This window comes from Schistocerca cancellata, chromosome 5, assembly GCF_023864275.1.
Source record: "Schistocerca cancellata isolate TAMUIC-IGC-003103 chromosome 5, iqSchCanc2.1, whole genome shotgun sequence".
In the NCBI taxonomy this organism is placed as follows: Eukaryota; Metazoa; Arthropoda; class Insecta; order Orthoptera; family Acrididae; genus Schistocerca; species Schistocerca cancellata.
Window position 1 is genome coordinate 777,773,209 of NC_064630.1, and position 72,089 is coordinate 777,845,297.

Genomic DNA, 72,089 nt, shown 5'->3' on the forward strand with positions numbered 1-72,089 from the left:
GCTGCTGTTGCCTCAGCGATTTTCCAGTGGTCAAAACAGACTCCTAAAGAAGCCTTCGCCGCTGCCATGGAATCATGGCGTCAGCTTTGTGAGAAATGTGTACGTCTGCAGGGCGGTTACGTCGAGAAGTAACGCCAGTTTCATCGATTTCGGGTGAGTAGTTAATTAGAAAAAAAATCGGAGGCCTTAGAACTTGAATGTACCTCGTAGTTGCTTTAAAAGTTGTTTTTTAACATATCTGGTATGCTATTCTTCGTATCAGAAATCTTATTATTCCATTCACACCGCTACCTCCCTCCCACTCCCACCCCCCTCCCCCCAGTGCATTCGGACTTCTTGTTTGTGCCACCTATAGTTGCTTCAAACAGACAAAGAGAAAGACTGGAGGTGATGAAAGTTCAAAAAGTAGTAAGTGAAAGTCAAGTTACATCCTACTAAAGTTTCAGATATTTACGGAAAATTGCGAAAAAAATATAATAGAAAATAAAAATATTGGCTCTCGATAATACCATTTCGATATCAATATATAGATAGACAGCGGCCAATTATATCGTCGATATATATCGATAAAGTTCGTGAATAGCGGTGATATATCGGCATATCGATATCCTTCAAACAGCCCTACTCTGAAGGCAGCACATTGTTTGCAATTGTCCTGCGCTACCAGTCGGCCGGGCTACGCTACGTAACGATGCTCGATTGTCCCGTTATATTGCAAGCGCACACAACACGGGCGGCGAGCGAGCGTAAGCACCGTTGCTCGCGTAGCCGCATCCTCAACGGGGCTGCTGTAGTCTACGACATGTGTTACCTGAAATTAGTTCTAAAACATGCTGAAAGTTTGAAAAACTGTGACCAGTCACTTTTTTGCGGTAATTTATTTCGTTTTTACTAGATTCATGCTGGTTTGTTTATCTGCTAACGGAGGGAGGAAGTATGGATTTAATTGCATATCATCTGCCTGCGTTTTCGCTGCAAAGATTTTGTATCCAGTGTCTGCCCATATAGATTTAGATTCTAAGAACCTTTCAAGGTGAATGCTGTGAATATTCCCTAGAAAAGGGTTGGCCTTTGTGGTAGTCTTGTCAGTCTTCATTAGGGAATATTTTGCAAATTTCAAGAGACATTTACCGACTTCGTGTCGTTTCCAGGAACGAGCACTAGGAGGTAGTCTTTTTCAGTCCGCCATAAAATTTATTTACAATACTTTCAATGATTATATTAAACTACTCTTCAATATTTACAAATTTTCAATGATTTAGACGTTTGCTTTGTCATTGTAACCTTGTCCGTAGGCCACACAAGACAGAAATGATTTTAAGTTCCCATTAGTTTGGAGTTTCCTTAAAGCCTTTGCAATCATTTCGCCAGTCTTCTTGATTGCCGGCATATATTCTTCTTTTCCCGGCAAAGTTTTAAATTTGTCTGTCAAACTGCATATTCTCGAAGATTTTTCACTAATGAGTAATCATTCGGATGAACGTTTGATATTAATGGATTTACTCCAGTTCCGTCCTTCTGAGATGCTATTAGTGCTATAGCGCCTTTCGCTGCAATTCCACATCTCCCTTGGCATGTGTTCGTTATCGAGCCACTGGTCCAAAAGAATAGTCATAAAAGTCGTGAACTTTTGGTTTTCAGCCGTGCTGAATACACAGCCAACAATCGTCCAACATTTCCGGGGGAAGATGTACTAGAGCAGAACACGTTCTTTGTGACGGCGTTTTCATTACAGGCTGGTACAAGGCCGCAACACAGAACTTGTTTTTCATAAACATTGATTAAAATGACAGTTGCAATGAGTAATCTCTTTTCCACGAAACAAACTGTTTGCTGCTTGGACGATGGCAATTTCGAACCTCACCATCAGAGATGCAGTGTTCTATCCAGGGACGTTAGTTCTAATAACTTTAAAAACATTTCATATGTTTCTGGTTTTATATTTTACAGCAAAGCGTAAAGAACTGGAATGGTGTTGTAAGAGGTCCATGACTAAGGAATTTATTGCTAGCGCACTCGAGCAGATGTAATTTCGATGGATTGCTCACGCGCTGCCTGCGATATGTAAGCTATAAGAGAATCTCAGACCAGAGAGCAGTGTTGTATGCAGTAGGAACTGCGTGGCAGCAGGAGTTAGTACAGGCCCCCACAACCGCACGAGTGGTTGACTGTGAAGAGCGGACAAATTGAATAGCTGGGCGGCGGCCATTAGAGTGGTAAACTGACGCGCGGAGTTCGAATGTTTATACATCGCTTTTGGTTATAAAATGCCTTCCCTTGAGTTAGGTCACAAACATAATGCCTCATTTAAATACGTTGCCACAATATACTTTTTAATTTATGAACAAACACCAACTAGTCACTGTTTATGAATTTATCTTACGTACTACATGGAATCTGCCGTAGCTAAAAGTTATGTACTGGACCCCTAGCATTTTTCGTAGTTCATTTACGATAGATGTACGCAAAATGCATCAAAATACTCGAAGATTTGCCCACTATATTAATAGATATTTTCTGACTCTACCTTGCTTTAGATTTTATGACGAGAAGTGCGTTATATATGGCATAGTGCTTTGGCAACTCACGACCAAATTATCAAGTTTCAACCTAACCTAGACCATGAAAACACTACCGATAAGCCAACTTTCTTCAAAATGATCAGAACATATAAAATGGTATTCTGTCGGTCGGAAATCTTGCCTCCTGACAGCATGTAACCATTTTTGTAACAACTGTGGTTTTGAGAAAAGAAACCTATAAATAGATGCACAGACATTATGCTAATACCGTGTTACAAAAACATTTATTAAGAAAGTGCACTGACATACAAAACAACTTAAAATATTCACATACCTGTGAAATGTAATATTCGTTCCTTTCTCGAATTTATTTGTACAATTAATCGCTGCACAACTCTTCACCATTGTACATCTTTTGATTGGAACGTACAGACAGTAGATTTAAGAGTAACAAATACTGTATGTACGCCCCAACAAATATACAACGTTGAATCAGGGTCTTCATAAACAACAATACTACACAACACATCAGACTACAACCACTATAATGGCGTCCAGCCGAAGGTTCAAATTATCCCGAGACTGCAGCGCCATCAGTGAGTCTAGTTATTTTTTCCAAGGTCTTTGAGTTAGTAGTAGCTAGGAGTCGTGTGTATGGAGTTGGCTGGGCCGGTCGTGGTGAGCGATGGCGGTGCCTGAGCGATGTAGTATAAGGTAAAAGCAGCCTCGCGAATATGTATTATTGTAATATCAAGTCCCATGTAAATGTTTAAAAAATCTCTTAATAATAATCTTTCTTATAAAAATTCTTTTGGCAATCATTCATCTCAATTTAAAGAATTTACTAATTTCTCCAATCCATGGTCATCCCGATTATTGTAAAGAAAAATCAGTTGTTTCTTTTTATACATGACAAATCTATCGGCCAGCATTGCACTGGGCTGCGCCAGAAAAGATTCTTATAGGAGCAGATATATACGCGTTATCCGGCGACTTCATTGAGATAAGAATTTTCAGTTTGTTCAGAATGCTCTTTCAGGGCCATGACGCAGCACTGCTGACATCCAAAATTTACCAGTTTAAATTCACAGTCAGTTATTGAAAGGTAATAAGTGAGTTACATTTTTTATTAGGAGATTAGTCACATTTTAATATTGGTAGGTTACGCAATTTATCTGTTGGGAGGTTACAGTGTTTGTTGCCTCCCAAGAACTATTAAGGTCGGCATGGAACATAAAAACTGTCCAAATTGCTTGCTCGAACGCTTGAACGTTCCATTCACAAAGAATGTTTGATAAACAAGCTTTTCCCCCCCTTTCACTGGCTAACACTAGTATTCTGTCATTCCGTCTCCTGTTATTATCTGCAAGTAAAAAGCTGCTACCGTCGTACATCAGTAAATTATTTTCTTGGAAGGATATTCCTCCAACTATCTTGTGTAGTTCCCATATACACTCCTGGAAATTGAAATAAGAACACCGTGAATTCATTGTCCCAGGAAGGGGAAACTTTATTGACACATTCCTGGGGTCAGATACATCACATGATCATACTGACAGAACCACAGGCACATAGACACAGGCAACAGAGCATGCACAATGTCGGCACTAGTACAGTGTATATCCACCTTTCGCAGCAATGCAGGCTGCTATTCTCCCATGGAGACGATCGTAGAGATGCTGGATGTAGTCCTGTGGAACGGCTTGCCATGCCATTTCCACCTGGCGCCTCAGTTGGACCAGCGTTCGTGCTGGACGTGCAGACCGCGTGAGACGACGCTTCATCCAGTCCCAAACATGCTCAATGGGGGACAGATCCGGAGATCTTGCTGGCCAGGGTAGTTGACTTACACCTTCTAGAGCACGTTGGGTGGCACGGGATACATGCGGACGTGCATTGTCCTGTTGGAACAGCAAGTTCCCTTGCCGGTCTAGGAATGGTAGAACGATGGGTTCGATGACGGTTTGGATGTACCGTGCACTATTCAGTGTCCCCTCGACGATCACCAGTGGTGTACGGCCAGTGTAGGAGATCGCTCCCCACACCATGATGCCGGGTGTTGGCCCTGTGTGCCTCGGTCGTATGCAGTCCTGATTGTGGCGCTCACCTGCACGGCGCCAAACACGCATACGACCATCATTGGCACCAAGGCAGAAGCGACTCTCATCGCTGAAGACGACACGTCTCCATTCGTCCCTCCATTCACGCCTGTCGCGACACCACTGGAGGCGGGCTGCACGATGTTGGGGCGTGAGCGGAAGACGGCCTAACGGTGTGCGGGACCGTAGCCCAGCTTCATGGAGACGGTTGCGGATGGTCCTCGCCGATACCCCAGGAGCAACAGTGTCCCTAATTTGCTGGGAAGTGGCGGTGCGGTCCCCTACGGCACTGCGTAGGATCCTACGGTCTTGGCGTGCATCCGCGCGTCGCTGCGGTCCGGTCCCAGGTCGACGGGCACGTGCACCTTCCGCCGACCACTGGCGACAACATCGATGTGCTGTGGAGACCTCACGCCCCACGTGTTGAGCAATTCGGCGGTACGTCCACCCGGCCTTCCGCATGCCCACTATACGCCCTCGCTCAAAGTCCGTCAACTGCACATACGGTTCACGTCCACGCTGTCGCGGCATGCTACCAGTGTTAAAGACTGCGATGGAGTTCCGTATGCCACGGCAAACTGGCTGACACTGACGGTGGCGGTGCACAAATGCTGCGCAGATAGCGCCATTCGACGGCCAACACCGCGGTTCCTGGTGTGTCCGCTGTGCCGTGCGTGTGATCATTGCTTGTACAGCCCTCTCGCAGTGTCCGGAGCAAGTATGGTGGGTCTGACACACCGGTGTCAATGTGTTCTTTTTTCCATTTCCAGGAGTGTATTTTCGCCTAATGCGATGTAACGATTGCTTCGCACTTTTGTGCGATGGTAACGATGTTTGTCATAGCATCTATTGAAGATCTGCCCTACTTCTTCAACGTAAACTGATGAAACTGTAGCGTCTGTTTGGTTTGATCGCTTCTTTGCGCTAACGAAATGTTTTCACACTTCATTTGCTGCTTCATCTGGAATACAAACATGACTGCGTTCTCCTAAGACTGTATTACTTTTGCCCGCATCTCGTGGTCGTGCGGTAGCGTTCTCGCTTCCCACGCCCGGGTTCCCGGGTTCGATTCCCGGCGGGGTCAGGGATTTTCTCTGCCTCGTGATGGCTGGGTGTTGTGTGCTGTCCTTAGGTTAGTTAGGTTTAAGTAGTTCTAAGTTCTAGGGGACTTATGACCACAGCAGTTGAGTCCCATAGTGCTCAGAGCCATTTGAACCATTTTTGTATTACTTTTTGTGGATAGTCTTCCTTTGCAGTTATTCTTTTTAAACTTTACACAACGCCAATAAGTCACTTCTTGGTTGTTTGTATAGTCCACTATATGCCCACTGTAAATGAGTAAAGAAAGTGGAATATATATGTGCAAAAACAGCTGCAACTTTTATTACACATATTAATATCCAACGCATAAATTGAATGTACATATGCTACTGCAACCAACAGCAATGAGTAATACTTTCAGAGAACAGAGCCTACATGATGACGAAACTGCAATGGACATCGACAAGAAAAGTAAGTCAAACTAACAACGTTATCATCCTATTAATGTGCGAACTCAAATGTTTCCTCATTATTCTTCAGTAGTTTAAAACATTGGAGAAACTCAACCCAAACAACACAGTTACACGAGGTGTGATTTAAAAGTTTTAAGAATGGGCTTATAATTGTACAATGGTGGTACTTGCATGCTACTGTGACGCATCTCCCTCTGAATAGTCCCCTTCTGACTGAACACACCGACTCCAACGGTGTTTCCACTTTTGGAAACATTCCCAGAAATTTTTTTCCTGCAGTGTGTTAAGGACGCTCTCCATATTTGCCTTGATGTCTTCAGTCGAGTCAAATCGCTTCCCTTTCAGTGAAAATTTCAGTTCAGGAAACAGGTAGAAGTCCACAGGGGCCACATCAGGGGAATATGGCGGTTCTGGAAGCACAGGACTTTTGAATTTGGTCAAAAATTCAACGATAGAGAAGGCACGATGAGCCGGAGCGTTGTCACGGTGCAGCACCCAAGCCCTGTCTTCCCACGATGAAGGCCTTTTCTTCCGCACCTTTTCGCGAAAACGCTCGAGGACACATTTGTAGTATTCCTGGTTAATTGTCTGTCCTCCAGGGGTAAATTCATGATGCACAATACCTGTAGAATAAAAAAAAAATCACCAACGTTGTCTTCACCTACAACTGACTTGGCCGTGCTTTTTTCTGTCTTCCACTGCGAAGACGGCACTTTGGTTTCAGGATCAAATCCATATACCCACGGTTCGTCACCTGCAATTACCCTGTTTAAGAAATCTGGGTCATTTTTAGTCCGATTAATCAGTTCCTAGCACACTTCAAGTCGGTATTGTCTCTGGTCACTTGACAACACTTTTGGCATGAATTTTGCGGACACTCGACGCATGTTCAGATCTTCAGTTAAAACTGACTGAACTGCATAGAATCTTAAATTAAGTTCATCAGCCATCTCCCTAATTGTAAGTCTACGATCAGAGCGCACTAAGGCGCGAACCCTCACAACATTTTCATTCGTTTTTGAGGAGGAAGGACGGCCGGACCGTGGTTCATCTTCAAATGATTCGCGGCCGTTTTTAAATGTGTTGAACCAGACAAAAACATTTGACTGGCTCATACAATTATCTCCCAATGCTGTTCTTAATAGTTCGTAAGTCTCAGAAGCTGATTTCCCGGTTATGAAACAAAATTTCACACAAACTCGTTGCTCAGTTTTTACGTCCGTTTTAACGTAGACAGAATCTGGCAACAAGCCCTAACAGACCCGCATTGAACCAGCTGCTGCAATGAAGTGAATAAAGAAAACGCAGTTTCCTGTCAGAGGGTGTTCAAGGACAAGGCAATGACTCACTCCCCACCCTCCGTGTACCTCTGTGCCAAACCAGTAAGGAGTAGCGGATCCATTTTTAAAACTTTCCAATCACACCTCGTATAAACGAAGGATACATTTTTAAGTTTTCATAAAAGTCATTTTCTTTAAAGGTGAAAAGCATTAGAAACAGTCACGTTAATTATTGTTTCGCAGTCTAGTAGATGCTACATCTCAAACATTTTCTGATATCTGCAGTGACATACATGAAGCACATATAAGGAAGACATCAATAAAATACGATTAATGAAATGTAAAATATTTATATTACGACCTCACATACGCTGCTTGATAAAATCTGCTACATAGTTTTTTTAGAGGGCAGTTAGCATTGTGTCGTGGGACCGTTGCTATTCGCAATGTACATATGTGACCTTGTGGATGACATCGGAGGTTCACTGAGGCTTTTTGCAGGTGATGCTGTGGTGTATCGGGAGGTTGTAACAATGGAAAATTGTACTGAAATGCAGGAGGATCTGCAGTGAGTTGACGCATGGTGCAGGGAATGGCAATTGAATCTCAATGTAGACAAGTGTAATGTGCTGCGAATACATAGAAAGATAGATCCCTTATCATTTAGCTACAAAATAGCAGGTCAGCAACTGTTAACAGTTAATTCCATAAATTATCTGGGAGTACGCATTAGGAGTGATTTAAAATGGAATGATCATATAAAGTTGATCGTTGGTAAAGCAGATGCCAGGATGAGATTCATTGGAAGAATCCTAAGGAAATGCAATCCGAAAACAAAGGAAGTAGGTTACAGTACAATTGTTCGCCCACTGCTTGAATACTGCTCAGCAGTGTGGGATCCGTACCAGATAGGGTTGACAGAAGAGATAGAGAAGATCCAACGGAGAGCAGCGCGCGTCGTTACAGGATCATTTAGTAATCGCGAAAGCGTAACGGACATGATAGATAAACTCCAGTGGAAGACTCTGCAGGAGAGACGCTCAGTAGCTCGGTACGGTCTTTTGTTAAAGTTTCGAGAACATACCTTCACCGAAGAGTCAAGCAGTATATTGCTCCCTCCTACGTATATCTCGCGAAGAGACCATGAGGATAAAATCAGAGAGATTAGTGCCCACACAGAAGCATACCGACAATCCTTCTTTCCACGAACAATACGAGACTGGAATAGAAGGGAGAACCGATAGAGGTACTCAGGCTAACCTCCGCCACACACCGTCAGGTGGCTTGCGGAGTATGGATGTAGATGTAGATGTAGAACCCAGGTAAACCATTTGCATTTATTATCGTGACCTCTAACATAATACTAACATGAAATTACATCTACTATGAATGTAATCAGCGAGAACGATCAGGTCTTTCGTATATTTATAATTTTAGTGAGCATAAGGGATACATATTCACATTTTTTACTTTCAGTGAAATTTATTGTGCTTTTCCTTTTTAATAAAATGAAATATAAAGCTTTTACTTGTTCACGCCGTTCCCACATGAATTTATAGTCTTTCTCACTGCCCCGGTTGGAAGTTTGAGTGCTTCGGCAATTTTCTACCAGTCGTTTTTCTTCGTCATTTGCACTGTGGATCTCTTGTATGCCAGAAGCATCTACGATATCTGTAGTCGTCTATAAAAGACCGATATGCACCGGAACGAGAGCGAACACTAGGGAATGCGAACCGAACGCGACCAAATACAGTTCGCTCACGCTTGCCTACCGCTTAGACCGGAGATAATTCTTGTATAAGTGTGTTTTCTCCGGTGTAAACTAGGCTTAAACGCAATACTCGGCTACTTTGTCAGCTGTCATTCTTTCCACAGTAGTGTTGTTGTTGTTGTTGTGGTCTTCAGTCCTGAGACTGGTTTGATGCAGCTCTCCATGCTACTCTATCCTGTGAAAGCTTCTTCATCTCCCAGTACTTACTGCAACCTACATCCTTCTGAATCTGCTTAGTGTATTCATCTCTTGGTCGCCCTCTACGATTTTTACCCTCCACGCTGCCCTCCAATGCTAAATTTGTGATCCCTTGATGGCTCAGAACATGCCCTACCAACCGGTCCCTTCTTCTTGTCAAGTTGTGCCACAAACTCCTCTTCTCCCCTATTCTGTTCAATACCTCCTCATTAGTTATGTGATCTACCCACCTAATCTTCAGCATTCTTCTGTAGCACCACATTTCGAAAGCTTCTATTCTCTTCTTGCCCAAACTATTTATCATCCATGTTTCACTTCCATACTTGACCACACTCCATACAAATACTTACAGAAACGACTTCCTGACACTTAAATCTATACTCGATGTTAACAAATTTCTCTTGTTCAGAAACGCTTTCCTTGCCATTGCCAGTCTACATTTTATATCCTCTCTACTTCGACCATCATCAGTTATTATGCTCCCCAAATAGCAAAACTCCTTTACTACTTTAAGTGTCTCGTTTCCTAGTCTGATTCCCTCAGCATCACCCGACTTAATTCGACTACATCCATTATCCTCGTTTTGCTCTGGTTGATGTTCATCTTATACCCTCCTTTCAAGACACTGTCCATTCCGTTCAACTGCTCTTCCAAGTCCTTTGCTGTCTCTGACAGAACTACAATGTCATCAGCGAACCTCAAAGTTTTTATTTCTTCTCCATGGATTTTAATACCTACTCCGAATTTTTCGTTTGTTTCCTTTACTGCTTGCTCAATATACAGATTGAATAACAACGAACATCGTGAAGAGGCTACAATCCTGTATCACTCCCTTCGCAACCAGTGCTTCCCTTTCGTGCCCCTGGACTCTTATAACTAGACGTCTATTTCTAAAAGAATGGTAATATCGTACTTCGGTATCGACAGCTAGTGGTGTTTATAAGAACTTAGGAAGCGACGTTGGTACATTCAACAACAGCGCCAAGGGGAATATGACGATATTACTCGTGGTGCAAGGAACGAACGACGGCAAAGAAACGTTTAGCCTGTTCGTCAACAGACGCAACGCAACTTTTTGCTACAGTTCGATGTGAGTCTCGTTGCTGTTTCTTCGTCCACTGTTTTGCAACTGGCTATCAACTTAAACGTGCTGGTCTTTGTCAGTTTGCTAAACAGTGGCAAGCCAAGCAGTTCGTAATGTTCTTGTTCCATATGGGTACTTGAGGAAGCTCCAAAGCAAGCGGAAATTCTACGAGGGCAGTTCAATAAGTAATGCAACACATTTTTTTTCTCGGCCAATTTTGGTTGAAAAACCCGGAAATTTCTTGTGGAATATTTTCAAACATTCCCGCTTCGTCTCGTATAGTTTCATTGACTTCCGACGGGTGGCAGCGCTGTACGGAGCTGTTAAACTGGCGTCTGTAACGGATGTGCGTTGCAAACAACGGGCAGTGATCGAGTTTCTTTTGGCGGAAAACCAGGGCATCTCAGATATTCATAGACGCTTGCAGAATGTCTACGGTGATCTGGCAGTGGACAAAAGCACGGTGAGTCGTTGGGCAAAGCATGTGTCATCATCGCCGCAAGGTCAAGCAAGACTGTCTGATCTCCCGCGTGCGGGCCGGCCGTGCACAGCTGTGACTCCTGCAATGGCGGAGCGTGCGAACACACTCGTTCGAGATGATCGACGGATCGCCATCAAACAACTCAGTGCTCAACTTGACATCTCTGTTGGTAGTGCTGTCACAATTGTACACCAGTTGGGATATTCAAAGGTTTGTTCCCGCTGGGTCCCTCGTTGTCTAACCGAACACCATAAAGAGCAAAGGAGAACCATCTGTGCGGAATTGCATGCTCGTCATGTGGCTGAGGGTGACAATTTCTTGTCAAAGATTGTTACAGGCGATGAAACATGGGTTCATCACTTCGAACCTGAAACAAAACGGCAATCAATGGAGTTGGCTCCGACATCGACCAGTGGAATGGTACCGTGCAGGCATACAGGCTCTCATTTCAAGGTGGCGTAAGGCCGTAGCATTGAATGGAGATTACGTTGAAAAATAGTGTTGTGTAGCTAAAAGATTGGGGAATAACCTGGTGTATTTCAATGCTGAATAAAACAACCCCTGTTTCAGAAAAAAAATGTGTTGCATTACTTATTGAACTGCCCTCGTAGATTCATCCTTTTAGTCGCGATAATCCGACACGCCCGAGCTATCGTACTAGCACTAGGAGCTGGCTGAGAATGTTCATCCAGTCGTCAAAAGAAGTTTCTCAGTTCCAGAAAGACTACTGCTTATTTCGAGGTAAGATGCCCTTCGTTAATCATTGTGAAGAAGACATCGTGAAACAAATCCATATACTCACGAATTTAGACCCATTACGTACAATACAATTATATTGTATTCCAACAAGTTTTTTAGTGTAAAGAAATGAAAAATAACAATGTGACTTCTCGAAAATAAACATCTGGGCTGCCAACATCACACTGCCACAGTTAACTGAAGTGATTTGCAGGCATGGTGATAATGACTGTGATGAGCTGGGGTCTGGAATCTCGTCCATGAGTTGTAGCACTTCCCTCCTGAACCGACGAAATTGTTTGTCAGTCACGCTTTCCACATCTGGAACTATAGTTAGTAAAAACGGTTTTCTCGAAGATTAATTTTCAGTGAATGGTGTGAGTAATCTCAAACAGTTTTTTTTTGTTTTTTTTTTTGTCTAGCAGTATTTTATTTTTGTGGATATTTCAAGTTAGGAAATGCACTTCATGCTACGCAACATTCATAATGTACTTCAGTATTGAGTTTCAGTTAAATAGTTTTCATTAAAAACACAAGTAGTTACTTTGGCATTCAGAGCCAACCAATAACCAGTATAGCTCAACAGTTGAATACAATATGAAAAACACACTTTAGACGAGGAGAAACTTTTCGAAAAACGAATGTTTACTATTTTCGTTTATAGGTAAAATTATACGAGGTGGTTCCAAAAAAAAAAAAAAAAAAAAAAAAAAAATACCGGAATAACATTGCTGTGGGCGGAGCTTGTGTAGTACGTATTTCTGCCGCTAGGCGTGTAAAGCGCAACCTTCGACCATAAATATAATAGACTGGCCCTGACGTCATTTTCGTGGCTCTTACATCTCTGGGCTGAAGTCACGTGAATGTTGACAAAACATGGTTGTTTCGTGTTGCGCTTATGGCTGTACTCAGCGTTTTGTCGGGAAAATGGCATTACATTTCACGTGTAAGTGTTTCTATGATAGTGCAGATGCGTTTATTGAAATCTACTGAAGTGACTTTTATATGTTTTTACACTTGAAATAGAGTATCACGTAAATTAAAGTATTGAAAGTGATGCCTGAAATATTACATTTTGGAAAGTATCTGTGATAATTCGGTTACAGAAGTAAGTATAATCGTTTCTCGTCCCTACTCATAGGTTCCGTAAGGATGAAAACCGAAGGCAGCTTTGAATACAGGCCCTGAAACGGAAAAACTTTAAGCCGTTTGCACATACGCGCCTTTGCTCGAAGCACTTCGCGGAGAAGTGTTTTGATAGGTTAGTTATTATTTACAATGTATATCTATAATTTGTATTTACAGTGTCTGTCATTTTTAAACCTAGGCTCCAAAATTATTTTCTGAAACTGCAAAGTCTCACCTTTCATCTAAAATATCATTTTTTTTAAACTGATAGTTTAAACTTTTGTAAAAATAGTGGGAACTGAACCTTTGAAGTGCACCTAAAATTGATACTCTAAAATGGACCTGCTCCTAAAGTAAACAATTTTGGGAACTATAGTTGACATAATTCCCATAGCCTATTTTCTTTTATAAGTGACTAGAGCTCGAAACGTGGCGAATACAATGTTTAAAGTTTTGAGACGAGCCCACTCTTACTGTTTAAAAGAATTTTAACGACATTTTACTATAATTGATAGTTTATAGTAATTTCGTCCCGCTGCCCACCAGAGTGGCGTTCGATGTATTTGTTAGATTTTATAAATGGTACTTTGAACAAATCCAGGTCAAATGTAGTTCTGGCATAATTTTTCACAAATAAAAAAGTAGTTTTTGTTGGAAGCGTTTGGCAGTCAATTGAGAAATGTGGGGAAAATCCGATACAAACATAGGATGGCAGACCGCTGATTTGAAATCCGCCACGTTTTGCCAACAGTCACGTGGTTTATGTTGGAGCCACACTAGCCCCATAGCTTCTGCACAGCAAGGCCAGTCTACTAGTATCTATGGTCGAAGAGCGCAACTCATTGCCAGTTCACTGCCGCCTGTGTTGTCGATCTGGCTTGTTCTGTTCATCTGCAGTGGTCGTTTTTGTTTGCGCCGTTTTGTTCTTCTTTCGTTTTTTATGATGACAAGTCTAAGTGCACAATGTGCAGCTGTGAAAGTTTGTTTTCTACTCAGTAAAAATTGTGCTGAAACTGATTTAATGTTGAAAACAGCTTACTGAGATGACGCTATTGGAAAAATTCGAGTAGTCTGCTCGATGTAAAAATGTCGATTGCTGACAAACCTCGTTCTGGACGTCCATCAACTGCCCAAATCGACGAAAATATTGAAAAAATTCGACAGCTTCTGCTCACAGACCGTCGACAGACAAATGATCAACTGTCAGAGATTGTTGGGTTATCTTGGAGCTCGGTTCAGCGAATTTCAACCGAGGATTTGGGAATGAAAACGATTGCTACCAAGTTTGTTGCCTCGGGTTCTGACTGACAAAGGGGGAACGTCGAGTTGAAATACGTTGTGCTTTGGAACTGATTCAGATTTTGTGTCAAAGGTGGTACCAAAAAAAAAAAAAAAAAAAAAAACTGTAATAACATTGCCGTGGGCGGAGCTTGTGTAGTACTGGTACCTCTAGATCTACATGGATACTCTGCAAATCACATTTAAGTGCCTGGCAGAGGGTTCATCGAACCACCTTCACAATTCTCTATTATTCCAATCTTGTATAGCGCGCGGAAAGAATGAGCACCTTTATCTTTCCGTACGAGGTCTGATATCCCTTATTTTATCGTGGTGATCGTTCCGCCTTATGTAGGTCGGTCTCAACAAACTATTTTCGCATTCGGAGGAGAAAGTTGGTGATTAGAATTTCGTGAGAAGATTCCGTTGCAACGGAAAACGCCCTTCTTTTAATGATTTCCAGCCCAAATCCTATATCAGTTCTGTGACACTCTCTCCCATATTTCGCGATAATACAAAACGTGCTGTCTTTCTTTGAACTTTTTCGATGTACTCCGTCAGTCCTATCTGGTAAGGATCCCATACGGCGCAGGAGTATTCTGCTGACTAATGAGTCATGGCGTTATGGTTGCGATCCAGAAACAAAGCAACAGTCAAGCCAATGGGAGACGTCATTGTCACCCCGTCCAAAAAAAATGTCGTCAAGTCAAATCAAACACCAAAACAATGGTGATTCAGAGTTCACTCAGAGTTTGTAACCTCAGGTCAGACCGTCAGTCAAATCATTAATTGGGAAGTTTTAAGAATATTTCGCAAGAGTGTTTGTCAAAAAAGACCCGGTTTGTGGCACACAGGAGACTGGTTTTTCCACCACATCAACTCATCTGCACAGCCATCCCTGTTAGACAGTTTTTGGCTATAAATGGCATGTTTACTCTGCCCCATGCACCTTACTCGCCTGACCTAGCCAGGTGCGACTTTTTCTTATTTCCATGCGTGGAAATAGGCATGAAAAGAGACCTGTTTGACAGCATTGAAGAAGTCAAGAAAAAGCGAGGGAGGAACCCCAGAATGAAGTTTTCACTGTGCAGCGGAGTGTGCGCTGATATGAAACTTTCTGGCAGATTAAAACTGTGTCTCGGACCGATACTCGAACTCGGGTCCTTTGCCTTTCCCAGGCAAGTGCTCTTCCAACTCAGCTACCCAAGCACGACTCACGCCCCGTCCTCTCAGCTTCACTTCTGCCAGTACCTCGTCTCCTACCTTCCAAACCTTGCAGAAGCTCTCCTGCGAAACTTGTAGAACTAGCACTCCTGAAAGAAAGGATATTGCGGAGACATGGCTTAGCCACAGCCTGGGGGATGTTTCCAGAATGACGTTTCCACTCTGCAGCGGAGTGAGCGCTGATATGGAACTTCCTGGCAGATTAAAACTGTGTGCTGGACCGAGACTCGAACTCGGGACCTTTGCCTTTCGCGGGCAAATGCCCTACCAACTGAGCTACCCAAGCACAACTCACTGCCCGTCCTCACAGCTTTACTTCTGCCAGTACCTCGTGACCTACCTTCCAAACTTTGCAGAAGCCAGGAAGTTTCATATCAGCGCACACTCTGCTGCAGAGTGAAAACGTCATTCTGGAAACATCCCCCAGGCTGTGGCTAAGCCATGTCTCAGCAATATCCTTTCTTTCAGGAGTGCTAGTTCTGCAAGTTTCGCAGGAGAGCTTCTGCAAAGTTTGGAAGGTAGGAGACGAGGTACTGGCAGAAGTAATAGCTGATCCCGGCGGAGGTTCGAGTCCTCCCTCGGGCATGGGTGTGTGTGTTTGTCTTTAGGATAATTTAGGTTAAGTAGTGTGTAAGCTTAGGGACTGATGGCCTTAGCAGTTAAGTCCCATACGATTTCACACACATGTGAACATGGCAGAAGTAAAGCTGTGAGGACGGGGCGTGAGTCGTGCGAGGGAGGAACTGTCAGCAGCCATTTCTAAAGATGACAACAGAAAATGTTTCGAACAGTGGGAGCACCGGTGGGACAAAAGTATTAACTGTAATGGAGAGTATTTTGAAGAGGGTAAGGCTGTTTTGTGATCAATTTGAAAATACGTTTATAGCTTTTTAAAAAATGATTCCGTTTTTTTTTGGGGGGGGGGGGGGCTACCCGCACGTATAGGGAGCTTACGTAGTGACTGACGCTGATGCGAGACTGCATCGCAGTTGCGTTGCGCCAGTGGACGAACTCCTCAACTCAGCACGCGTTAAATACACAGTACTGTCCTGTGCGTGCTCCGAGATCAGAGCCGGCAAAGAATGCCGACCACTCCGTAATGAGCTGTCTGCAGATAAAGGAGTTGAACCCGGCGGAAAGGAAAGGGCGATATCTCGGCCCTGAGCTAGCGGGCGAACACCTGTGAGGGGAGGCGGACTACCTGCTGTAGCTTGCAGGTGCCTGCAGGCGGAAGCAGGGCTCAGTCGTCGCAACAAAACACCACCACGGGAGAGGGAAAGGTGGGGGGGGGGTGAAGGGAGGGGGCAGGGAGGGGTATCTGCGGGCAGACAGTAAAGAGGGACGCTCGGCGGAGGCCGTGGCTTTGAAGTCACGTCTGCTGACGGGGGGGGGGGGGGGGGGGGGGTGCGGGGAACAGGTAGGTACAGGGAGGAGGCGCGGCCAGCCCTGTGCAGGTAGAGGCAGCCCTAGGGGGCGGCTTGTCGGCCCAGGGCAGACACTCTCGCCGACATGACAGCTCTGATCTAAACTAGACGATCACTTCGACTTGATCCATTAGAAATGGTGCGTGAAAGCTTGCTACTGTGAAAAATAATGGGGGTTTGTTTATAAATAACTTTTTGCTACCAGTCACTAGTTTACTTTAAATTCATTTACAATAATTTTTAGCTAAATGTCTATCATTATAAACTGACGGAAAAGATCGCAACACCAAAAAATAATTAACCACAGTTGTCTAGGTAACATACACTACTGACCATTAAAATTGCTACACCACGAAGATGACGTGCTACAGACGCGAAATTCAACCGACAGGAAGAAGATGCTGTGATATGCAAATGATTGGCTTTTCAGAGCATTCACACGAGGTTGGCGCCGGTGGCGACACCTACAACGTGCTGACATAAGGAAACTTTCCAACCGATTTCTCATACACAAACAGCAGTTGACCGGTGTTGCCTGGTTGTTGTGATGCCTCGTGTAAGGGGGAGAAATGCGTACCATCACGTTTCCGACTTTGATAAAGGCCGGATTGTAGCCTATCGCGATTGCGCTTTATCGTATCGTGACATTGCTGCTCGCGTTGGTCAAGATCCAAAGACTGTTCGCAGAATATGGAATTGGTGGGTTCAGGAGGGTAATACGGAACGCCGTGCTGGATCCCAACGGCGTCGCATCACTAGCAGTCGAAAAGACAGGCATCTTATCCACATGGCTGTAATGGATCGTGCAGCCACGTCTCGATCCCTGAGTCAACAGATGGGGACGTTTGCAAGACAACAACCATTTGCACGAACAGCCGGCCGAAGTGGCCGTGCGGTTAAAGGCGCTGCAGTCTGGAACCGCAAGACCGCCACGGTCGCAGGTTCGAATCCTGCCTCGGGCGTGGATGTTTGTGATGTCCTTAGGTTAGTTAGGTTTAACTAGTTCTAAGTTCTAGGGGACTAGTGACCTCAGCAGTTGAGTCCCATAGTGCTCTGAGCCATTTGAACCATTTGCACGAACAGTTCGACGACGTTTGCAGCAGCATGGACTAACAGATCGGAGACCGTGGCTGCGGTTACCCTTGACGTTGCATAACAGACAGGAGCACCTGCGATGGTGTACTCAACGACGAAACTGGATGCACGAATGGCAAAACGTCATTTTTTCGGATGAATCCAGGCTCTGTTTACAGCATCATGATGGTGGCATCCGTGTTTGGCGTTATCGCGGTGAACGCACCTTGGAAGCGTGTATTCGTTATCGCCATCACCCGGCATGATGGTATGGGGTGCCATTGGTTACACGTCTCGGTCACCTCTTGTTCGCATAGACGGCACTTTGAACAGTAGACGTTACATTTCAGATGTGGCTCTACCCTTCATTCGATCCCTGCGAAACCCTACATTTCAGCAGGATAATGCACGACCGCATGTTGCAGGTCCTGTACGGGCCTTTATGGATACAGAAAATGTTCGACTGCTGCCATGGCCAGCACATTCTCCAGATGTCTCACCAATTGAAAACGTCTGGTCAATGGTGGCCGAGCAACTGGCTCGTCACAATACGCCAGTGACTACTCTTGATGAACTGTGGTATCGTGTTGAAGCTGCATGGGCAGCTGTACCTGTACACGCCATCCAAGTTCTATTTAACTCAATGCCCAGGCGTAACAAGGCCGTTATTACGGCCAGAGGTGGTTGTTGTGTGTACTGATTTCTCAGGACCTATGCAGCCAAATTGCGTGAAAATGTAATCACATGTCGGTTCTAGCATAATATATTTGTCCAATGAATACCCGTTTATCATCTGCATTTCTTCTTGGTGCAGCAATTTTAATGGCCAATAGTGTACTTTGCCATGAACTACAACCACAATTAGATATCATTTGATAGGTTGTACATCGCATATATGAATATATAAAGGAGGCTGACATTGTCACGTACGCCTTGTAAATAATTTTTAACGCTTCTTGCATGAAAGGTGACGGAGTGTCTTTATTACAAATACCGCGTAATGAATGATTGCCTATACTTGCAGAGGTTGGAACGCGAGTGGAGATGAAACGGCAGGCAGAACTCAAGTTCTGGGTGGACGGCCCGCACAGGTGTTTGGTCGTGTTTAAACACAGGAAGTAGCTAGACAGACGTCGTGGCACCTGAGCTCTGGAGCACAATAGGGTGACGGCCAGCCGCTATTGTAGCAGGGCCAGAAGAATAACCGGATAATACTTCCTACCTTTGCAAATGTTGGACGCAGGTGAGAGGCACGAAGAAGTGGCACCTCGGAAACCACGCAGGGCTGGGTTATTTCCAAGGACTTTTACTTAGAGGCGTACCATTGTATGTATATAGGTATTTTCTCGCAAACTTTCCGCGCTGGACGGCAAAAAACTAAAATATGGCTGGTCGGCGTTTCGGAAGAATCTGTAGAGAGGGAGAATATTCCGTGGTTTCGGGAATATGATTCGCTTTCGGAAATACGATGGTGGGGAGTTGAGCCTTGCTGGTAGGCCAGCGGTGGAGAGACGGGGTCTTCCGTGTGTGACGGTCGCTCGATATCAGCTCTGTTGGTACAGACGGACTTGCTGTCAATGCTCTCAGGAGAGTTTAAAGTTAGAAGAGTTAGGCACTGTACTGTTGCGAACCTATATGATTCTGGACTTCACTTCCGGGTTGGAAGTCGTCGTTGATACGCAGCGTTCAGTAATTGAGAGAACTTTCTCTGTCTATACTTACGTTGAGACGTTACGTTCAAAAATGGTTCAAATGGCTCTGAGCACTATGGGACTTAACATCTGTGGTCATCAGTCCCCTAGAACTTAGAAGTACTTAAACCTAACTAACCTAAGGACATGACACACATCCATGCCCGAGGCAGGATTCGAAACCTGCGACCGTAGCAGTCGCGCTGTTCCGGGACTGAGCGCCTAGAACCGCGAGACCACCGCGCCCGGCAGACGTTATCGGAACTCCGTCCTTGTGGCTGGGAGTTCGCGTTTTCTCGTCTGTAGAACACAGAGGGGAGAAGATAGTATTAGAGTATATTAGTCAGAGGACCACCTTCCGCCGTCCTAGTGTTTTGAAAGAGTTTATTTGTGGCTGGAGGTCTTCCATCGTCGCAGACAAGTACAAGAACCATCACTTCGATGCACCGGACGCAGAACACACGATGATATGGCAGATTGCTTCGGCTTATTAGGGCTATAAAAGCTAAGCAGCTGTGATCACGTTAGTTTATTTCCCACTGAGGTTCCACACTACCGTAGACCATCTTTGAAAGTACAGTACAGCGTCGATTATCCGAACGTCGGTCAACCGAACGACCGCTTAAGGCCGGTATTACACTATCAAATTTCTTTGTCCAATATCTTTGTCCAATATCTTTGTCAAAGATATTTGATAGTGTAATAGGGACTATGTCAAATGTCGTCCAATATTTGATCAAATCTAGGGCCTCGCTGTATATTTGATCAAAGAAACCGCTTGTCTTCTGTTCACTGTAATGTGACATGTTACCATATGGAGCGCTAGCATCGCTGCAGCGTTCTGTCGTCTGTAGTGTTTCTATAACCATTGCCGGTAAATACAATTGGTGTGTGCCGACAACTACAAAATTAATAAAGATGTCTGAAGCTGATGAGGCGCTTTACAACGTGAGGCACCCTGAATACAAAAAATAGATTAAGAAGATTGGAGACCTGACCAGAACTGAGCTGACCTGACCTAACCTAACCTAACCTAACCCTCTCCTGTAGCAAGGAATCGGAGTGTTACAGCGAGCCTGTCTTCTGAAGATGTAGCAGTTCTTAAGTGAATATTGTGCTTTGTGATATGAGGATACACTTCATTGAGCACATACAGAAATGTATGCTCATCCCATTCTTAAGTAATTGATGTACGACTTGACGTCTTCCACTGTAAGCTCACGTAACAAGTTTTTGTTGAATGCTTTTATCGTGTCGTTGTAAAACCCACGGCTTCACCCAGATTAGATTAGTTTTTTCGTTCCATAGATCCGTGCTGAGGAGATCCTCGTGGATGTGGAACATGTCGATTTTTTTAAGCTGAAAATAACAATACTAATAGTATGAATAAATACAATACACCATTTGTTTCTATCAAAAATTTCGCCAATGGAGTAGAAGGAGTTGGCTAGTAGTAAGTTTTTCAGGCTCCTTTTAAACTGATCTTTATTTCTAACTAAATTTTTTATGTTTACTGGCAAATTATTGAAGATGAGTGTTCCTGAGTAGTGGACCCCTTTTTGAACTATAGCAAGTGCTTTTAAGTCCTTGTGCAGATCATGTTTGAACTGAGTTGTTTGTTGGAAAGAGAGATATATTATTTACGACAAATTTCATTAAGAAGTAAATATACTGAGAGGCAGTAGTTAGTATATCCAGTTCTTTGGAGAGGTTTCTGTAGGGCGTCCGTGAATTTACTCCACAAATAATACGTATTACACGCTTTTGGACTCTGAAAACTTTTGTTTGACTTCAAGATTTACCCCAAAATAATATCCCATATGACATTATGGAATGAAAGTAGGCAAAGTATGCAAGCTTTTTCATTTTTATGTTGCCTATGTCTGCTAACACTCGAATTGCAAATACAGATTTGTTAAGGCCTTTCTGCAGTTCTGTGGTGTGCTCCTCCCAACTGAATTTATTATCAAGTTGTAATCCCAGGACTTTAAGACTGTCAACCTCGTATGTATGGTTCCATTTTTCCCCCACTTCTTTTCCGCATGTGCACACAATGCAATTGGGGTACGTACAACTGCTGCGGTTAATAACAAGTTGTTGTCAGCCATCTTGAACTTCGACGAAAAATTTGATGACAGTGTAATACCCCTTCTAGCGCTACGTCAAAGATCTTTGTCAAATATATTGCACGGAATATTGGATCACATCTTTGATCAAATCTTTGACAAAGAAATTTGATAGTGTAATACCGGCCTAACCGAACTGTGTACTCTCTTGCACCTGTTACTCTCCCACCCTACCGTCCATTATCCCCCCCACTCCCAAACCAAGTTTCCCACAGTAGTCGCCGCACTGGGCCACCGCTGGCGGAACATTGCTTCTAATGGGGCCTCCACAAGGCGCTGCTGACCGGCCAAGCCGCCAGTCGCTGTGTTTCAACTATCAGCACACTTCTGTCGGCTTGGCACTGGCAGTAGAAGTAGCGGCAGTGTCAAAGCTGTTCACAGCAACAGCTGCGCCGGCTTAAGAGTTGAGGCGTGCCGCTCCGAGCAGTTTGAAGGATTGCGCGCCCGCAAGAAAGGCTTCTCACAGTGCAAACAGTCACCTTCTGTTCTCTGTTACGACCACTTGTGTGCTGCTGCGTGAAGAAGTCAACTTGACGATACAAAATGCTTAAACGTAAACGTGTTGTCCTTTCTATGAGGGACAAGTACGAGATTATTAAAAGGTTAGAAGAAGGTGAATCTGCAACCACTTTATCCAATGAGTACAAGGGGGGGGGGGGGGGGGAAGTCGACAATTACGGATATAAAAAAACAAAAGACGAGCATAGCAAATTTTATAGCTATGCTTGATTCTACTGATGGATCAACAAGCCTTGCGATGGTTTGAAGGCCAAAATGAAAGTGACCAGTTTCAGATATCTGTAATTAAAAAAGTACGTGACTTAGCTGCTCGTAAGCGTGGAGGCTTGCTTAGACAGATCAAAATAAAGGATTTTTTTAACGTTAATTTTGTATACTGTGTGTATTGTTCATACAAAATGCGTATGTAATATGTATATACAGGGTGTTACAAAAAAGTACGGCCAAACTTTCAGGTAACATTTCTCACACACAAAGAAAGAAAATGTTATGTGGACATGTGTCCGGAAACGCTTACTTTCCATGTTAGAGCTCATTTTATTACTTCTCTTCAAATCACATTAATCATGGAATGGAACACATAGCAACAGAACGTACCAGCGTGACTTCAAACACCTTGTTACAGGAAATGTTCAAAATGTCCTCCGTTAGCGAGGATACATGCATCCACCCTCCGTCGCATGGAATCCCTGATGCGCTGATGCAGCCCTGGAGAATGGCGTATTGTATCATAGCCGTCCACAATACGAGCACGAAGAGTCTCTACATTTGGTACCGGGGTTGCGTAGACAAGAGCTTTCAAATGTCCCCACAAATGAAAGTCAAGAGGGTTGAGGTCAGGAGAGCGTGGAGGCCATGGAATTGGTCCGCCTCTACCAATCCATCGGTCACCGAATCCATTGTTGAGAAGCGTACGAACACTTCGACTGAAAATGTGCAGGAGCTCCATCGTGTATGAGCCGCATGTTGTGTCGTACTTGTAAAGGCACATGTTCTAGCAGCACAGGTAGAGTATCCCTTATGAAATCATGATAACGTGCTCCATTGAGCGTAGGTAGAAGAACATGGGGCCCAATCAAGACATCACCAACAATGCCTGCCCAAACGTTCACAGAAAATCTGTGTTGATGACGTGATTGCACAATTGCGTGCGGATTCTCGTCAGCTCACAAATGTTGATTGTGAAAATTTACAATTTGATCACGTTGGAGTGAAGCCTCAACCGTAAAGAGAACAATTGCCCTGAAATGAGGATTGACACATTGTTGGATGAACCCTTCGCAGAGGCCAATCAGCTGCTGATAGTGTGTGCACACGCTGTACATGGTACGGAAACAACTGGTTCTCCGGTAGCACTCTCCATACAGTGACGTGGTCAACGTTACCTTGTACAGCAGCAACTTCGCTGACGCTGACATTAGGGTTATCATCAACTGCATGAAGAATTGCCTTGTCCATTGCAGGTGTCCTCGTCGTTCTAGGTCTTCCCCAGTCGCGAGTCATAGGCTGGAATGTTCCGCGCTCCCTGGACGCCGATCAATTGCTTCGAACGTCTTCCTGCCGGGACACCTTCGTTGTGGAAATCTTTCTCGATACAAACGTACCGCGCCACGGATATTGCCCCGTGCTAATCCCCTACATCAAATCGGCATCTGCCAACTCCGCATTTGTAAACATTGCACTGACTGCAAAACCACGTTCGTGATGAACACTAACCTGTTGATGCTACGTTCTGATGTGCTTGATGCTAGTACTGTAGAGCAATGAGTTGCATATCACCACAAGCACCGAAGTCAACATTACCTTCCTTCAATTGGGTCAACTGGCGGTGAATCGAGGAAGTACAGTACACACTGACGAAACTAAAATGAGATCTAACATGGAAATTAAGCGTTTCCGGACACATGTCCACATAACATCTTTTCTTTATTTGTGTGTGAGGAATGTTTCCTGAAAGTTTGGCCGTACCTTTTTGTAACACCCTGTATTTTTGTTTAATAAACTGTGCCACATACTATATCTTCCCACTGAAGTTGCCTTTGTATGTTACTTTGTAATACAAAAAGAGATGCCGGTTTTTATGTATAAATTTACTGTACAGTACTTCTTTTTGGCAACTAAACATGTACAGTTCGATTATCCGAACAAACCAGTTTTCCGAACACCCATGTCCTCCAATTACTTCGGATAATCGACGCTCTACTGTAGTGTCTTCTAGTGTTTGGTACGTAGGTGATGTCAGTCATTCTGCGTTATTGATATTAGACTGAGCAGTCATAATAAGGGGCAGAGTTGGACAATTTATTAGTAATTTTACTCAGGAAATGTAAACTTTGTAATATAAAGGGTTTTTTAAATCTACAATAAATATACACTCCTGGAAATTGAAATAAGAACACCGTGAATTCATTGTCCCAGGAAGGGGAAACTTTATTGACACATTCCTGGGGTCAGATACATCACATGATCACACTGACAGAACCACAGGCACATAGACACAGGCAACAGAGCATGCACAATGTCGGCGCTAGTACAGTGTATATCCACCTTTCGCAGCAATGCAGGCTGCTATTCTCCCATGGAGACGATCGTAGAGATGCTGGATGTAGTCCTGTGGAACGGCTTGCCATGCCATTTCCACCTGGCGCCTCAGTTGGACCAGCGTTCGTGCTGGACGTGCAGACCGCGTGAGACGAAGCTTCATCCAGTCCCAAACATGCTCAATGGGGGACAGATCCGGAGATCTTGCTGGCCAGGGTAGTTGACTTACACCTTCTAGAGCACGTTGGGTGGCACGGGATACATGCGGACGTGCATTGTCCTGTTGGAACAGCAAGTTCCCTTGCCGGTCTAGGAATGGTAGAACGATGGGTTCGATGACGGTTTGGATGTACCGTACACTATTCAGTGTCCCCTCGACGATTACCAGTGCTGTACGGCCAGTGTAGGAGATCGCTCCCCACACCATGATGCCGGGTGTTGGCCCTGTGTGCCTCGGTCGTATGCAGTCCTGATTGTGGCGCTCACCTGCACGGCGCCAAACACGCATACGACCATCATTGGCACCAAGGCAGAAGCGACTCTCATCGCTGAAGACGACACGTCTTCATTCGTCCCTCCATTCACGCCTGTCGCGACACCACTGGAGGCGGGCTGCACGATGTTGGGGCGTGAGCGGAAGACGGCCTAACGGTGTGCGGGACCGTTGCCCAGCTTCATGGAGACGGTTGCGAATGGTCCTCGCCGATACCCCAGGAGCAACAGTGTCCCTAATTTGCTGGGAAGTGGCGGTGCGGTCCCCTACGGCACTGCGTAGGATCCTACGGTCTTGGCGTGCATCCGTGCGTCGCTGCGGTCCGGTCCCAGGTCGACGGGCACGTGAACCTTCCGCCGACCACTGGCGACAACATCGATGTACTGTGGAGACCTCACGCTCCACGTGTTGAGCAATTCGGCGGTACGTCTACCCGGCCTCCCGCATGCCCACTATACGCCCTCGCTCAAAGTCCGTCAGCTGCACATACGGTTCACGTCCACGCTGTCGCGGCATGCTACCAGTGTTAAAGACTGCGATGGAGCTCCGTATGCCACGGCAAATTGGCTGACACTGACGGCGGCGGTGCACAAATGCTGCGCAGCTAGCGCCATTCGACGGCCAACACCGCGGTTCCTGGTGTGTTCGCTGTGCCGTGCGTGTGATCATTGCTTGTACAGCCCTCTCGCAGTGTCCGGAGCAAGTATGGTGGGTCTGACACACCGGTGTCAATGTGTTCTTTTTTCCATTTCCAGGAGTGTATAAGCAGGAACAACGTTCATCATTTAGTAAGATTAGTTGCCTTCATCATTCATTTATGGTTAGATTGTAATTTATAGAATTAAGAGATCTGCTTCTAGGGTAGTCAGACAGGGCCAAATCTTCATTTTAGCGTTTAATATTTTCCGTTGAGCACATTCAATTTACACCCGCCTGGAGTAGCATCTTGTAAGGCTAACGTGGTCTATTACACGCAGCTTGTACCACAACGACTATCTTGAGTTAAGTAATTTTCTATTCTCATAAATCTAATAAAGAACCCAGATAATACATACATGCAGTTTGTGTTACAGAAACAGGGTACCGGCCGCCAAACAAGATCCTCTCCTTGCTCCCATGGTACAGCTCTACAGAGGCAATGAGACGACATAAAAATATCTGAAGTCACTTGTGTATGAGACCCCAGTGGATACGGAGATGGAATTAGTTGCCAGAATTGTAGCCGCCTGCAAACCAGGGATATTTGTCAGAGTGCAGCAGAATCTTGTTCGCCGATGTCATGCTTGCATTGAGGTTGATGGCCGCCAGTTTCCGCACATTTTGTAAGATACGTTGCAAATCGTCCGCTCATTGTGTCAGTGATGCTATTTGTGATTAACTGCAACTAATCATCATCATCATCATCATCATCATCATCATCATCATCATCATCATTTAAGACTGATTATGCCTTTCAGCGTTCAGTCTGGGGCATAGCCCCCCTTATACAGTTCCTCCATGATCCCCTATTCAGTGCTAACATTGGTGCCTCTTCTGATGTTAAACCTATTACTTCAAAATCATTCTTAACCGAATCCAGGTACCTTCTCCTCGGTCTGCCCCGACTACTCCTACCCTCTACTGCTGAATCCATGAGTCTCTTGGGTAAACTTGCTTCTCCCATGCGTGTAACATGACCCCACCATCTAAGCCTGTTCGCCCTGACTGCTACATCTATAGAGTTCATTCCCAGTTTTTCTTTGATTTCCTCATTGTGGACACCCTCCTGCCATTGTTCCCATCTGCTAGTACCTGCAATCATCCTAGCTACTTTCATATCCGTAACCTCAACCTTGTTGATAAGGTAAGCTGAATCCACCCAGCTTTCGCTCCCATACAACAAAGTTGGTCGAAAGATTGAACGGTGCACAGATAACTTAGTCTTGGTACTGACTTCCTTCTTGCAGAAGAGAGTAGATCGTAGCTGAGCGCTCACTACATTAGCTTTGCTACACCTCGCTTCCAGTTCTTTCACTATGTTGCCATCCTGTGAGAATATGCATCCTAAGTACTTGAAACCGTCCACCTGTTCTAACTTTGTTCCTCCTATTTGGCACTCAATCCGTTTATATTTCTTTCCCACTGACATTACTGCAACTAATGTAAATAAAAAAGTACACAGTTATGTGATTTAATCCCTATTACCTCATTAAGCTTGCTTCTCCAACCCCGGGTTCCCTAGCTCAAATCGTTCAGTGGAACATCCTCTATGTCCTATTAAATTCTTGCACAAATGTTGTACCAAGTTTTTTGGTCAGTTGTCTACAATACTTGAGCTTGTTGATGGAAATTGTATTCCAATAGTTTTTTTTTTAACTGAACGACAAAACTTCGTCGTATCAGTGTGGGTTTCAAACAGTTGTCGATAAATGTAATGATCTAGGTCAGAAAGTTTCACCATCAACGATGTTTTCGGACTACGAAAACAGCATAATGAAAGCCAAACCTGAAGTCTGGACTGATGTAAGAATCCAAGGATGCAAATTTCATTCAACCCAGAGCGAGTGGCGAAAATTACAAACATTGGGACTTGCAAATGATTATTAGGCGCCGGCCGGAGTGGCCGTGCGGTTCTAGGCGCTGCAGTCTGGAGCCGAGCGACCGCTACAGTCGCAGGTTCGAATCCTGCCTCGGGCGTGGGTGTGTGTGATGTCCTTAGGTTAGTAGGTTTAATTACTTCTAAGTTCCAGGCGACTGATGACCTCAGAAGTTAAGTCGCATAGTGCTCAGAGCCATTTGAACGATTTGATTATTAGGCAGAAAGTGAAACTGGACGGTTTTTGCCTTGTATTTTTAGTTTTACAGATGCTGGAACCTGATAAGGTTGGTGGCTGTTTTGTTGAGCCTTTCATGTCACCGATTGAAAACGTTTTGAGATTACGTAGTGACAACTAATATAGAAGAAAATGCACGTTTTCCTTCATCTATGTGCGCAGAACTAAGCTGTAATTGATAGCGAACCACCAACGTTTGTGAAAGATTCCACAGCAAATATAACAGTCAGTTCTACCCCTGCAGTCCTGACATTTACAGATTTGTTGAGGTGATGAAGAAAATTTATCTCGACTCTAAAATTACAATAAATTCGTCAAAAACCAAGATAAAGGAAAGGTATTGTTCAAATTCGACATTCATGGTCCAGCAAGCGGCAGATTTCAAAGCTGAAAAAATTTCCCGATTTCAATATGTGAAACCGGTTTCCTACAAAATCAAACAACGAATTACACAATAAAACATTTAAATGTACATATACCTATAACTGAAGCAATTTTGTAAATATATTTAAAAGCACAAAAAACATTATTCAATGTATAAAGTTTTTGAGTTATAAAATAGTTCGCCTCCTCATGGTGCACCATGGGTAATGCTAAACGAACTGGTATTGTCAATATGTCTTTAACGATGTTTGTTTTTAAATACATGCGCTTGTTCCCAAAATTAGAAACTTTCTTTCAATTAATACCAGACAGAAATTCAATCTGCATTTGGATCACACATCCCTCACTCTTGCACAGAAAGATATATACTATTCTCCTACATCCCTTTTCAGTAAGCTACCAAGAGATGTCAAAGATTGTAAGTGGGCTGCTTCTGTGTTGGCAGCGCTGTGTAGCGCTTTGCATTGAATCTCTGACTGCGCTTTCTTTGAAAGAGAGACTGTGGCTGGTTGGATTCGTTGTTGGAAGTTAAATCGCCAGCAGTGTTGGGCAGCTGGAAGCTAGTCGCCAGCAGTGAAGGAAGTACCGTTGGGGAGCTGGAGGTGAACAGCCAGCAGTGATGGTTGTTATATGTGAGAAGTTAGCATTGATGGAGGGTAGAGGTCTGAAGTGTTAGCGTAGACTAACGATCTGTACGCGTTAGACTTAGAGACTGAATATTACTCATGATTATATACTTTTGTACTACATGTCAATGACGATTTATATTCGTGTCTGAACTGGATGTCACATTAGTAAGGTAAAAACATACGTTATTTGGTTTGCAACAAAATCTTTCCTTTGCTAACCACATGTCTATTAGTAGTTAGTGGCTTTAGTAGTTAGAATCTTTTATTTAGCTGGCAGTGCTGACATGTTCGCTGTATTGCGGTAGTTAGCGTAATGAAGATTTTTGTAAGGTAAGTGCTTAATGAAATGTAAAGGTTATTGTTAGGATTTCTTTTTAGTCAGGGCCATTCTTTTGAATCAATTATTTATAGTCAGGATTTTTTTTTTTTTTTTTTGAGCAGTCAGACTGCGTTGCGGTAGGTTATTGTGGGTCTCAGTCATTCAGCAATTTAAGTACAGCCACACACATTTAAATAAAGAAGTTTCAAGATCTAAGCGGTACTCGTCGCACTTTTCGATCTAAAGTGAAGAATATCCTCACGGCATACTCCGTTTTTATGTCTTGTAGTTTGTAGGATAAAATTCAGCCAATTTCTGTGTTTCATTGCTGTTGTGCTACTTTGTATACAGTTGTTTCACGGGCTTTTTACGGTCTAATGGAACTTGACGAGTAGAAACTGGAATTACGTCCCATTTAACCATATTCATGATAAAGGCGGCAAAGTTTTACAGCTTGATGGGCCATCACCAGCTGCGATAGATACGCCCACCTGTTTTGAACGGGAGGAACGGGCCCCATCCTTTTCCGGAACGTTGAAGGCTCGGGAGCAACGGGTCCCATTTTTCTGATCGCGGGGGGAACGAATCGCGCGCCCTTGACGTTACATGTCATGGGATTAGTGGGCCGAACGAATACGATTCTATACTCTGATCATGATGAGAATCTCCCCGATGTAAACATTACGCCATGTATTCTTCCGCGTTTGTCTGAATCTCATTGGATTTCATTTCACGTGGAGCTGAAGCCAAGCTGCGTCCAGTACAGTCAAGTACGATTATAAGGATACGTTTTATGCTGTGTTACACGCACACAGACTGAGAGATGATGCAGGACAACAGCTCTACCGGTGCATTTAGCTTGCACTGCACTGGCCAACCAGCTGGTGCAATGATATGGGAAGCTGCAGTTCAGACGTAAAAAGAGACGAGCAGAGAAATAATATGGGTTCGAATGACATTTAATTTTTAAAGATAATGAAATAATGTTCGACAAAACGCCAGCACAACCGCACGCTTCTTAGGTGACCAAACAGGAAGCATAAAATGGTCTCGTTCCCACCTAACATAGTATTCCAATTACAAACAAGAGTCTAGGCGCGCAGTCCGGAACTGCGGGACTGCTACGGTCGCAGGTTCGAATCCTGCCTCGGGCATGGATGTGTGTGATGTCCTTAGGTTAGTTAGGTTTAAGTAGTTCTAAGTTCTAGGGGACTGATGACCACAGAAGTTAAGTCCCATAGTGCTCAGAGCCATTTGAACAAACAAGAGTGATGAAAATCCTAGTTTAAACACAGTGTAATTTTTCTGAGGGAGCTATGTGTGATGCAAAAGAATACTGCAAGGATATCACCGTATTGTTGCATATTGAAGCCACTGAAAGTATTAATTATAGTCGGTCGTCTGATAATAATCTCTTAGCTCCTTCCTTATCCGGACCCGAGATATTCATTCCAGTGCTGCAGCCGTCATCTGCCAAGTGGACAACGAGTCAATCAACAACACAATCCACGAAGCCACTCAGGCGCCCAATTTTCTCCTCTTCTTTTATGATGTGCCGTTCTACATCCCGTCAGTGTTCGGCAGTGACATGCGTTCGTTAGTTCCATTATGTCTGGCAGCTTAACAGTCTTCTTATTTATCCGGCCAAATCCCTTAACTTGACTCCAGATCAGTTTGTTGGTATTGGTATTGTAATGGCACAGTGGCAAAGGTAAAAATGCAGCACTTGTATGGTGTGCTCCTTGCTGTGAAAATGATAGTTTTTCGTGTTTTTATAGCACTTATCACTCTGGTTCGCGTGAGACTACATCTGTGGTATAAAACAAAGAGTACTTAGTCTTTCATTTTCGCCCTGAAATTTTAATAGTTGTGTTCTCTTAATTTAACCAACCTTTATTATCGATCTTTCATAAAATATCGATAATTAATATTTGAAAGGAAAAAACGGATTTCGTGTGCAATATTCATAAAAAATGATGATGAATTTTACAATTACGAGATGTAGGTATTTGAGGATGGGAGCAAGGCCGAAACCGATCGTGTGACAAATAACCTTTTATTGTGACTAGTAGCGGATATTTTTCTACGCCCTATAAAGGAATAGTCACGGAGTTCGACAGCATCCACTATGGATAAAATTCATACACTCTTATGTGTTTAAACTCTAAGCTCTGCCGACATGAACATTGTTGAGCCTATCTGGGATGCATTGCCATGTGCTGTTCAATAAGATCTCCACTCCGTCGTACTCTTACGGATTTACGGACAGTGCTGCACGATTCAAGGTGTCAATTCCTCGAGCACTACATCAGACATCAGTCGAGCTCATGCCACATCGTGTTGGGCACTTCTGCGTGCTCACAGGGACCCTACACGATACGATATCAGGCAGGTGTCCCACTTTCTTCGCCTCTTCAGTGTACAGGGTGTTTCAAAAATGACCGGTATATTTGAAACGGCAATAAAAACTAAACGAGCAGCGATAGAAATACACCCTTTGTTGCAATATGCTTGGGACAACAGTACATTTTCAGGTGGACAAACTTTCGAAATTACAGTAGTTACAATTTTCAACAACAGATGGCGCTGCAAGTGATGTGAAAGATATAGAAGACAACGCAGTCTGTGGGTGCGCCATTCTGTACGTCGTCTTTCTGCTGTAAGCGTGTGCTGTTCACAACGTGCAAGTGTGCTGTAGACAACATGGTTTATTCCTTAGAACAGAGGATTTTTCTGGTGTTGGAATTCCACCGCCTAGAACACAGTGTTGTTGCAACAAGACAAAGTTTTCAACGGAGGTTTAATGTAACCCAAGGACCGAAAAGCGATACAATAAAGGATCTGTTTGAAAAATTTCAACGGACTGGGAACGTGACGGATGAACGTGCTGGAAAGGTAGGGCGACCGCGTACGGCAACCACAGAGGGCAACGTGCAGCTAGTGCAGCAGGTGATCCGACAGCGGCCTCGGGTTTCCGTTCGCCGTGTTGCAGCTGCGGTCCAAATGACGCCAAGGTCCACGTATCGTCTCATGCGCCAGAGTTTACACCTCTATCCGTACAAATTCAAACGCGGCAACACCTCAGCGCCGCTACCATTGCTGCACGAGAGACATTCGCTAACGATATAGTACACAGGATTGATGACGGCGATATGCATGTGGGCAGCATTTGGTTTACTGATGAAGCTTATTTTTACCTGGACGGCTTCGTCAGTAAACAGAACTGGCGCATATGGGGAACCGAAAAGCCCCATGTTGCAGTCCCATCGTCCCTGCATCCTCAAAAAGTGCTGGTCTGGGCCGCCATTTCTTCCAAAGGAATCATTGGCCCATTTTTCAGATCCGAAACGATTACTGCATCACGCTATCTGGACATTCTTCGTGAATTTGTGGCGGTACAAACTGCTTTAGACGACACTGCGAACACCTCGTGGTTTATGCAAGATGGTGCCCGGCCACATCGCACGGCCGACGTCTTTAATGTCCTGAATGAATATTTCGATGATCGTGTGATTGCTTTGGGCTATCCGAAACATACAGGAGGCGGCGTGGATTGGCCTCCCTATTCGCCAGACATGAACCCCTGTGACTTCTTTCTGTGGGGACACTTGAAAGACCAGGTGTACCGCCAGAATCCAGAAACAATTGAACAGCTGAAGCAGTACATCTCATCTGCATGTGAAGCCATTCCGCCGGACACGTTGTCAAAGGTTTCGGGTAATTTCATTCAGAGACTACGCCATATTATTGCTACGCATGGTGGATATGTGGAAAATATCGTACTATAGAATTTCCCAGACCGCAGCGCCATCTGTTGTTGAAAATTGTAACTACTGTAATTTCGAAAGTTTGTCTGCCTGAAAATGTACTGTTGTCCCAAGCATATTGCAACAAACGGTGTATTTCTATCGCTGCTCGTTTAGTTTTTATTGCCGTTTCAAATATACCGGTCATTTTTGAAACACCCTGTATATCTAATACATAAGTAGGACCTAGTTCCAAGCTACGGCTTCTGACCAAACATCGCGTTTGTCTTTGTTTACATCAGCTTATTCCTATTACGAACAGAGTTTGGTAGACACTGAGCAGCAACCCTCGCGGACACGTCGGCGCTCGCCATTCGGGCAAGCGCAGTCCCGTCCGGAAGCCGCTCTGGCCGAGCTGAGGTGAGACGAGATGAGCCGCGAGATACGGGCAGCGCAGCCGCGGTCGCGTGGCCGAGCCTGCCGCGGCGGATGCAATTAGAGGCGTCGCCGGAGGGCCGCCGCAGGTGTTTGCGCCGCCGGCGCCGGAGCGTGTCTCCGGGCGCGCGCCTCTTCCCACGGCCCGGGTTCAAGGCCACGGCCGGCCGGCCAGCCAGCCTCTCTGCCACTCCGCTGCTCCTTTGTCCCGCAAACACACTGCTGGCTGCTGGCTGCTGCTGCTGGACGCGCCGTGTCTGGTTACCGCTTCGTCCTGCGCCGAGCCGCGCATATAAAGCGGAGGGGGGACCGCTAGCGGGCCGGCAACAGAGGGGGACAGCCAGGGGAGAGGGGAAGCCCCATTGTGTGCGCGGCAGGTGCGTTGCTGCCGCGCGGACCTGCGGCCACCCGCGCTCGAGACGAATCTGCCCGCCAAAAACACTCTCCCGTGCGGAGTGCACTCACTCGTGCTCCTCATCAGCACATCCCATCTTCAATAAAGTCGAAAATACACTGACAGAAAAAGAATCGCAACGTAAAAAAATCATTATACAGAGTACTGAAATTTCGGGAATACATTTCTCTACGCAACGTACACTACTGGCCATTAAAATCGCTACACCAAGAAGAAATGCAGATGATAAACGGGTATTCTTTGGACAAATACACTGCTGGCCACCGTAAATGCAACACCCTGAAGGAAGCATCCGAATCAAGTGAAATTTACACCATGAGTTTGCAGCGATGAGATATGCAGCTGATTAGAATTTCAGCGCAGACGCACATCAGGCGCGCCTGTGGCGCCACCTCATAGCGCCATTTAAGGTTTGGCGATTTCGACGAGTGTACGTTCGGCACGTGTGTTTACCATGTGGTTGTTTCACAAGACGATCAGTTATGCCTCGTAGACAACAGCGAACATCTTTTGATCAAGTATCCGAGTTCGACAGAGGAAGGATAGTGGCTTACCGAGATTGTGGATTATCATACAGAGAAATCGCTAGTCGTGTTGGACGAAACCAAACAACTGTAATGCGGATATGTGACCGTTGGATGCAGGAATGTACGACGGACCGACGTGGTCGATCGCATTCACCTCGGTGCACCACTGCACGTGCTGATAGGCAAATTGTGCGCATGGCAGTGACGGATCGCTCAGTGACATCCCGAACCGTAGCACAGCACATTGCGTCTGTAACACATCATCCAGTGTCTGCGCGTACAATTCGACGCCGTTTACAGCAGGGTGGTCTGTCCGCAAGACGTCCATTGCTCCGTCTACCATTGACGCAGAACCACAGACGTCTCCGTCGCCAATGGTGTGATGACAGACGGATGTGGACGGCAGAATGGAATGACGTTGTCTTTACTGACGAGGCACGCTTCTGTCTGCAGCACCACGATGGTCGGATTCGAGTGTGGAGACACCGTGGAGAGAGGATACTGGACAGCTGCATTATGCACCGCCACACTGGTCTTGCACCGGGTATTATGGTATGGGGCGGTATTGGATATTACTCTCGCACGCCTCTAGTACGCATTGCCGGTACTTTAAATAGCCGGCGCTACATATCCGAGGTGCTGGAGCCAGTTGTCCTTCCTTACCTTCAGGGCTCGGCCACAGCCATATTTCAACAGGATAACGCGCGACCACACGTGGCACGCATTGTCCAAAGATTCTTCGTCAATAACCAGATTGAATTGCTTCCCTGTCCGGCTCGCTCTCCGGATCTTTCGCCGATAGAAAACATGTGGTCCACGGTTGCTCAACGAGTGACCCAGATTACATCCCCAGCTGCCACACCAGATGATCTTTGGCAACGTGTGGAAGCTGCTTGGGCTGCTGTACCCCAGGAACACATCCAACGTCTCTTTGACTCAATGCCGAGACGTGTGGCAGCGGTGACTCCAACAATGGCGGCTACTCTGGCTACTGATTCTGGCAGGAACCACATGTCACAGACGTCTGTAAACGTAATCATTTGATACTTTGTCAACATGTTATCTACAAAATAAATTTTGTTGTGCTACCTCTTGTCTTTCTTGGTGTTGCATTTACGGTGGCCAGCAGTGTATATTATATTAGAACTGACATGTGATTACATTTTCACGCAATTTGGGTGCATAGATCCTGAGAAATCGTTACACACAACAACCACCTCTGGCCGTAATAAAGGCCTTGATACGCCTGGGCATTGAGTCAAACAGAGCTTCGATGGCGTGTACAGGTACAGTTGCCCATGCAGCTTCATCACGATACCACAGTTCATCTAGAGTAGTGACTGGCGTATTGTGACGAGCCAGTTGTTTGCCCACCATTGACCAGACGTTTTCAGTTGGTGAGAGATCTGGAGAATGTGCTGGCCAGGGCAGCAGTCAAACATTTTCTGTATCCAGAAAGGCCCGTACAGGACCTGCAACATGCGGTCGGCCATTATCCTGCTGAAATGTAGGGTTTCGCAGGTATCGAATGAAGGGTAGAGCCACGGGTCGTAACACATCTGAAATGTAACGTCCACTGTTCAAAGTGCCGTCTATGCGAACAAGAGGTGACCGAGACGTGTAACCAATGGCACCCCATACCATCACGCCGCGTGATACGCCAGTATGGCGATGACGAATACACGCTTCCAATGTGCGTTCACCGCGATGTTGCCAAACACGGATGCGACCGTCATCATGCTGTAAACAGAATCTGGATTCATCCGAATAAACGACGTTTCGCCATTCGTGCACCCAGGTTCGTCTTTAAGTTCACTATCGCAGGCGCTCCTGTGTGTGATGCAGCGTCAAGGGTAACCGCACTCATGGTCTCCGAGCTGATAGTCCATGCTGCTGCAAACGTCGTCGAACTGTTAGTGCAGATGGTTGTTCTCTTGCAAACGTCCCCATCTGTTGACTCAGGGATCGAGACGTGGCTGCACGATCCGTTACAGCCATGCGGATAAGATGCCTGTCATCTCGACTACTAGTGATACGAGGCCGTTGGGATCCAGCACGGCGTTCCGTATTACCCTCCTGAACCAACACCGACTCAAAGGATGGCCCGGGCGCTACGTCATCAGTCGTTAGTGACGTCACAACGGCTAGACAAGCCACATCGCGTACGATCGTGAGTGTTGGTTGTGCAGTGCCGTTGCTTTTGTGTAACTTATTGTGTGTTTTCCACTACAGCAGTTATAGTGAGAGTTTTCACCATGATGTACAAGTGCTGTGTTCCTCGCTGTAACGGAAATTATCCAAATGGACCTAAAGTCCATGTGTTTTCGTTTCCTAACGACGAAAACCTTAGTCGTAAGTGGATTGTCGCCATTCACAGGGATGCATTTTCACCAACCAACTATTCCAAAGTAAGTAAGTCCGATAGTGTTCCATGTTTTCAGTTTTTATAGTTCTATATCCTTTATTTATACCTTTTGAAGACCTGTACGATATTGTACCCAGGCACCACTACTGGTTTTGTGTCTTCAGTCTTACGTAGTAAACGAATTTTGACCGGTCAGTTCAGCAACTAGTATTCACACTTGAATAGACGAAATCGCGTTTTCTACATTATTTTTTATTTACTCGAAGGCACGATTTATTTGACCTGCATGGAGGCAAAGACTGCTTTTCAGAGTAAAGATCATACAGTTAGCTGTGTTGTGACAAGTCAGGTTGTAGCAAAGATTTCCATTGAAAATAATTGTACGATGTGTATGAGTTCTAAGACAATCGAATTAGTCTTCAACTTCAGTCATTATTTTCGAAATTATTTTCAGGTATGTGAACTACATTTTCCAAAAGAGGATGTTCTGAAACATACAGATTGCTTTGATGAGAAAACTGGACGGAAAATAGTGGCTCCACTCTACACACCGCGACTTAGAGCTCAATCTGTGCCATCAATTTTTCCCAACTGTCCTCAATACCTGACAGTAATACAGAATAAACGAGAAGATCCAGAGGGAAGAAGAATAAGATTGGACAACAGCGCTGTGTCTGCTGCAATATCTGAATCCTTGTGTACATACAAAATGTTTGAGGAAAGGAGAAGGTTCACAACATTTAGCGAATTTATGGACTGTTTGGAACGGGAAACATTTACTGTATGTTGGACTGTGGTGAAGAAAAAGGAATGTGTATTATTTGTTTTTATTGGCACTTCAAATTTTGTGCCATTTTTACCAGTGTCCGCTTGTATAACTTGTGATTTAGAGATAAATGTTTTTAAAGAATAAACAGCCTTAAAACTGTAGGGAGTCACATTTTCCCGAAAAAGATTCAGGATATTGGTCAAGTGAATGATATTTTGGAACTACGTCTGTCCGTAAGTGCCAATGTTCAATGTACACAGGACAACATTAATATAATCTGTGATGTGTTGCAAAACGTTAGTAAACTTACAGAAGGAAAAAAGAGAAATATAGAATTTCTAATGGAACAAGTTAGGCTGTTGACTGTAGCCCAAGAACGGTTGAGGTATTCTCCTGAATTTATTGTTTTTTGTGCCATATTATTTTCAATTTCCCCACATGCAGATAGGTTTATGAGAAAGTCTCATTATATGTCTGTGCCACATCCTCGTACACTTCAGAAGATATGTTTAAAGTTTGGTGCAAGCCCTCAGAAGGAGCAGGTGGAAGATAACTTTCTTGCTTATGTTAAACAGAAGTTTAGCTATTTAAAGACAGAGGACCATGTTGTCTCATTAATGATAGATGAGATGCACATCAAACCATACTTGGACTATAAGGGAGGCAATATTTTAGGGACTGCATTAAATGGTACCACTGCAGCTAGCTCTGTATATGTTTTTATGATCCAGAGCCTTTTGTCTTCATTTAAAGAAGTTGTACATATTCTTCCTGTAAACACTCTTCAGGCATGTGATCTTTTTACATATGTCAAAAATGTTATAACAGGCTTGCACAGTATTATTTTGATCTTCTGATGACTTTATTAGTCGATAAACGACAGCATCATATGCAAATAACCGAAGACGATTGCTCAGATTGTCTCCCAAATCGTTTATATAGATAAGGAACAGCAAAGGGTCTATAACACTACCTTGGGGAACGCCAGAAATCACTTCTGTTTCAGTCGATGACTTTCCGTCAGTTACTACGAACTGTGACCATTCTGACAGGAAATCATAAATCCAGTCACATAACTGAGACGATATTCCCATAAGCACGCAATTTCAATACGAGCCGCTTGTGTGGTACAGTGTCAAAAGTCTTCCGAAAATCCAGAAATACGGAGTCGATCTGAAAGCCCTTCCCAATAGCACTCAACACTTCATGTGAATAAAGAGCTAGTTGTGTTTCACAGGAACGAGGTTTTCTAAACCCATGTTGACTGTGAGTCAATAGTTTTCTTCGAGGTAATTCATACTGTTCGAACACAATATATGTTCCAAAATCCTGCTGCATATCGACATTAACGATATGTGCCTGTAATTTAGTGGATTACTCCAGCTACCTTTCTTGAATATTGGTGTGACCTGTGCAACTTTCCAGTCTTTGGGTACGGATCTTTCATCGAGCTACATGGTATAAGATCCCCTGGTATAAGGTATAAGATCCCCTTGAACCCCTTCCCTGGAAGCTGTTCTGAATGCCAACGTGTTTCCTACACCGTATCAGATGTAGTACCTGCAACATGCTGTGTTTGTGGTGATTCAACATTTTTCCCATCTCTAGTAGTTGGCGGTGTTTTATGACGTTTCCTTCGGACAACTTTTAAGTTACGGGCCCTTGTTCGGATACGTCTGCTTTCGTAATAAAAATATTGATTAACAGAACATTTTTTTTGAACCGTGATTACTTCGGCTTGGCCCAAACCAAAATTGGAAGTTCATTACTCAAAGTTTTAACAATGACATATATAGAATGAGGTAGAATGATGTCATTTATAATTACTCCCGTTTTAGTTCTTCCACAAAATAAATTTTGTGCAACTTCAGATTTTGGAAATTGTTTCTTGTTACTTAACTTGCTCATACACTCCACTGATCAGTAAGAATGGTGGTGGAAACCCGACTGGAATACCAGTATGGCTTCTGTGGCTTGAGAGTTTCTAATTACAAGCTTGTTTTCTTTTTTTTTTTTAAGTCACAAAATCCAGTATCAGGCCTGATCATCCTTGTACACACTGTAGAAGCACCATAATGGAATTATCCGAATGCGATGGAAATTGGTAGGTCTGACGTATACAGGGTGGTCCATTGATCGTGACCGGGCCAAATATCTCACGAAATAAGCATCAAATGCAAAAACTACAAAGAACAAAACTTGTCTAGCTTGAATGGGGAACCAGATGGCACTATGGTTGGCCCGCTAGATGGCGCTACCATAGGTCAAACGGATATCAACTGCGTTTTTCTTAATAAGAACCCCCATTTTTTATTACATATTCGTGTAGTACGTGAAGAAAAATGAATGTTTTAGTTGGACCACTTTCTTCGCTTTGTGACAGAGGGCGCTGTAATAGTCACAAACATATGGCTCACAATTTTAGACGAACGGTTGGTAACAGGTAGGTTTTTTAAATTAAAATACAGAACGTATGTACGTTTGAACATTTTATTTCAGTTGTTCCAATGTGATCCATGTACTTTTGTGAAGTTATAATTTCTGAGAACGCATGCTGTTACAGCGTGATTTCCTGTAAATACCACATTAATGCAATAAATGCTCAAAATGATGTCCGTCAGCCTCAATGCATTTGGCAATACGTGAAACGACATTCCTTTCAACAGCGAGTAGTTTGCCTTCCGTAATGTTCGCACATGCATTGACAATGCGCTGACGCATGTTGCCAGGCGTTGTCGGTGGATTACGATAGCAAATATCCTTCAACGTTCCCCACAGAATGAAATCTGGGGACGTAGATCCGGTGAACGTGCAGGACATGGTATAGTGCTTCGACGACCAATCCACCTGTCATGAAATATGCTATTCAATACCACGAGCTGTGTGCCGGACATCCATCATGTTGGAAGTACGTCGCCATCCTGTCATGCAGTGAAACATCTTGTAGTAACATCGGTAGAACATTACGTAAGAAATCAGCATACACTGCAACATTTAGATTGCCATCGATAAAATGGGGGCCAATTATCCTTCTTCCCATAATGCCGCACCATACATTAATCCGGCAAGGTCGCTGATGTTCCACTTGTCGAGGCCATCGTGGATTTTCCGTTGCCCAATAGTGCATATTATGCCGGTTCACGTTACCGCTGTTGGTGAATGAAGCTTCGTCGCTTAACAGAACGCATGCAAAAAATCTGTCATCGTCCCGTAATTTCTCTTGTGCCCAGTGGCGGAACTGTACACGACGTTCAAAGTCGTCGCCATGCAATTCCTAGTGCATAGAAATATGGTACGGGTGCAATCGATGTTGATGTAGCATACTCAACACCGACGTTTTTGAGATTCCCGATTCTCGCGCAATTTGTCTGCTACTGATGTGCAGATTAGCCGCGACAGCAGCTAAAACACCTACTTGGGCATCGTCATATGTTGCAGGTCGTGGCTGACGTTTCACATGTGGCAGAACGCTTCCTGTTTCCGTAAATAATGTAACTATCCGGCGAACGGTCCTGACACTTGGATGATGTCGTCCAGGATACCGAGCAGCATACATAGCACACGCCCGTTGGGCATTTTGATCACAATAGCCTTACATCAACACGCTATGGTCCTTTTCCGCAATTGGTAAACGGTCCATTTTAACACGGGTAATGTATCACGAAGCAAATACCGTCCGCACTGGCGGAATGTAAGTGATACCACGTACTTATACGTTTGTGACTATTGCAGCGCCATCTATCACAAAGCGAAAAAAGTGGTTCAACTAAAACATTCATATTTCTTTACGTATTGCACGAATATGTAATAAAAAATGGGGGTTCGTATGGAAAAAAACGCAGTTGATATCCGTTTGACCTATGGCAGCGCCATCTAGCAGGCTAACCAAATACTGCGTTTTATTGGCAGAACACTTAGAAAATGTAACAGACCTACTAAGGAGACTGCCTACATTACGCCTGTTCGTCCTCTGTTAGAATACTACTGAGCAGTGTGGGATCCTTACCAGATAGGACTGACGGAGTACATCGAAAAAGTTCAAAGAAAGGCAGCACGTTTTGTATTATCGCGAAATATGGGAGAGAGTGTCACAGAAATGATACAGGATTTGGGCTGGAAATCGTTAAAAGAAAGGCGTTTTTCGTTGCGACGGAATCTTCTCACGAAATTCCAATCACCAACTTTCTCCTCCGAATGCGAAAATATTTTGTTGACACCGACCTACATAGGGAGGAACGATCACCACGATAAAATAAGGGAAATCAGAGCTCGTACGGAAAGATATAGGTGTTCATCCTTTCCGCGCGCTATACGAGAATGGAATAATAGAGAATTGTGAAGGTGGGTCGATGAACCCTCTGCCAGGCACTTAAATGTTATTTGCAGAATATCCATGTAGATGTAGATGTAGATTCTTCCTGCAAAATATCGGCAGACTCTGGAAACGACGATGGAGGTGCATAGCGGTCATGCACACTTCTCTCCCAAGTAGACCACAAATACTGAATAATGTTGGGATTTGGTGATCGTGGTGGCGGGGTAGATGCGACAATTCGTCCTCGTGCCCCACAGAACTAGTCCCGAACGATGCGAGCTGTGTGAGCAGGATCCCTGCTGTCTCGCAACACAGCATCACCATTGGGGAACACCGTACCATGGCGCGGCCCTGATCAGCGAAAATGGTCACGTAAACCTGGGTGGTAGCGTAACGTTGCAGGGAAGCCGTGGAATCCATGGAATACCACGACATGACTGCCCGAATCCTCACCGAACGCCCGCCATGTGTTACTCTGTGGGCGCAAACTCTGTCGAAGCCCGAAACAATGTGAAACAAGTGTCATCCGACAAAATGGAACGCGAAAGATCCCTAATAAATAGTACAATGGCACATAGCCTCTGTCATGCACACCAGTCTTTGCAGGTTATTACTTCCATTGCCCCATAGGCCAGCGTTTATGGCTTCGGCACCACGTTTTCCTGTTAAAGGCATTTGCATCAGTGATGAGTTGTTACGTATTTCCAGATCGCCCTGCAATTTCCTGCTTAAAGAGCGCCCTTCGTGTTGTTTTGGTGCTGATGGGGTTCGCGAGTGCGACATGCAGTTCTACTGTGACTTTTGCCTGTGTCTCCCTGTTATTTTTCGTCACAATCCTTTTTAATGACTGGCTGTTACAATCATTCAAAACACACTTTCGTCTGCGTTGTGACTTAGTGGATGATGTTTTTCCTTTTTCCCTGTACATGGTATAAACCCTCGATACGGTGTCTCTTGAAACAACACACACTTGAGCCGCCTTGTTTATGGAAGCAGCCCCCATACGAAGACCAACAATTTTCCCACGTTCGAACTCATTTAGCTGTGATACAATGCACATACAACTAAAAGAACACTGTTCAGATCACGTCTGATATTGCGGACATTGCACAGGTGCGGTTCGTGGTTACATACAGCAGCAAAACCGCAGGCTTGGCTAAAACTTGCGCTTGTGTTGAAGAATTCATATCTCGCCACGTTTCCAAATTATTACTCAACCTCTGTATGTTACAGATACGATGGTCACTCCAAAAGAAATGCACACTATTTAAAAAAAAAATCCATCTTTTATTCTACATGTTTGAGAGTTTTACTGTATGTAGATACATCCTTTAGGAACAATATTTTCATTTCTCCACATAATTTCCATCCCTTTCAACTGCCTTACGCCATCTTGGAACCAGCGCCTTTATACCCGCACGGTAAAATTCCGGACCGACCACTGTTTGGCAGCGAGCACAAGGGAGTCAACATCTTCTGTCTTCCACGAGAAGAGTCTTTCAATTTCCCAAAGAGATGATGGTCAAATGGAGCCAGGTCAGGACTGTAAGGCGGGTGTTTCAGTGTTGTCCATTCGAGTTTTGTGATCGCTTCCATGGTTTTTTGACTGACATGTGGCCGTGCGTTGTTGTCCGACAGCGAAACATCCTGCTTTTGCTCGACTCAGTCGAGCTTGAAGTTTCTTCAGTATCGTCACACATGCATCAGAATTTATTGTGGTTCCACTTGGCATGATGTCCACAAGCAAGAGTCCTTCGGAATCGAAAAACACCGTAGCCATAACTTTTCCAGCAGAAGGTGTGGTTTTGAATTCTTTTTTTTTTTTTTTTTTTTTCTTGGGTGAATTTGCATGATGCCACTCCATTGATTGCCTCTTCGTCTCTGGTAAAAAATTATGGAGCCATGTTTCACCACCTGTCACAATTCTTCCAAGAAATTCATCTACACCCTTCTCGTACTGTTCCAAAAGTTCGCTGCATACCGTTTTTCTTGTTTCTTTCTGGGCCACTGTCAACATCCTGGGAACCCACCTGGCACAAACCTTTCTTAACGCCAACACTTTCAGTATTCTGCAAACACTTCCTTTCCCTATCCCAACTTAGCGTGACAATTCGTTTACTGTGATGCGTCTGTCAGCAGTCACCAATTCGTTAACCCTCTGCACATTGTCTGGAGTGTGTGCAGTACGAGGCCTGCCGCTGCGAGGACAATCCTCAGTATTGCCGTGCCTGCTTTCATCACGTAACCTGCTTGCTCACCGACTAACTGTATTGCGATCGACAGCAGCATCTCCATACACCTTTTTCAACCTCTTGTGCATGTTTCCCACTGTCTCGTTTTCACAGCACAGGAATTCTATGACAGCACGTTGCTTCTGACGAACGTCAAGTGTAGCAGACATCTTGAAGACATGCTGTGACGGCGCCGCTCACGGGAACGGGTTGAACTAAGTTTGAAAACAAGCGGGAAGGCTGTATCTACACATGTAAGACTTTCACACATGCAGGATGAAAACTGTATTTTTACAAAAATAGTGTGCATTTCTTTTGGAGTGACCTTCGTACTTGAAAAACCATAAACTTACTATTTCTAAATGGATTGCTTTGCTTTTTCTGGTTACAATGCCCGCAGGAGAGAAAGATGTGTATTTCGCTCTCAAGGGACAGCTCAACGAAGACTAACAGAAGTTTAGGATGCCCGGCGCATGTATTATACAATCGATACCTTGTAACAGGAATGACTCTCTCACTTTGGATATGTAATCTTTTGGTACGAAAGCGTTCAACTTTATTCACGTGCACGCACAAATGAACTACAAGATTTCTGCGGATCTGTGGACGTAAATTGCCAACAGCTACTAAACCATTCCAGGATCAGATCGCTATCACTATACTCGCCAGTACAAATAATTCTGCAGTCGTACTCAGCATTCAAGTGTTATTTCCTCTCTCAGGATAGGAAATCCGTGCCAACGACAACAATTACCAAACGGTTTCAAGTTCAAAACACAGAAATTGTAAGTTCCATCTACTGTAATTCCTCCCACACTATCGATCTCATTTTGAAGATTGGAACGCCGTTGAATTTGACACTTTTGGAAGTCCTGTACTAGCAGCAGAAAGTATCATATTTCCATTAGAAAAACCGAAGTTGGTACCGAAATCTCTGTAAGTAATATTGCTGAGAAGAGAGACTATACGTCGTGTATTGAGCAATTTCTCACAGTCCATTAGGATGAAAACAGAATTGCGATATGTTAGACGGTTCCGGAAATATTTGAAGTGAACAGCTTGGCTGAACTATGGCCTCTAGTTAAAAACAAACATTTCGTTTCCAGCTACCAGTTCCTTATGTCAGAGGTCAGGCTCTGTCACGTGTGTAACTTTGACCGTACAGATTCGGGAAACGCTGGACAAAATTTGATTTATAGCTCCTAAATTTCGTTTCATGTGTCGTCTCTGTGTGTGTTAATATCCGTGCTGCTGTTGACTCGATACTTGTTGTCTGACATGTACAGTCGTGGACAAAACGAGCGAGAGCCCTCGCCTTTTCGTTATGCTGATCCGCACAGCTTTAAGGTCTGCTACACAGCATAACAGGCAAGGCGACGAAGTGCTACCAACATACTATGCACAGGCGTGAAATTGAAAAACTATCCGAAATTTGTCAGACTGTTTTCATTCACATGTAAGACTATATTAATACTGATTAGTGTGTTAACCACATCACCTAAATATAAGATATAAATGAAAGAAAAAACGCTAATTAGTATGAACTGCACTAATAAAAATGAATTTCAGCTTATCGAGATAACACAACTGTTTTAGTAAGATAAAGTACCCCAGATCGTTACGAATTAGAAAAATATTATGCGCATTCGAAATGGTCTGTGTCAACGTTCAGACCAGTCATACTGGATTACTGTTGCTGACCTACCATGAAAGTGTGCAAATTTAGCAATGCGTGAAGATCCATAAAGAAATTCAGTTAAAAATCATTCAGTGCCACACATAAGTCAATTCAGTTATTGACAGAAGCTGAAAAAGTACGCAGTAACAAGTATGAAATTCTACAATAGTTTCATATCGACATGCACAGGGCGCCGGTACAGAATAAAGGTAGCAATAAAACGTATTGGGGGCGTGTGAATTTCTTAAAATTCGTTTACTGATAGTCTATCTGCCTCCATCGATATTAGAATCGGAAACAAACCAGACCTCGCTTGCAGTAGCGAACTTCTTCTTGTACGCTAGCAGACAACCCAGGCAAACAGCCCTCTATTATTACCCCAGACATGAATAAGCCGGCAATTTTGCAATGAAAATGTCAAAGTGATCTGCATTTTCTGATGCATAGAGTTTTCTGGACTCAAAAACATGAATTTTCTACCTTCATGTCACCGCTTGTGTGACAATCATTCGGGATGTTTATCGAAATAACAAAAAACTGTTATTAACGAATAAATTTAGTAAGATAATTCTGCACCACCCCAGGAAATAAAAGGCGACGTAGCTGCCAAACGTATTCTAGAATATTCCGAATTCTCCACTAGACGTGCCACAGCCAGAAAATGTTCATTAGCTGAAGTGTTCCTTAAGGTAGCTAGTAATGGGAATGCTCGCAGATTTAAAACGCGGTGGCATTGATAGTGGGATCTGAATTGCCACGTGTATAGGCAAATGGATTTTATTTGCATTCCTTTGAACGTGGTTTGGATCGAAAGCGTAGCTACGATTAGTATGCTGATGTATCGACTGCAACTGGAACATTTCGAATAAAGAGTGGGGGAAATTATGCGGCCCTCATCTTCAGTAACGGTGGAAACTATTTTCGTTGTTAGGATTTCGCCACGTTAATCGGTAAAAATTGAACTAGTCACACTTTCTTGGCCGCCTATCTGTCCACCCAACCCTTAAAACCCATTTACCTCGAGTACGGGTGGACATAAGAAGCGGAAACGTATCGCACTTCCTGCGGTATACGGTCCCTTGGTGGTGTAAAAAGTGAGCTATGTCAACGCAATCTAAAGATGCGGCCGTTTATGTAAAGAAAATTTACGCGAAAGGTCAAAAAATGGATCTAAGAACTATGTCACCAAACTGCTTAGGTCATCAGTCCCCTAGATCTAGAACTACTTCAACCTACCTAACCTAACACACATCCATGCCCGGGGATGGATTCGAACTGACGGCGCGATATGACGCCGTTGAGCGCACGGCTAACCCGTGCCGCCAAGCTGTTAATATCATCTGGGGTCACTAAAACTTTATTCACATCTGGTAAATGATTTTCTGCTCAGTTCATTTAAGAAAGAATAACTAAAATGTATTTGATGTTACAGAAGAGGAAGGACGCCTACTTCATTTCCCCTTGTCTTTATTCATTATGTTAGATCCGCAATCTGAGCATACGTACTATCCATAACCACAGTTTAGATCCAAGTCATTGGTTTATACTTGAGGTATTTCGTTTCCCACGAAGTGGTGCCAGACGATGCTGTGGCGTCTTCGAAGCGCGAGTTTCCTAGCTATCTCAGCACATCAGGTGAGCGAACTTGCATAGTATGTTGGTAGCACTTCGTCGCCTTGCCTGTTATGCTGTGTAGCAGACTTGAAAGCTGTACGGATCAGCATAACGAAAAGGCGAGGGGTCTCGCTCGTTTTGTCCACGACTGCACATTCGTTCTTTGTGCCTGAATGATACAAGCTTAACGAGCAATTTCCTTAGTGAAATGGCACTACGCGATTGAGATGATTACAGCCTCGTATCGCTGAGTATCTCGGAAGGAATCGGCCGCCACGCGAAAAGACGTCATTTCGTGGGCAAACGAGAGCAAGGGCCGTAGTACACTGTAGATGATCGCCATCAGCGAACGAATTGACACGCGGGCTGAGGCACCAGACTGGCAATCGGGAGGGAAGGAGTTAAAACCCCCGTCATGCAGGCACCGAGGTTTCCGTGATTTCCATACACTGCTTACAGCGGATGCTGGAATGGTTATTCCGAAAAGATCACGGATGACTGTCTTGTCCATCCTTGGCCTAGATGTCCTGCAACCTACAAGTCGTACTGCGGCTAATTCAATTTACACTCCTGGAAATGGAAAAAAGAACACATTGACACCGGTGTGTCAGACCCACCATACTTGCTCCGGACACTGCGAGAGGGCTGTACAAGCAATGATCATACGCACGGCACAGCGGACACACCAGGAACCGCGGTGTTGGCCGTCGAATGGCGCTAGCTGCGCAGCATTTGTGCACCGCCGCCGTCAGTGTCAGCCAGTTTGCCGTGGCATACGGAGCTCCATCGCAGTCTTTAACACTGGTAGCATGCCGCGACAGCGTGGACGTGAACCGTATGTGCAGTTGACGGACTTTGAGCGAGGGCGTATAGTGGGCATGCGGGAGGCCGGGTGAACGTACCGCCGAATTACTCAACACGTGGGGCGTGAGGTCTCCACAGTACATCGATGTTGTCGCCAGTGGTCGGCGGAAGGTGCACGTGCCCGTCGACCTGGGACCGGACCGCAGCGACGCACGGATGCACGCCAAGACCGTAGGATCCTACGCAGTGCTGTAGGGGACCGCACCGCCACTTCCCAGCAAGTTAGGGACACTATTGCTCCTGGGGTATCGGCGAGGACCATTCGCAACCGTCTCCATGAAGCTGGGCTACGGTCCCGCACACCGTTAGGCCGTCTTCCGCTCACGCCCCAACATCGTGCAGCCCGCCTCCAGTGGTGTCACGACAGGCGTGAATGGAGGGACGAATGGAGACGTGTCGTCTTCAGCGATGAGAGTCGCTTCTGCCTTGGTGCCAATGATGGTCGTATGCGTGTTTGGCGCCGTGCAGGTGAGCGCCACAATCAGGACTGCATACGACCGAGGCACACAGGGCCAACACCCGGCATCATGGTGTGGGGAGCGATCTCCTACACTGGCCGTACACCACTGGTGATCGTCGAGGGGACACTGAATAGTGCACGGTACATCCAAACCGTCATCGAACCCATCGTTCTACCATTCCTAGACCGGCAAGAGAACTTGCTGTTCCAACAGGACAATGCACGTCCGCATGTATCCCGTGCCACCCAACGTGCTCTAGAAGGTGTAAGTCAACTACCCTGGCCAGCAAGATCTCCGGATCTGTCCCCCATTGAGCATGTTTGGGACTGGATGAAGCGTCGTCTCACGCGGTCTGCACGTCCAGCACGAACGCTGGTCCAACTGAGGCGCCAGGTGGAAATGGCATGGCAAGCCGTTCCACAGGACTACATCCAGCATCTCTACGATCGTCTCCATGGGAGAATAGCAGCCTGCATTGCTGCGAAAGGTGGATATACACTGTACTAGTGCCGACATTGTGCATGCTCTGTTGCCTGTGTCTATGTGCCTGTGGTTCTGTCAGTGTGATCATGTGATGTATCTGACCCCAGGAATGTGTCAATAAAGTTTCCCCTTCCTGGGACAATGAATTCACGGTGTTCTTATTTCAATTTCCAGGAGTGTATATGCCCAATCCAATTTCTTTTTCTTCTCTTTATTACATCTAGTAACTGTCTTTACTCTCCCACTCTTCTCAGTACCTCTTCATTTTTTACTCCGTCCATCCAACTTATTCTTTCCATCTTCCGCCATGTCCAGATCTCAAAAGCCTCCAGCCTTTCTCTGTCTTTTTTCCTCATAGTCCATGTTTCAGCGCCATATAGAAGAACACTCCATACAAGACATTTTATGAGTCTCTTTCTGAGTTCTCTGTCCAGACCGCTGCAGAAGATTCTCCTTTTCTTATAAAACGCCTCTTTTGCCATTGCTATCCTTGTTTTAATTTCTGTGGTGCACTTCCAGTCGGTGTCTATCCTGCTTCCAAGATACTTAAAATTTTGCACCTGTTCTAGTGTTTCTCCATTCAGCACAATTTTTATTTCCTTATTTCCTCCTATTGCCAATACTTTTGTTTTATTTGTGCTAATTTTCATTCCATATTTTTTTCCGTTAGTTGCAATGGTGTCCTCCAAATCCTGTAATTCTTTTTCCCCTGTGGCTAGAAGGACCATGTCACCAGCAAATCTCAAGCACCCTACTCTTCTTCCTCCAATTTCTACTCCTTTGTCATCTAATGAGCATTGGTCAATCATATTTTCCAAGTACAGGTTGAAAAGAGTAGGTGATAAATAGCATCCTTGTCTTACTCCTTTCCCTAGTCTGATCCAGTTTGTACTTTCTCCTCTCACTTTAACTGAAACTTTTTGATTAAGGTATAATGAGTTTATAAGTCTTCTGGTTTTCCAGTCCACTCTGTTGTCCCTCATAATAGTCGCCAGCTTGTCCCAAACCACATTGTCAAATGCCTTTTCTAAATCGATGAAGCACATATATAGGTCTCTTCCTTTTTCAATAAACCTTTCTCCCAAGATTCGTAGGAGCCCTATTGCATCTCTAGTGCCCGTATTCCGTCTAAAGCCAAACTGCTCCTCGCCGAGATTCTCCTCTATTACTTTTTCAAGTCTTTTATTAATTATTCTTAACACGTTTGTAGTATTTTTCCGTAAATTTAATACACACAACAGAAATTTTAGTCATCAACAACATATTCACCTTCACTATTTACAACGGTCTGCCAACGTTGGGGTAACTTTTCGACTCCGCGGCTGCAGAAATCTAGTGATTTTGAGCCGAAGAACTCATCGAGCCTTGTTCGGAGCGCTTTTACATTCCTTGGAGATTGTTCAAAAGAGAGCGGAAAAGGCGAAAACCTGACGGTGCAAGATCAGTTCAATAAGGTGGATGCGGAATTACTTCTCAAAACAACTTCGTATAACGTTTTTTTAGTCAGTGTAGCAGAATGTGCGCGGGCATTATCGTGGAGTAACATACCTTCAAGCAGTTTTCGTCGTCTTTGATCTTGGATTTCGTCTGCAAGACCTCTCAGTTGTTGACATTAAATGTCAGCGGAGACGGTTACACCTCGGCGAAGCAGTTCGTAGTACACCACGCCGTCACCCTTCCTGCAGATGCGTAACATTATCTTTGTGGAGGCGCGCGGCTCTTCGTACGGGGAGTTGCTGCTTTTTGTTCAGACTCAACGATACCTTTCTTCTCATTATGTTACCATAAAGACGCTACTTCTCGTCACCAGTAACGATTCAGTACAGAAATGGTCAGTGTTATTCACGAGCCAGTGGATGACGAGCAAGCAGAGATGCTCATATGGCCGTCCGCTGATTTTTGTGATTTTGACTGAGAGCCTGCGATACCCAAACACTCGATTTTTGAACCTTCCCCATTGCACGAAAATGTCGCGCGATGCCGGAAATGGACACAGTCATCACATTTATCCACTTAGCACTCCATTTTCTGTCGTGCACAGCTCCACTCACTATCACCAATGACGACATGACAGTTTTCTGTTTAGAAAAAGTGACAAAAAGCAGATTTCAGAGTACCTGTTGGCTCAACACAAAAGTTTTGTCTCAAGTACAGATAGTGTTGAGGATCAGTGGACAAAGTTCAAAACCGTCGTACATAATGCGTTAGATGAGTATGTGCCAAGCAAGATCGCAAGAGATGGAAAAGAGCCACCGTGGTACAACAACCGAGTTATAAAACTGCTGCGGAAGCAAAGGGAACTTCACAGCAAACATAAACATAGCCAAAGCCTTGCAGACAAACAAAAATTACGCGAAGCGAAATGTAGTATGAGGAGGGCTATGCGAGAGGCGTTCAATGAATTCGAAAGTAAAGTTCTATGTACTGACTTGGCAGAAAATCCTAAGAAATTTTGGTCTTATGTCAAAGCGGTAGGTGGATCGAAACAAAATGTTCAGACACTCTGTGACCAAAATGGTACTGAAACAGAGGATGACAGACTAAAGGCCGAAATACTAAATGTCTTTTTCCAAAGTTGTTTTACAGAGGAAGATTGCACTGTAGTTCCTTCTCTAGATTGTCGCACAGATGACAAAATGGTAGATATCGAAATAGACGACAGAGGGATAAAGAAACAATTAAAATCGCTCAAAAGAGGAAAGGCCTATGGACCTGATGGGATACCAGTTCAATTTTACACAGAGTACGCGAAGGAACTTGCCCCCCTTCTTGCAGCGGTGTACCGTAGGTCTCTAGAAGATCGTAGCGTTCCAAAGGGTTGGAAAAGGGCACAGGTCATCCCCGTTTTCAAGAAGGGACGTCGAACAGATGTGCAGAACTATAGACCTATATCTCTAACGTCGATCAGTTGTAGAATTTTGGAACACGTATTGTGTTCAAGTATAATGAGTTTTCTGGAGACTAGAAATCTACTCTGTAGGAATCAGCATGGATTTCGAAAAAGACGGTCATGTGAAACCCAGCTCGCGCTATTCGTCCACGAGACTCAGAGGGCCATAGACACGGGTTCCCAGGTAGATGCCGTGTTTCTTGACTTCCGCAAGGCATTCGATACAGTTCCCCACAGTCGTTTAATGAACAAAGTAAGAGCATATGGACTATCGGACCAATTGTGTGATTGGATTGAGGAGTTCCTAGATAACAGGACGCAGCATGTCATTCTCAATGGAGAGAAGTCTTCCAAAGTAAGAGTGATTTCAGGTGTGCCGCAGGGGAGTGTCATAGGACCGTTGCTATTCACAATATACATAAATGACCTGGTGGATGACATCGGAAGTTCCCTGAGGCTTTTTGCAAATGATGCTGTGGTGTATCGAGAGGTTGTAACAATGGAAAATTGTGCTGAAATGCAGGAGGATCTGCAGCGAATTGACGCATGGTGCAGGGAATGGCAATTGAATCTCAATGTAGACAAGTGTAATGTGCTGCGAATACACAGAAAGATAGATCCTTTATCATTTAGCTACAAAATAGCAGGTCAGCAACTGGAAGCAGTTAATACCATAAATTATCTGGGAGTACGCATTAGGAGTGATTTAAAATGGAATGATCATATAATGTTGATCGTCGGTAAAGCAGATGCCAGACTGAGATTCATTGGAAGAATCCTAAGGAAATGCAATCCGAAAACAAAGGAAGTAGGTTACAGTACGCTTGTTCGCCCACTGCTTGAATACTGCTCAGTAGTGTGGGATCCGTACCAGATAGGGTTGATAGAAGATATAGAGAAGATCCAACGGAGAGCAGCGCGCTTCGTTACAGGATCATTTAGTAATCGCGAAAGCGCTACGGAGATGATAGATAAACTCCAGTGGAAGACTCTGCAGGAGAGACGCTCAGTAGCTCGGTACGGGCTTTTGTCAAAGTTTCGAGAACATACCTTCACCGAAGAGTCAAGCAGTATATTGCTCCCTCCTACGTATATCTCGCGAAGAGACCATGAGGATAAAATCAGAGAGATTAGAGCCCACACAGAGGCATACCGACAATCCTTCTTTCCACGAACAATACGAGACTGGAATAGAAGGGAGAACCGATAGAGGTACTCAAGGTACCCTCCGCCACACACCGTCAGGTGGCTTGCGGAGTATGGATGTAGATGTAGATGTAGATGTATTGTTGTTGTTGTTGTCTTCAGTCCGGAGACTGGTTTGATGCAGCTCTCCATGCTAGTCTATCCTCTGCAAGCTTCTTCATCTCCCAGTACCTACTGCAACCTACATCCTTGTGTAGTCATCTCTTGGTCTCCCTCTACAGCTTTTACCCTCTATGCTGCCCACCAATACTAAACTGGTGATCCCATTATCACTCAGAACATGTCCTACCAACCGATCCCTTCTAGTCAAGTTGGGCCACAAATTTCTCTTCTCCCCAATTCTATTCAATACCTCCTCATTAGCTATGTGATCGACCCATCTAATCTTCAGCATTCTTGAAAGGTCTCTGTTGGATTCCTTTCATGTTAAATTCTTAAATCTGTTGTCATTTATGGCATAAATTCTCCCTCTAAATTTACTGTGGTGTTTCTGACTATCTGGGAGGAGATTTAGCAGTGAAACGTGTTACTTTTACACGTAAACAAGAACGATTTCTCACACTACTACACTTTAAAACACAGTTTATATGTAATTCATGTCACACAGTCTCATACGGAACCTACATCCGCTTTCTTTTATATACCGTATATGATAAGATACTGTCATCCCCCTTCCCTTCTGAGTGAGAGGATGAATGAGCAAATGTATTTCTAGTTGCATGCTTGATGGTAGCAGACAAGCCTGTCTGCTAGAGAACAGTAGGACCAACGTCGGAACAAGTAGCTACGCTTCCTAAAAGCAGAGAGGTTTCTATTCTTAATATGGTCCTGTCCGTCCCTTGTCATGTTGGTATAGGAAGCTGCCCCTCTGGCCACTTCCGTTTGTATTTGTGAGCCACCCTCAGGTCTGAAGTGGTAAGATATCCGGCTAAGCGCGTCTCTGCTAAGTCCGTAGGACAATGGATTTCTTAAGTTCAGCCTAACTGAAAATTTAATCACCTTTATTTCAGGTTTAGCTCTAAAATATCTAATGTTATCTTAAATTGCAACGCAGTGTGATTCGCGTGTGAAGTTCAGAATATCTTCCGGTAGTTGCTTTGTCACTACTTTGTGAGTAAAGTGGAACCACGTGTTGATCAGTAACTCTAACTAAGATCATCAATCTTAAATGCGAATGTGCGTGAGATTATAACGTCTCGTCTTGACAATATTTTTCAATATAGCAATTTTTCTTTATGTTCAACCCACGTGCTGTGTACTTTGCGAGACCAGTACCACGTGCTTATACAATTGTTTGACCCATCAGGTTAATAGTCAGATGATAGTATCCAGTTCGTGGTTTTTCTTTTGTAAATTGCGTTTCGATGTAATTTATTTTTAATTATCAAAATTATTGTGGAGTTACACTCTTTGTGTAAACCAAGTTGACCACGTGAAGCTTGTGGTGTAAGCATCAAAGTAGCCCTCATTTATTCTTTTCGGGAAGATTTCACAGAGAGTTAGTATGAATTTAGTATACCAGTGTGTGGTAATTTCATGACGGACAGGATTGTGCTACGAACGTAACTTCTTTGGGTGAAATTGAATCGGTTGGTTGTAGTTAATTTCCTCTTGCATATGTTTCAACATTCTTCGTGTGTTATTTTATGAATGCGGTGTTGTACGTAGTCTCCCAATCTTGGCTCCCTATTTGATGTGTTCCGTAAGATTACAAACTCACATTTTCACAAACCTAAATAAGGCACCAGTTTAGTTATGAATCAAGTTTGATATGCTGAAATTTTAATGGAACAATGATCTATGATAAAAAAAAGTCCAAATATAAACTGATTTATTTCTTTTTATTTAAATTGCCTTTATATATATATATATATATATATATATATATATATATATATATATATATATATACTCCTGGAAATGGAAAAAAGAAAACATTGACACCGGTGTGTCAGACCCACCATACTTGCTCCGGACACTGCGAGAGGGCTGTACAAGCAATGATCACACGCACGGCACAGCGGACACACCAGGAACCGCTGTGTTAGCCGTCGAATGGCGCTAGCTGCGCAGCATTTGTGCACCGCCGCCGTCAGTGTCAGCCAGTTTGCCGTGGCATACGGAGCTCCATCGCAGTCTTTAACACTGGTAGCATGCCGCGACAGCGTGGACGTGAACCGTATCTGCAGTTGACGGACTTTGAGCGAGGGCGTATAGTGGGCATGCAGGAGGCCGGATGGACGTACCGCCGAATTGCTCAACACGTGGGGCGTGAGGTCTCCACAGTACATCGATGTTGTCGCCAGTGGTCGGCGGAAGGTGCACGTGCCCGTCGACCTGGGACCGGACCGCAGCGACGCACGGATGCACGCCAAGACCGTAGGATCCTACGCAGTGCCGTAGGGGACCGCACCGCCACTTCCCAGCAAATTAGGGACACTGTTGCTCCTGGGGTATCGGCGAGGACCATTCGCAACCGTCTCCATGAAGCTGCGCTACGGTCCCGCACACCGTTAGGCCGTCTTCCGCTCACGCCCCAACATCGTGCAGCCCGCCTCCAGTGGTGTCGCGACAGGCGTGAATGGAGGGACGAATGGAGACGTGTCGTCTTCAGCGATGAGAGTCGCTTCTGCCTTGGTGCCAATGATGGTCGTATGCGTGTTTGGCGCCGTGCAGGTGAGCGCCACAATCAGGACTGCATACGACCGAGGCACACAGGGCCAACACCCGGCATCATGGTGTGGGGAGCGATCTCCTACACTGGCCGTACACCACTGGTGATCGTCGAGGGGACACTGAATAGTGCACGGTACATCCAAACCGTCATCGAACCCATCGTTCTACCATTCCTAGACCGGCAAGGGAACTTGCTGTTCCAACAGGACAATGCACGTCCGCATGTATCCCGTGCCACCCAACGTGCTCTAGAAGGTGTAAGTCAACTACCCTGGCCAGCAAGATCTCCGAATCTGTCCCCCATTGAGCATGTTTGGGACTGGATGAAGCGTCGTCTCACGCGGTCTGCACGTCCAGCACGAACGCTGGTCCAACTGAGGCGCCAGGTGGAAATGGCATGGCAAGCCGTTCCACAGGACTACATCCAGCATCTCTACGATCGTCTCCATGGGAGAATAGCAGCCTGCATTGCTGCGAAAGGTGGATATACAATGTACTAGTGCCGACATTGTGCATGCTCTGTTGCCTGTGTCTATGTGCCTGTGGTTCTGTCAGTGTGATCATGTGATGTATCTGACCCCAGGAATGTGTCAATAAAGTTTCCCCTTCCTGGGACAATGAATTCACGGTGTTCTTATTTCAATTTCCAGGAGTGTATATATATATATATATATATATATATATATATATATATATATATATATATATATCACCGGTTATCGTAAGATGAGCAGTAAAAGATTATAATTAATGTTAGTCTGGTTGGGAATTTGGCAAGCTAGACTGGATACCTGGTGAAACAGTTGCTCAGTAATGCAAGGTTAACTGCCTCAGATAGCTCACAGCTTTTAACCCACTTTTATGGTCTTGAAAATCAGCACCGCTTTCAGAACAAATTAATGCAACAACATTACATTCTTCTGTAGCACCACATTTCGAAAGCTTCTATTCTCTTCTTGTCCAAACTATTTATTGTCCATGTTTCCCGTCCATACATGGCTACACTCCATACAAATACTTTCAGAAACGACTTCCTGACACTTAAATCTATACTCGATGTTAACAAATCTCTCTTCTTCAGAAACGCTTTCCTTGCCATTGCCAGTCTACATTTTATATCCTCTCTACTTCGACCATCATCACTTATTTTGCTCCCCCAAATAGCAAAACTCCCTTACTACTTTACGTGTCTCATTTCCTAATCTACTTCCCTCAGCATCACCCGACTTAATTCGACTACATTCCATTATTCTCGTTTTGCTTTTGTTGATGTTCATCTTATATCCTCCTTTCAAGACACTGTCCATGCCGTTCAACTGCTCTTCCAAGTCCTTTGCTGTGTCTGACAGAATTACAATGTCATCGGCGAACCTCAAAGTGTTTATTTCTTCTCCATGGATTTTAATACCTACTCCGAATTTTTCTTTTGTTTCCTTTACTGCTTGCTCAATATACAAATTGAATAACATCGGGGAGAGGCTACAAACCTGTCTCACTCCCTTCCCAACCGCTGCTTCCCTTTCATGCCCCTCGACTCTTGTAACTACCATCTGGTTTCTGTACAAATTGTAAATAGCCTTTCGCTCCCTGTATTTTACCCCTGCCACCTTTAGAATTTGAAAGAGAGTATTCCAGTCAACACTGTCAAAAGATTTTTCTAAGTCTACAAATGCTAGAAATGTAGGTTTGCCTTTCCTTAATCTTTCTTCTAAGGTGGGTCGTAAGGTTAATATTGCCTCACGTGTTCCAATATTTCTACGGAATCCAAACTGATCTTCCCCGAGGTCCGCTTCTACCAGTCTTTCCATTCATCTGTAAAGAATTCGTGTTAGTATTTTTCAGCTGTGACTTATTAAACTGATAGTTCGGTAATTTTCACATCTGTCAATACCTGCTTTCTTTGGAATTGGAATTATTATATTCTTCTTGAGGTCTGACGGTATTTCGCCTGTCTCATACATCTTGCTCACCAGATGGTAGAGTCTTGTCAGGACTGGCTCTCCTAAGGCTGTCAGTAGTTCTAATGGAATGTTGTCTACTCCCGAGGCCTTGTTTCGACTCAGGTCTTTCAGTGCTCTGCCTTTCCTTAATCTTTCTTCTTAGGTGAGTCGTAAGGTCAGTATGACAATATGTAAACTCAAATAGCAACATTGAGCTACAGCTAAAAGATGACAGTCGATAAATCGTAGCCGGAATACCAACATGCAAAACAAAAACGCTACGAACGCTTTCATTAACCTAATATTAGCCTCGCAAAACGCAATATAACTTCCTGCCATGCTGGATGCCGTTACCAGGGCTTTCAACAGCGAGCAGTTACGTAACAATGATCCTCCAATAGAGAATGAAGGTCAGCAGTCGGACAATATAATGAACTAAAAAAAACCTCGTGATTTTGTAACCTCCCTCTCGCAGTCACTATTAATATACAGTCATCGCAGTATCCAGCGGATAATTGCAGGTTGCCTATAGGCTTACAGGGGCAACAAAAATGTTATTTTCAATATTTCGTGTAATTTTTGACCGAATTTAAAAATTTCAAATGATATCATGATCTCGTTAAGAGGTGAAATATTACGTCAAAAGTTTAACAGAAATAAGACGAGTATTACACTTAGAAACTGTGTGTTTATCTTGAGGCAGTGTAACTGATGGCGCGCAAGTATCTGGACTGAATTGTCCAGTGTTTCATAACCAGAGCATTTAGCGACTTCCAACAAACTTTACGCACAATTTCAAATCTTGCCTAAACTTTTTCTCGCTTACATGCTTAAAGTAAAATGTTTAACGCATTAACTCATCTGTAAACTCAGGCGATTGAAGTTCGATTCTTTAAAGAATCATGTTTTTACTGGTATTTTACTGATCCTCAGCTGAAAGTTTTCTTTACGGCCTTCGGACATTTGTAAACGGTGATTAACACAGCGAACACGCTTCACACAGACCCTGTTACCTAAAACAAAAACTTGTCTCTTTTCTTTACGAATATTAAAGCCAGCAGTAAGTCACCAGTTCTTCAATGTAAGCAAAATGTTAACTGAAACGATAACTATTCATATCGTTTACCTCGTTTATTGACTTCGTAACACACTTTCTAAGGATGGCTAGAACCTACCATGTTCATATAAGCAGTTAAATTCAGTTCCACTTTCATAGTGAAATTTGGATTTGCTTACTGCTTTTCCAAATAAAATTATCGCGATGTAAAAGTTCATGGCAACTTAATAATTGTTCAGGTATAGTCCACCAAAGAATATGCTACTGCCTCAGAATGAGGATATTGATTTGTCCAAGTGGACTCTCCATGAGTAAACCGAATGATCACTTCTAATTGCCCTAACACTCGGCGAAAACCTCCAAGCTCTGTACAAGGTTTCTCAAAAGGTACGCTAGAAATTCAGTGTATTATAACACCAAAACCAATTAAGATAGCCACACCAAGTTTGGTTTACGTGACAAACTCATGAAGTTTTGTCTGTGTGTGTTCTAGTTTGTCATGAGTGAAGCATAATAACAGCGGTTCATGAAAAGACTGTGCGTGGAATGTTTAATTCAAACCAAATCGGACAGGCAAGGTCAAACAAATTTCCAAAAACGATGTAGGACGCACTACACTTGCGGACGTCGATATGCCGATGGCACAGATATTTTGTGCAGACAGGAAGCGTTGATGTGAAGCATCATGCTGAACGATGTGGAACAAATGAAGCCGACAAAGGACGGATGCGGTTGGGTTTTCGTCGTTCACCGCAGATGTCTGTTCGGAATTCGGAGGGCGTTGCAGGAGCTAAATCCGATTGCGCATCGGGTGCTTTGGAAACGTTTGCAGTTGTACCCATACCGACTGCAACTGCTGCGCACATTTAAACCAAACTACAAGTTATAACGTTCGAAATTCGCTGCGAACGCTCTTCGCCGTTTGGAGGAGAATGGAAAGTTTCTAAACAATCTAGCATTTTTTGACGAAGCAACATTCCACGTGTGTGATAAGGTAAGGAAACACAACCACCGCGTCTGGGTCACAACCAATCAGCATCATATGACGGAAGAGATACGTGAGAGCTCAAAAGTGAATGAGCGGTATTGTTTGATGATGATCGCATTAAGGGGCCATTTTTTTTTGGTCAGACAAAACAGTTAATTCTAACACTTACCTTCATATTCTGGAGTAGTTTGCGTTACCACAACTGGTTGACCACTAAGACACAGTTCTTCTCTAACAAGATGATGCACCATCACAATGGGCTCAGACTATGCGAGATGTTCTACATTCTGCTCATCACAAGTATAAAGGAAAACGCAAACGCGATGACTGGACAGAAGCCATATCACAAGTACACTGGTGTTGTTACGTTCTTGGAAGTATGTCCTACTTATGTATTAGATATCTTATTACTACGTTACTTTAAATGAAACTTTAAGGTATTCTAACGTACCGTATTAACAGTCATCAACGTTTCCCTAAATCACGCTTTTGCTTTGTAGTTTTTGTTTCAAAAAATGGTTCAAATGGCTCTAAGCACTATGGGACAACATCTGAGGTCATCAGTCCCCTAGACTTAGGGCTACTTAAACCTAACTAACCTAAGGACATCACACACATCCAACCCGGGACAGGATTCGAACCTGTGACAGTAGCAGCAGCGTGGTTCCGGACTGAAGCGCCTAGAACCGCTCAGCCACAACGGCCGGCTTTGTTCCAAAAATCGAGTACAGTCACGCCCTTTTATATTGTTGTGCTCTGATTGTTGCGCTTTTAATACGCAGCTTGAAATTGGCTGAGGCTGCTTCGTGCTCCATAATGAAATTGTTAAAAAGTGCCGAAACGTAGGTTGTTCCTAATTTTTTCATAAGTTTACAGAAAAAATCTTCTTTGAAGTTTTCCAGAGGACTGTGTTTGATTCAGTTGAGATAGAAATTCACACTGCGTATAGCGAAGTACGTACCGTAGTATATTGCTAATCTGGTACAGTTCATGGATCGCTGGGTACAATCTCGCGTTGTAGATCCTTTTTTCTTTCGTTCAGTTTGAAGTAACTATCTCGAAATTGTAAAATTAATTATCATTTTTTATAAATAACGTACGTCTTCTTGTTTCTAGTTTCATACTGCACTAGAAATTCGTGTTTTCATTTCAAATATAAATTCTTAATTATCGATATTATATGAAAGATTGTTAATAATGGTTGCTTAAATTAAGAAAACATAACAATTTAATTTTTAGGAGAAAAACGAAGAACCAGACACTTTATTTGGGTTATGTCCATTGTTTTATACCACAGAAGTAGTCTCACACAAAGCAGAGTGGTAAGTGTCGTAGAACCACGAAAACAATTACTTTCACAGCATCGAGCACACCAAACAAATGCTACATTTTTACATTTGCCACTGTACCACAACAAAATTAACCCAACAGAACTGAGCTGAAGCAGAGTTAACGGATTTGTCGCGAGAAGTAACAAGACTGTTAAGCTTCCAGACGTTCCGGAACTAACGCACGCAGCTTTTCACATGTCACTGCCGAACGCTGGCGGGATATACATCAGCATGCCGTAAAAGAAGAGGAATAGAACGGCACGTCATAAAAGAAGAGGCGGAAAGGCAGCGCCTGAGTGGCTTCGTGGATTCCGTTGTTGGGGGTTGGGTTGGGTTGATTTGGTGGAAGAGACCAAACAGCGAGGTCATCGGTTTCATCAGATTAGCGAAGGATGGGGAAGGAAGTCGGCCGTGTTCTTTCAAAGGAACCGTGCCGACGTTTGCCTGAAGCGATTTAGGGAAATCACGGAAAACCTAAGTCAGGATGGCCGGACGTGGGATTGAACCGTCGTCCTCCCGAATGCGAGTCCTGTGTGCTAACCATTGCGCCATTCCGTTGTTGATCGACTCGTTCTCAACGTAGCAGATTACAGTGCGAGAACTGAAATGTATTTCTCGGATTCGGACAATGAAGGAGCTAAGAGCTCACCAGACGACTGTAATTTATACCTTCAGTAGCTTCAGTACTCAACAGTATGGTGAAATCACTGCAGTATGCTTTTGCAGCACACATTCGTAGCTCGCTCAGAAAAAACATGTAATTTATGTTAGGTGAGAACGAGAGCATTTTATGCTGTCTCTCTGGTCACCTAAGAAGCGTGCGGTAGTGCTGGAGTTTCGCCGAATATTATTTCATTAATAGGTTTGTTTATAAATAAATAAATCTTCTGCTACCAGTCACGATTTTTCTTTATTTTACTATTCGCACGACGCGTTTCGAGAAATAATTCCCATTTTCAAGTGCGTTTTTTATGTGTGTTAAGCCATTTCTTTTGATGTTGTCAGTGTGTGTGAGTCTGCTTCATTTTGTTGACTTTTACTGTAATACATAAGAAACGCGATTTTTAGTTGGGTATCAATTCTTTCTGTGAGGTTAGTGGCTAAAGTTTGAGAACAATTTGTACTTACAGTTTTCTAATGGTCCATTTGTGTAGAGTCTCACACACACTTAACATCATATACAACTTGTACACTTTACACATCGAAAATATCTTATATAAACAAAACAGTTACAAAAGATCTTCTTACAGGTAGTTCACAGAGATAACATTATAGGTCTTCCACAGATTATGATATGCTTTTGTACAGAGGTTATTTATCTTAACAATTTGGCTTATGAATTACTTATATTGATTTTACAGTTGTGCTTATTTCTATGTTTTACTATTTTTATTTAAGTGTATTATCGAAACATCTGAAGAAATTCACTGATTCACTTTCAAGTTTTTCATTTAATATTTTATCTTCATATTTTCTGTAATGTGAATATATCTCCAGTTCTTCAACCAAATCCATTTTATGACCTTTATTTAGTCGGTGGAGTACTTTGACATTTTGCTCTATTTTTCCAATTGGGTGTCCTGTATTATGTATGTGTGTTGCTATTGCTGATGTAGTGTGTTTGTTGTGTGTGTATGCTCTAATGTGCTCTGTGTACCTGGTGTTGACATTTCGGCCTGTTTGTCCTATGTAGAACTTGGAGCATTCCTGGCATGTTATCTGGTATATTCCAGAGTCTGAATATGGATCATGATTACACTTTATATTATGTATTAGTTTTTGGTGTAGTTTATTGGATGTAGAAAACCCAATTTTTACTCTGTGATTTTTTAAAATATTTGCAATTTTCTGTGATACATTGCCTATGTATGGAATGCTAGATATATATTTGTTTTTATCTTTTTCTTCTGTGGTGCAGTTTGTACCTGGGTTTCTCTTCACTTTGTCTAAGATTGTGTCAACCATGGAAGCATTGTAACCATTGGCAACTGCAATCTTCTTGAAAATGGGAATTATTTCTCGAAACGCGTCGTGCGAATAGTAAAATAAAGAAAAATCGTGACTGGTAGCAGAAGATTTATTTATTTATAAACAAACCTATTATATCTACAGTCGCAGGCTTTCAAAAACCATTTATAATGGATCAAATCAGATTATTATTTCATTCTCTTCAGAAAGTAAATGAGATTTGAAGCTATCTCTTTGTACGTCTGGAGTGCAACGTCTCACATAATTGCAGGTTAGTTGGACCAGTTGGCCGGCCAGTGGTGTCCTCGTCAAATGCGCCGGTGAAGCTGCTGTCCCACATTATCGCTCAGTCTATGTGCATGTAACACAGCGTGAAACGTATCCATCCGTATGATCGTACTTGGCTGTACTGGGCACAGCTTGGCTTCCGCTCCACGTGAGACGATATCCAATGAGATTCAAGCAAACGCGGAAGAACACATGGTGTAATGTTTACATCAGGTTTATTCTTATGATGAACACATTATAGATGTGGTGTTTCCATACCGCTGGATTTGGTAAGGGTGGTCCAGTTCCATGGCCTGCTAGGTCGCCTGGACTTCTTTCTAAAGGGGGGGGGGTGTATGTCAAGAACAGATTTTACCAAACGGCTGTCAACCACATCGATGATTTAAAGAACCGAACCGTTCGCAAAATGAGATTTTCACTCTGCAGCGGAGTGTGTGGTGATATGAAACTTCCTGCCAGACTAAAACTGTGTGCCGGACCGAGACTCGAACTCGGAACCTTTGCAAAGGTCCCGAGTTCGAGTCTCGGTCCGGCACATGGTTTTAATCTGCCAGGAAGATTCAACCGAATCGTTGCTGCCATTGGCACTGTTGTGGCGTTGCAAGACAGCCACGCCACTCGGAAGTAGCTGAAATGCACGCGTACACACACGCCGGCTGGCGTGAGGTCTGAAACAGGATACTCAATGAATGCTATAACGAAAAGTACGTAGCTGCGTTAATACTCAACTTTACTTCATCCTTGTGGTACATCGCTCTTGATAATACAAGTGAAACCCTCAGATATGGTTAATGGCGCCTTGCTAGGTCGTAGCCATGGACTTAGCTGAAGGCTATTCTAACTGTCTCTCGGCAAATGAGAGAAAGGCTTCGTCAGTGTAGTCGCTAGCAAAGTCGTCGTACAACTGGGGCGAGTGCTAGTACGTCTCTCTAGACCTGCCGTGTGGTGGCGCTCGGTCTGCAATTACTGACAGTGGCGCACGCGGGTCCGACATGTACTAATGGACCGCGGCCGATTTAAAGCTACCACCTAGCAAGTGTGGTGTCTGGCGGTGACACCACAGGCACAGTTGATAGGGATATATTGCTCTGAGTGTGGATAGAACTTAAAAGCGGACTGGATATCGTGTATGCCATCAAATGCGCACGAGTTGAAACTGATTGAACGGCATAAAAATTTGGTGGTGGCACTGTGTTACATAAGCAAAACATGGGGTGAATGTATCAATTAGTTTGGATTATGTAACGGATTAAAGTAGTACCGCATCTTTTGAGATGTCAAGATAGGCAAACACTCTACTTTTCTTTATGTGCAATTGTACTGCCTACGATAATTTCACGGGAAACCTGATCAACGACTGCCGTTGACTGACATGGTGCGTAAGCGGTAGCGCTCGGGCATTGTTAAATGTTCAAATGTGTGTGAAATCTTATGGGACTTACGGCTAAGGTCATCAGTCCCTAAGCTTACACACTACTTAACCTAAATTATCCTAAGGACAAACACACACACCCATGCCCAAGGGAGGACTCGAACCTCCACCGGGGCCAGCCGCACAGTCCATGACTGCCGCGTCGTAAACCGTTCGGCTAATCACGCGCGGCCGGGCAGTATTGAACGAAACAGTTTGACAATGTCTCGCATCGAAAAGGGCGCGCTCAGCAACAATAGTTCTAGAGAAATAGTCATGCGTATGCGGTACGGCTGTATACTACAGTACTCCTATCGGCGGAATCTCATACTTTTGCCTTAAGAGGATATAACTTTCATTAGTAAGCATCCAGTAGAAATGTGGACGCATCTCTGAAGTCTAATCCTTCCATTATTATGGGATACACACAAACAAACACGCTCATACACAGTAATGGCAGCTACATAAGCTCTGAAATGTTTGAAGATAGATAGGGTTACCAATCTATCTTAGCTTTTCGACCTGACGATAGCCGAAATTTTGAAACGTTTCGCAAAGAAAACAATCTGTGCTGTCGTTCGATAAACATTTGGCCAATGGCAAGGGCTTTCTCCCTCTAATTCTGCTCACTCGAGTCATTTTTCCCTGAGTTCGTAATGTGAGCGGTGAGAAATGCACGGTAGCACTCGTAAACAGTAGTAATGACGACTGTTCCGAACATGTAGCAAGATGCTTTTTCGTCTAACAGATGCGGCTCGAGATTGTGTTATCGAGGTTCTCGGGTGTCTGCCTGGTGAGGTGGTTTATCAGCCGCCTTGCCCCCCCTGGCACGTTATCGCAGGGTTCACTGCGCCGGACATGTGGGCCAATGTCTAAAGATAGCAGCAGCGGCAAGCGGGGCAGGTGAGTCCCCGCCGGCTGGCCTTGACACGGATGAGTGTACGCCCCGCGGAAACCAAACAAAACACGGCGGCAGCACCTGCAGCAGGTAGCAGGTAGCAGGTAGCAGGCAGGGCGCACAGTGTGTTCCGACGAGCGGGTGCCGGGATGCTGCGAGGTGCATCGGCGCGCGCAACACAGGCTGTTCCGCGAGTCGGCAGCCCGTACTGTTACGTAGCCTGTTCAAAAGATTCCGGTACCTTTGTAATTTCTCGCCGTTGGTGTGCTGGAGCGAAAAGCGGTTGGCATCCTTGAACACGCCTGTGTTTGACAAACTGCCTATTGGCTTCTGTCTCGGGTTCTTCGGCCGACGTTCATCTAATGATTTTACTGACGTTTCGCCAGCACGAGTGGCCGGCATTGTCAAAGCTTCACCCTCCATTGCCGGTGGTGAACTGGAGCCGCCGTCGTTGCTCATGTCTGGGCATCTGCCCATGTAGTTTCGAAGGACCTGTGGCTTTTGCCTTAATGCCTTCTGCCTCAGCTAGGGTTTCCGGATGCATGGTTTTGTTGGATTTTAACATGTTTTATAATATTATTGTTTTCTTTGTTTTGTGTTTTAGTGTGACTTAGTACCTGAAGTGTCTGGTTAGTGTATTCTTAGGATGCTTGTAGTTAACATGTTGTGGCTCAGATCCCAAGCTAGTGATGGTCTCGTATGGTGAGTGTTCTGCGTTTGTGTAGAAAGACTGTGTTCTTTGCTGGATGACTGTGGTGATTGTGGGTGTGTTTGTGTCTATGTGTATGAGTGCATTTGGTACGAACCAGGGAGTGTCTGTGATTATCCTGAGGGCCTTGTTTTGTACTATTTGTACTTTTCTTAGGTGAGTGTCTGCGGCCATGCCCCAGACCTCACAGCCATAAAGAATTGCAGGAAGGACCACCATCTTCCAGATTTTTAGCTTTACCTCGGTGGTCAGTCCATTGCCCTTGAGCAATGGGTATAACTGGTACAGCCTAGCCGAACCCCGATTACATGCGTCGGCTATGTGTGCATTCCATAGAAGTTTGCTGTCAGTTTTTAATCCAAGGTACAGGATAAAATTTATTAAAATTCTTGACCAAGGTTTCGGTACATATAAATATACCTTCATCAGAAGTAAAACTACTAAAATTACATCATGTAATGGAGAATAATAAAAACAATTATGCCAAAGGCATACATGATGTAATTTTAGTAGTTTTACTTCTGATGAAGGTATATTTATATGTACCGAAACCTTGGTCAAGAATTTTAATAAATTTTATCCTGCAACTGTTTTTGGCTGTCATCCTTTATTGTGAAGAATTTTAACAGTTGCTGCCACAGCCATGTTTAAAATCATGTAATCCAAGGTACTTTACTGTGTCACACCAGGGGAGGTCCCTTCCATCGATGGAGAATTGACGGTTGGGTGGCCTTCTCCTGGTTGTGAACATAATTGCATTGCACTTAGTAGGATTTAGTTTGATTTTCCAGAAGTTGCACCATTGCGTGATCTGGTCAAGGTGCCTCTGTATGTTCAGGACGATGTAATTTGGGTTCGGGTGGCTGGCGTAAATAGCTGTGTCATCTGCAAAGAGGGCTAGATGGGTGCTGTCCCGCTTCGGTATGTCATTTGTGTACACACTGTACAGGATGGGTCCCAAGACAGAACCTTGGGGCACTCCTGCCTCGATTGTCTTAATACTACTCTTAAATCTATCCATATTGACAAAGAATTTCCTATTGCTTAAGAACGACTGGAGGATCTTCAGCAGATGCTGGGGACAGTCATACTGGTGGAGCTTGTAAAGTAGGCCGTCGTGCCAGTAGCGGGCGAAGACCTTTTCAATGTCCAAGAAGACTGCCCCCGTGCTGTGCCTGTTTGCCCTAGCCTTGCAGATCTGCTCCACCACACAGGTGGCCTGTGAAATGGTGCTGTGTCCGGCACGAAAACCAAACTGCTCAGGGATGGTGATGTTTCTTTCGGTGAGGAAGTTTTGGAGTGGCTTTAGGATTAGTTGTTCCAGGACTTTGCCTAGTATGCATAGGAACTGGAGCCGAGCTCGCGGCCGCAGACTATATGTACCTGGCGCGCCCACGTCCGAGGGCTTCTCCTCAGTCATTCTTGGTGCGGTTCTCCTCCTGCTACCTGCGACGGTCGTTCGCTGCAATACGGGAAGCCATGATCCGTTTACCTTAAAGCTTTCCTCTTTCTTGTTGAAAGTGTTCGCGTGTTTTTGTATTTCTACAGCTTCTCTGAACAAGCACGTGTGATAGTGCTTCTCTACAGCCAGAACTTTGATGTCGGCGAATTTTATTACGTGGTCGGTCTCACTCAGTGCGTGCTCTGCCACGGCCGATTTCTCCACCTGGCCCAACCTGCAATGTCGCTTATGTTGATCCTGGTGTTGATTGACCGTCCAGGCATTCCGACATAAACTTTTCCGCATGTGTACGGTATATTCCCGACATTGCAAGTGGGTCCCTTTTCTCCTTTGCCGATCTAAGGACTCTTTGATCTTCCTTGTGGGTTTGAAAATCGTCTCTACGTTGTGTTTCCGCAATATACGGCCGATTCCGTCCGTCACTCTGGGAATGAATAGCAGGAAGGCCGTACCCGACATTTCTGATTCCTTACTTCGCCAAGTGTTTGGCTCTGATACACTTCTAATATCACTTGTGGAGTACCCATTGCTCCTCAGAACACTTTCCAGGTGTTGCATTTCGAGACTGAGGTGTTGCGGCTCACATATTCGTCCTGCTCGCGTTACGAGCGTATTAATCATGCCTCTTTTCTGGCTCGGGTGTTGGTTTTCGATACACTCTGTATCCCAGGTTTTCACCTTCCCTTGTGACCAGCACATCTAAAAATGGCAGTTCTTTGTCCTTTTCTACTTCCATGGTAAATTTTATGTTGGCATGGAGGCTGTTCAATTGTCTTAGGAAGTCACCGAGCTGTTCTTCATCATGGCTCCACACAACGAATGTATCATAGACGTACCTGTACCACACCTTAGGTTTGCAAGTCGCCGAGTCCAGTGCCGGTGCTTCGAATTGTTCCATGAAGAAGTTGGCCACCATTGGACTAAGAGGAGTACCCATGGCGACGCCTTCCAGCTGTTCGTAGAAATCGCCATTCCACGTGAAAATTGACTCACAAGTCAATGCCAGAAAGGACTTCGCCTCACAACCTGTGAAGAATTTTGGATCGCACAAATGAGAACGAGATGTTCTTTAAGAGAATCATAACTGGTGATGAGATGATGAGACCAAGGTTCAGTCTTCACAATGCGTCAGAAAAGGTTTTCCAAGACCAATGAAAACTGGTCAGTTCAGGTCAAATGTCGAAGCCATGCTCACATTTTTATTTGACTTTGAAGCATTAGTTCATCATGAATTCCTGCCACGAGTAAAAAAACTGTTAATCGATGGTACTAGCAGCCGGCCGTTGTAGCCGAGCGGTTCTAGGCGCTTCAGTTTGGAACCTTTGCGACCGCTACGGTCGCAGGTTCGAATCCTGCCTCGGGCATGGATGTGTGTGCTGTCCTTAGGTTAGTTAGGTTTAAGTAGTTCTAAGTTCTAGGGGACTGATGACCATAGATGTTAAGTCCCATAGTGCTCAGAGCCATTTAAACCATTTGCTCCTTTTCAGTATTAACCCAGTCAAATGCTTTAAATGAGTGAGAAATGGTAAACACCATTCTTTCATAAATTCAATGCAAGAGTCATAGAAAATGTCAGCATAAATATGAAATTGTTCTACAGTAATTTTACTCTCATCTTCCAGTTTTCTTAGAGTCTCATGTACAAAGGACGTGAGAAATCTTCCACATTTTCTACATTGTAATTTGCCCAATAATTTGTTTATTTCTTGATAAACTTCCACTATTGTTATTTCTTCTTTCTCAATACATTTAATCGTTGTGGAGAAAGGTTTTAGCTGGCTAACAAGAAAATGTAGAACAATAGACACAGGGTTATCAAAAAATTGTTTAAGGATAACAGGACACTTATCGAGGGAAATGAAATATGATTTCAAAGCAGGAAATATCTCTAAAATTCTTTCCAATGCTGGTAGCAGAGTTAACCACCTTGTCTTGCTGTGCCCAAGTACAGTTTTGTATTCAGTTTCAGTAAACTTACAGAATGACTTCAGAGATTCAACCCTTACTGTATATGTATGTGGAAATGCTGGTAGATTTTGTTTACAATTAATTGGCAGTCGATGGGTAGGCAATCTGAGCCAGTTTGTAAGGAATTGTGCACCACATGTGCTGGACAGCCAATATCTACTATATTATTCACTGCGTTCTGTTGCAGTTTATAGAACAAATTGTTTTTTCCTTTCCTCTGCTTACCACCAAAATTGGTGTTAGTGTTGTCTGCAAAAACTGCAATCACCTTTCCCTTAAGATCATATTTCTTTAAAACCTCCAGCACTTAATTCTGAAGTAAATCTGAAGTTTCTGCAGCTAAATTAACCAATTCGAGCACTTTCACCGTGATGCCATTTTCAGGGTGAAAATACCTGATAAGGAGAGGAACCAACTTCAAATCCAGATGATTCGATGTATCAATCATTACAGAAATGAATCGAGCACTTTTCAGTTCATTAAAAACCTGCTGAGCTGCATACAGTGCAATAACATTTGAAATGATTGTATTACATTTTGTGTCCACATGTGAATTTAGCACTAAAAGGTTTTTTAACAACTGCTGTAGTACAGTCCATTGACTTAAAGCTATGGTTATGCATTGCACTGTGGTATGCAAAGATAGCTTCTTGTGCTGCCAACTGCCTATCCATTTCCGTTACTGATTTTAAGTTTACATAGTAGTCACTCACGCATTTATTCGCCTCTTGATCTCCTTTTAAGATTTTTATTCCCCACAATTCCCTGCAGTACTAAATTGGTGACTCCGGATGTTTTCTATTATCTGACCCATCATTTTAGTCACGTTGTGTCATAAAGTGCTTGTCTCCCCAGTTCTCTTCAGTTCCTCCTCATTAGTTACATGATCTACTTATCTAATCTTCAGCATTCTTCTATAGTACCACATTTCAAAAACTACTATTCTCTTTTTGTCTAGACTTTTGATCATCCATGTTTCACTTCCATACGTGCTTACACTCCAGATACCTTTAGAAAAGACTTCCTAACACTTAAATCTACAATGAAGAGCGAAAGAAACTGGTACACCTGCCAAACATCGTGTAGAGCCCCCGCGAGCACGCAGAAGTGCCGCAACACGACGTGGTTCATGTCTGGGGGAGTTTGGTGTTCAGCGGAAGCGTTTAAAGTCAGAACAGTGTTCCTGGAGCCACTCCGTACCTTTTCTGGACGTATGGGGTGTCGCATTGTCCTGCTGGAATTGCCCAGTTCCGTCGGAATGCCCAATGGACATGAATAGAAGCAGGTGATCAGACAGGATGCTTATGTGCGTGTCACCCGTCAGAGTCGTATGTAGACGTATCAGGGGTCCCATATCAATCCAACTGAACATGCCGCACACCATTACAGAGTCTCCACCAGCTTGAACAGCCCCCTGCTCACATTTAGGGTCCATGGACTCATGAGGTTGTCTCCATATCCGCACACCTCCATCCGCTCGATATAATTTGATACGAGACTCCAGCAGGCAACATTTTTCCGGTCATCAACAGTCCAATGTCGGTGTTGACAGGCCCAGACGAGGCGTAAAGTTTAGTGTCATGCAGTCATCGAGCGTACACGAGTGGGCCTTCAGCTCGGAAACCCCTTTTCGATGACGTTTCGTTGAATGGTTCGCACGCTGACACTTGTTGATGGCCCAGCACTGAAATCTGAAGCAATTTGCGGAAGCGTTGCACTTCCGTTGCGCTGAACGATTCTCTTCAGTCGTCTTTGGTCCCGTTCTTGCAGGATCTTTTTTCGGCCGCAGCGATGTCGGAGATTTGATGTTTTACCGGACTTCTAATGTTCACAGTACACTCGTGAAATGGTCGTACAGGAAAATCCCCACTTCATCGCTACCTCGGAGACGCTGTGTCCTATCGCTCGTGTGCCGATTGTAGCACCACGTTCAGATTCACTTAAATCTTGATTGATAACCTGCCGTTGTAGCAGCAGTAAGCGATCTAACAACTGCTCCAGACAGTATATATATTACTAACATTCGCCAAATATAAATTATTAACATTCGGCAAACACATTGCC